Raw genomic sequence first — 72,089 nt, 5'->3', positions numbered from 1 at the left:
AAAATAAGGAGTTTTTCAATTAGACAGACATTAAATAATTAGGAAGATAGTTAATTAGCCCTACAAATAATTAATTAGGTAGGCAACTAATCGCACCAAATCAATCTGAAAGCGTTCACGATGAAGACGACCAGTAGGCTCTCATTAACGTTAGTGACTACAAGCAGGCTCTCGGAGACATGGCCGACCAACACTTGCCAACATGACAACGATCACTACACGTTTTAACGACATGGACGGCCAAGCCATCAAGATGGATGATGATGGTGCTCTGCGGTAGGTCTACAAGATGATGGTTCCCTAAATGTTTAGGGCAAGGACAACATACCTCTTGGGACGAGGTTGACGACCGCGACGACCAAACTCCAACGGTTGAGGGCTTCGACCACGTGTTCAAGAATGAAAGTGATGATTGAGGACCTAGTGAAGTAAGTCTTTTTCTTTTTTTCCCTTCCTTGCGCTAAGATCGTTGATTATCGCATCTAATTCTTTTTTTCTCCATCATACAATGGATTATTAAAACAAGTAAAACTTTTTCCTTTTTTTTGCAGGTAAATAAGAAAAACTTTTATTCTCCATCATACAATGTACATGTTTTTTCTAGGGTGTCACGTGTGCAGGAAATCCGGCATACAAAGCAATTCCAAAAAAATAAGGTAGGTGCCACGTGGTCATGTGGAAAGCAAGGACTGCTATTTTCTTTAACCAAAGAACGATCTTTCAACAACATAAAATAAGATAAATCTGGGCATCCGAAATTAAAACTGCTTGGTAATACAATCCAACACTAGCATGCATTTTTGCGATGATCTATACTAGCACGGTACATGGATATATGATCATACTAACTAGAATCGGCCTGTACAAAACGATAATTCATGTACGAACAAAAAAAACATTTTTGTGCATCTATACTACTAATAAACAATCCAACACATTCAATACTAAGTGCACCCAGCCAACGTACACAGAACCGCACGAACAATTGCAGCCTCACGATCAGACCCACTTAATTTGATCTAACCGTTAAAATAGCAACTAAGAATCACCAAAAGTACATCTATCAATTTCACAAGGCGGACGAAAACTCTGCCCTCCCAGCCCAACCCTGACTCCTCTCCCCTCCCAGCCCGTCGCGTGCTCGCCCCGCCCGCCGCCTCCTCTCCCCCGCTCACCCCCGCCTCCTCGCCCCGCCCGCCGCCTCCTCGCCCCGCCCTCCACCGTTCCCCGCCTCCCCGTTGTTCCCCGCCGCCCGCCGTTCCCCTGCACCCAGCCCCCAGCCCCGTGTCCTCCACAAGATCTGCGTCGCCGCATTCACTCGCCCAGACTGTCGCCTCTCCCCCGCTCGCCCCACCCTCCACCGTTCCCCGCCGCCCCGCTGTTCCCCGTCGCCCGCCGTTCCCCTGCACCCAACCCCGTGTCCTCCACAAGATATGTGCCGTCGCATTCACTACTTCATCACTGGGGCCACCGACCACTCCACCACCGGCCTGACCATAGGCGAGGGTGCTCTTTGGCCGGCGACACAAGAGGCGCGCGGGAGCTCTTCGACACGCGACGCAACGAGGCGCGAGGGATTTGATGCCTTCGTGCGTCATGTGTTCTCATCTACTGCTCCGTCTCATGTTACCATCCCCGTTGCCTTCCCTTCCTCTGCCGCCTGCGCTTCTACATCTTGCAGCATCCCGATCTACATCATGACGCGGCACCGCCATGGGAGCAAGGGGGTCAGGGCAGCGCCGCTGCCGAGGGGCGTGAGGGAATCAAGGTTGCGCTACGCGGACTCATCCGAGCACTCAGCCACCCTGCTTTTGTGGATTCTCCGCTCCGGATGACCTGGTGGGTGGCTGATGGCGTGATGCTTAGATGGATTGATGCGTAAGTTTGAATCGTTTTCCTTTTCTCTTCTCTAATGGGTGGCTAATGGCTTGATACTTTGATGGATTGATGCGTGCTTGAACTGGCTGATATGCGCCTCTGTGTATGCAGATTTTTCAATTTAGATTTTTGCAGAGACTGGTTCGGCTTGTAATAGCAGACGTATGTTTGTATGTATTCAAAGCCTTTTCTAATCGGTTCATTGTAATGCTTAAGCCTAATACGATAGTACTACTTGACCACTAATTAAGCATTTGCTTTGTCTAGCCTGGTGCAAATTAAATAAATTGTACTGCCATTCATTAGTTTACTACTCAGTCCGGCCTGAACGTAGTAGTAAAGGTTGAATATGAGCATAATGCACACAAAACTGCCCTATGTGTTCCTTCTCTATCTTACAATTCTGGCTAGATATATTTGTCACTAACATCTGGAATATTGTGTATCTCTTGCATCATTATTGGTGTAGCTTTTATATTTCATTGACGAGTGTAATACTGCTTAGTGAAGACTATGTAAAGGATAGACTGTTCCCACAAGATTATTTTAATATCACAGTTATATCGCATGCTTCATTGTACAAGATCCTTTTTTCACATTTAATTTTGTTACTGACCGCTAGAAACATGGGATCTATCAAGCAAGAAAAGGTGGAGATGAGGAGGTTGTGGATGAAGATGCTCCTGTAGAGTGAAGAGTATGAAGCAGAAGATGCGGCCCAGGTATCTTCATGTACTAACTATTTATTACAGCATGCTGATGCATCAGAAACTTCATTAAGGTGAGAACGGTTTCTATGAAAAGATTTAATGAGGCAATGGGGGAAGAGGTTGTGGCTGGGGCCAGTACCATGGCTAGAGTCCGGACATCCGCCATCCAATCAGCACTCCCCCCCCCTCTCGAATCACATTGGTAAGCATCCAGTGGTGTCAAAGCCGCCTCCTGGTCTGCTTATGCCAGATGACACAAAAGGATTTTCCATGGGGCGAGGGAAACTCCAGGTCAGCCCCGCAATGTTGTCTGATATTTAGTGGTACCCTGTTCTTGGGTGGAGTTGTTAAAATAGCTTATATGACCCATTTTGATGCGATCCCATGAAGAGGAAGGATAGTAATACACTACTGGAATCCAGAAATTTGCCGTCAGCCAGTTCTTTACCGTCTGCTGGCTGACGGCAAAGAACCTCTTTGCCATCAGTTGACACAATACAGACGGCAAAGAACTGACACATGGCAAAAATACTATTTGCCATGTGTGGGTCCTTTGCCGTCTGCCAGCAGACGGCAAAGAGCCCCAGGGCAGACGGCAAAGGGGACACGTGGGCCCCATGCCTGCCGTGTCCGAAATCCGGGGCCTTTGCCGCCCGCGGGCCTTTGCCGTCAGCCGTACGGCCCTTTGCCGTCTGCCTTACGTCCCTTTGCCGTCGGGTGGCGGACGGCAAAGGGGCCTCCCTATAACGGCCGTTACCCCCCACCTCGCTCACTGTCTCTCTCTCTCTCTCACCCCGACCACTCTCACCCCTGCCGGCGAGATCCCCTCCCCGCGGTGAGCCTACCCCCCCCCCCCCGGCGAGCCCACCCCCCCCGGCGACCCCCTTCCCGCGGCGACCCACCCCCGCCCCCTGCCGCCGCCACCCCCTGCCGCGCGCCGCCCCCTGCCGCCGCCCCCTGCCGCGCGCCGCCCCCTGCCGCCGCCCCCTGCCGCGCGCCGCCCCCTGCCGCCGCCGCCCCCTGCCGCCGCCCCCTGCCGCGCGCCGCCCCCTGCCGCGCGCCGCCCCTGCCGCCGCCCCCTGCCACCGACGCCCCCTGCAGCGAGCCCCCAGCCGCGCGCCCCCGTGCCGCCGGCGCCCCCTGCCGCCGCCCCCTGCCGGTGAGTTTTTTTTGTTTTTCTTTTTAAAAAAGTTAATTACTTTAGTTAGTTTATTAGGTTAGTTTTTTTATTATATATAGGGTAATTTAGTTAGTTTATTTGGTTAGATTATTAGGCTAATTAGGTTAGTTAGTTAGGTTAGAAGAAAAAAAGCAGAAGGAAAAAAAGCAGGAGAAGAAGAAGAAGAAGAAGAAGAGGAGGAGGAGGAGGAGGAGGAGGAGAAAAAAGAAGAAGAAGAAGAAGAAGAAGAAGAAGAAGAAGAGGAGGAGAGGAGGAGGAGGAGAAAGAAGAAGAAGAAGAAAAAGAAGAAGAAGAAGAAGAAGAAAAAGAATAGAAGGAGAAAAAGAGGAGGGGGAGTAGGAGGAGAAAAAAGAAGAAGAAGAAGAAGAAGAAGAAGAAGAAAAAGAGGAGAGAGGAGAAGAAGAAAGAAGAGGAAAAGGGAACCCCGGCACCCCGAAACTGACCCTCGACCCCCGACCCCTGACGCCCGACGCCACTGACCCCCGACCATCGACCTCCGACGCCACTGACCCCCGACCCCCGACCCCCGACGCCACTGACCCCCGACGCCACTAACCCTCGACCCCCGACGCCACTGCCCCCGACCCAGCCCCTCGGCCCACGACTCCCGACCCCCGACGCTCGACGCCACCAACCCCCGACCCCCGACGCCACTGACACCCGACGTCACTGACCCTGGACCCCCGACGCCACTAACCCTGGACCCCCGACGCCACTGACCCCCCACAACCGACGCCACTAACCCCCCGACCACCGATGCCACCGACCCTCGACGGCACTGACTCCCGACGCCACTAAGCCCCGACCCCCGACACCTCTTCTGCCTTCTTTTGAACGAGAAGGTGCTTTTCGGCCTTCCAGAGGCCCACGGGGTCATAGTTTTGAAAATTATGAGTTAGGTCACATATTTTCCGATCATGTTAATTATAAAAACATCGTATTTGTGTTGATCGGGTGAATTTCAATGTGCAGTTGTTCGACGACCTCCACGTGCGTTGGACGTTTGTTGGTGAGCACAAATGACTTCTCCTCCTACCCCCTTAATTTGCTCTGTCCCGGTCTTCGTGCCGATGAAACTTGCTAGCTATAGGTTTCTTCAATCATGAGTATGCGTGACCAGTATGCGTCTCCCGTTCGAAAGGGCAACATCTATAAATATGCATTTCTTTGCATATTTATAATCGCCATCCTTTCGAATTGTCCAACATTATCCATGGACAGCCCGAGTATGTGTAGATTGGGTTTGTTTTCCCGTATGCTGTGCTCCGGATCCGATGCGGAATTTCGTCAGTGCCTCCCCTGTTGTTCTCCGGGTACACATCCTCTCTGCTTATTGCCGAGACGTGTATCAGGAGAACAGCAGGGAGGTGCTGCCGAAATTGTGCGTCGCATCTGGAGCAGAGCATGGGAAAACGAACCCAGTCTACACATACTCGGGTGGGATTAGGACCTATCTTTACCTATTAGCGTGTAGGTTGCATGGACGTAATAAAACTGACAAACTTGATTAGCGTATGAATATAGATGATGAATTATGTATTTATTTCTTGTGCCCCCATAGGTAGCTAGGCAACATGAGTGATCGTGCTTGGATGTACACTGGTCACCCTAGTCAGAAAGACATGACCCATGAATGGTTAACAAAAACCAGGGGGTTTGTGAGAGCCGCATTTGCAAATGGCCAGCAAAAAACATGGTGCCCCTGTCCCAACTGCGACAACTGGAAAAAGCAGACAGAGTTTAAAATGGGTAAACACTTGCAGAAGTGGGGTTTTACGCCTAATTATACGGTGTGGACTTTTCATGGTGAGTCTGACCAACGTGCCAGAGCTGAGGTGATTCGTCGTCGCACCGACGAGCATGGTACCGGGATTGAAGACATGGTGCAAGACTTTGATGATGCTCGGGATTCGGACGATGAGATGGAGGAATCTGCAAAGGCCTTCTATGAAATGCTGGAGTCTTCAAAACGTCCTCTCCACGAGCAGACTGAGTTTTGTCAGCTGGATGCCATCGCGCAAGTAATGGCTCTGAAGGCTCAATTCAACCTAGGCAGAGAATGCTACGACGCGATGATGACGATATTTGGACGCTTTCTACCCAAAGGCCATGTACTGCCTGCAAACCTGTACCAGTCAGAGAAAATCCTCCGTGTACTAAAGATGCCCTATGAGAAGATACATGCCTGTGAGAATGGATGTGCCTTATTTAGGCTTGAGTATGCGGCCTTGAACTATTGCCCCATTTGCAATTCTTCCAGGTATATTGTGGTAGACAACGGCATGGGTGAGAAGAATCAGACCAAAATCCCCATTAGTGTTCTTCGATATCTGCCAATCGTACCAAGACTTCAACGTCTTTTCATGGTCGAAGAGACGGCCAGACAGATGACATGGCACAAATTGGGCAAAAGAACCGAACTAGATGCGGATGGGAACAAGATGCTGGTACACACTTCAGATGGTTTTGCGTGGAGGCACTTCGATGCATTACATAAGGATAAATCGGAAGATCCAAGGCAACCTAGAGTTGCCATCAGCACGGATGGGTTCAATGTGTATGGTATGACGGCAGCACAATACAGTTGTTGGCCTGTATTTGTCATTTCACTAAATTTGCCACCCGGAGAGATTATGAAAAGAAAGAACATTTTCCTGACGTTGATAATTCCAGGGCCCAACTATCCGGGGAAGAATATGAATGTGTACATGCAGCCGCTTAAGGATGAGTTGCAAGAAGCCTGGGATAATGGGATCAAGACCTACGACGCGGCTACCAAAACAAATTTCAAAAAGCATGTGTGGTACATGTACTCGACGCATGATTATCCGGCGTTTGCGCTATTCGCTGGCTGGTGTGTGCATGGAAGGTTCCCGTGCACCACATGCAAGGCAGCTCTTCAGTTCCGTTGGCTGCAGGCTGGTCGCAAGTATTCTTGCTTCGACATGCATAGACAATTCCTGGATCCTGACCATAAGTTCAGAAAAGACAAGAAGAATTTCATCAAAGGTAGAGTTGTCAAAAACACTGCACCAGCTGCGTTGACAGGCCAACAGACCCTTGATCAGTTAAACGCTCTCGAGCCCGATCCTTTGCGTCCAGGATACTTCAAAGGGTATAATACGGAATACGCCTGGACTCACAAGTCATGCTTATGGGATCTCCCTTACTTCAAAGACCTCCTTTGCCCACACAACATTGACGTGATGCACACTGAAAAGAATATTGCGGAGGCCATTTTTGGTACATTGTTCGGCATAGAGGGGAAGTCAAAAGATAATCCTAAGGCTAGAATCGACCTGGAGGCTCTATGTGATAGACCGTTGCAAAACTTGCGACAACGGAAAGGAAAGCAAAGCATAGCGAAGCCAAAGGCATGGTTCAATCTTGAAAGGCCAGCTATGAGGGAAATGCTATTGTGGGTGAAAATGCGGTTGATGTTCCCCAATGGGTATGCTGCGAATCTAAAGAGGGGAGCGAGTCTTGAGAAATTGAAAATATTTGGGCTCAAGAGTCATGATTGGCACATATGGATTGAGCGGGTAATGCCGGTGATGTTGCGTGGCTTTATCCCTGAGGATGAATGGCTAGTACTGGCAGAGCTGAGCTATTTCTTCCGTTCTCTTTGTGCGAAAGAACTATCGCCTGGCGTGCTAGATGAAATGGAAGAGTTGGCGCCGGAGTTGGTCTGCAAATTAGAAAAGATCTTTCCACCGGGCTTCTTTAATCCAATGCAACATTTGATTTTGCATCTCCCGACCGAGGCAAGAATGGGGGGGCCCGTTCAAAATCGATGGTCCTACTCAACTGAGAGGATGCAGAAGACGCTTCGAGCTAAGTGTAAAAATAAACGTAGAATTGAAGCATCGATGGCCGAGGCATTCATTACTGAGGAGGCGGCAAACTTCGTGACAGCACACTACGAAGCCAAAAATTATCATTTGCATAACCCGAAGCCTCGGTACAATGATGGCGATCGAGAAAAAGTTCGATCCAACCTCGGCCTATTCAAAGGTAAGCTCGCACCATCCGGTGCTTCGAAAGGGAAATCGTTGGATGTCGAAGAATGGCGGACCATTTCATTGTATATCTTCACCAACCTAACAGAAGTGCGGCCGTACATCGAGTAAGTTCTCGGTAATTTATTGTTCCGCAACTTCTAATTGCTTTGAACCACTCTTATTCCCGGATATTTGATATAGTCGATACGTCGCCGAATTCTCGGATGGAGCGGTCATCGAAAAGGATTCCGTCGAAGAGTATGAGCTTCTCGCAAAGCATGGAGGCGACTATCCTGGTTTCATCTCTTGGTTCAAACAAAGGGTAATTAATTACCATTAAGGGCCCATTTGACTTATTGGTCTAATTTGCGGCTAATGCATCCATTCTTTCGTATTAAACTTGTAGGCTGATGCAGAGTCTATGGACGCCGAGTTGAGACAAGTCGCTAATGGTTTTGACTATAAGGTTCGTTCATTTGACAAATACAACATCAACGGGTATCACTTTCGTACCTTTGGCAAAGAGCTATCTATGCCCGACCTAAAGACTACAAATTGTTCTGTCTCTGCTATCGGCGAAGGAGACACCGAGTATTATGGAAGGGTTGAAGCAATTTATGAACTTCTATTCTATTGTGAAAACCCACCGACCGTCGTAGTATTCAAATGTTATTGGTTTGAGCCGAGGGAGACTAGAAGGACTCATGAACATATAGGACTAGTCGAAATCAACCAAAACACCCACTTAGATGTTCCCGATGTCTATATTACGGCTCAACAGGCGACACAAGTTTTCTATCTACCGTGGGCCTGCCAAACTGATCCAAATCTCAAAGGTTGGGATGTCGTTTATGAAGTGCCACCACATTTTAGACCACCTACCCTCAATGAAGAGGATTACGAACCTCACATTAACCCAGACACATATGAAGGAGAATTCTTCCAAGAAACACGTATGTCCAAGAAACGTTTCAAGAACCGCTCTACTTCACCCCAGAACATTGAAGTAGACAGCGACAGTGAATCCGTCTTAACCCCTGAGCCCGAACAGGAAGAGCTGGAAGAAGAAGAGGTTACTGCTGCGGATGACCTGTCACTTCTTGACCGATTACATAATGGTGGCCTTCCACATGTTCTTCTAGATAGTGATGATGATGATGCATTTACTGATGATAGTGATGATCATGATGCATTTATTGACCCCGAAGCATATATAGACGAGGACGATTGTTATTAGTTCATGTCAGGTATTCAACTATTATACTATATATAAATTTTGAGTTCATGTTAGGTATTCAATTTTTATTACTCATGTTGGTATTTATGTTGTACTAATTTCATTTACTCTTTGTCATGACAGGTGTTGAAAGATGGTGGGAAAGGGTCGAAAGCATGCCGCGGCTGCTTCTTCGTCGGCGGGTGATGGGATGGGTACTTCCATTCCTGCCTCGCCTCTTCGGAGAGTGTTGCTCTCTACTATGCAAGGAGCGGCCCCCGTGAGAGGAGGTCGACCACCCGCGAAGCCGAGAGGCACTAAAGGTACACGTTGTATTCATGTTGGTATTTATGTTGTACTCATGTTGTATGCATATTGGTATTTTATTACTCATGTTGGTATTTATGTTGTACTAAAGGTACACGTGGCCGCGGGAGAGGTAGGGCTACACGGTCTCCGCCACCACCCCAAGCTGATTCACCTGAGCACAGGAGGACTTCTAGGGTGGATTCGTCTGAGGTGGAGGCTACACGGTCTCCGGTTCACGAGCCTCGGGTCGACGAGCCTCAGGTCGACGAGCCTTTGACCCACGAGACTCGTGTCCCAGAGGCTTCCTTCCACACGACTGCGGAGCACAGCAGGGATGAGGGTACGTCCCAAGAGACCCAGTGGGATACCTGGCCTGAGCCAACTGGCAATGCTGGTAGCGACGAGGAGCTGGGTGAGGGGGATACCCAGTGGGATACCGTCTACCAGCGTGGTAGTTCGGGGCTCCCGCTCGTGCCAGCGACCCCCGACCAGAGGTGGTCGATTAGGCCAAATGGGGACAAGTAAGTTAATTTACTCTTATTTAACCTTTTGCCTTCGCGTTTTCTCAAATATCTAATGTTTTGGCTTCAATTTGTCATACTGTAGGGGTTGGATTGTTGCCAAGGGTGTCCGCAAGCCCAACAGCGTCCTCGGTGTTCTTTGCCGTCAAAACTTCCCAGGGTTTGTTACGTTGCCCGGTCGGGAGCGAGAGGTAGGGATGACCTGGGAGCACTACTTGGGTGCCCCGGCCCCGCCGGAGGTGGAGATCGACGGTGTTTTGTGTGACACGAGGGCGGACATGGTGATCCGAAAGTTTTGGGTAATTTCTCTTTCACACAATTATAAATTAACCATAGCTATTTATTGTACTAATCGGTGTTGTCTTGTTTGCAGACCTTCTACAGGTGTGAGGAGGGATACGAGGACGACGCGGCAAAGGTTATCGAAACCGAATGTCGCCGCCTACTTCAAAACTTTCGGCACGAGGCTCGGGTGCAGGCTGTTCGAGACTACTATGCCACGCGGCGTATTAGGATTGATAAGGCGAAGTGCCGTGATGCTAAGATGGAGAAGGAGCATTACATGAAGGTAATTACATATTATTAAGGCTTTGTAGTTAGTTTCCTTGATTTGGTTCTTACGCACTCAATTTTCTCTTTATTAACTTAGGTGCCCCCGAGATGGTGTGTGGATAAGATGGATTGTTGGGAGGCCTTGGTGGACCAGTGGTGCTCCGAAACGTGGGAGACCAGCCACAACAACGCCAAGGAGAGGCGTGGCAAAATGGTTGGCGTGCCACACCATCAAGGGAGCGTCAACTTAATCCAATTTGGCGAGAACTGGGTATGTGGTTTGCTTCATGCCTCATGCAATTCATTCTTAATGCTATCTTGAGCCCTTTACCAATACAATTTTCTGCTCTCTCTCTTTTAGGCGCGTCACAATAAGACGGAGGCGCCACAGATGTACGACCTGTATGCGATGGCCCATACTGCCTCGTACAAGAAGGTCAAGGCATTCTCTCAGTCTGACCTCGAGCATCCAGAAAACTTCACCAACATCTCCTCCCACGACAAGCTCGTGAAGTACAGAGATCACGGGAAGGCGAGGAAAGGGGAGGACTTTAACCCGAGCGAGGGGCCTATTGATCCAGAGCTGGTGATGATAGCTGGCAACGGGAGGCCCCATGGCTCGCTCGCCATTGGAGACGGCCTTATACGTTGTCCTAGCACTCTCCGGCAGATAAAGGCACGCCAAACGAGCTCTTGTCCGGAGATAACACGTCGTCCACGGCCAGTCGAGCTCGCCATCGAGGTTAGTTTAATGGACTCAACTATCTTTCCGCATTATGTTGTGCGTTGGAACCAATATGATTACATTGCTAACAATGAGTTGTGTTGCAGGCTGCTATTCAGAAAGAGAGAGCGGCAATGCAGGCGGCTATGGCGGAGAAGGATAAGGAAATTAGGGAGCTGGAGGAGAGGACGACTGCATTGGTGGAGGCGGAGAGGGCACGGAATGAAGCGTCTACCAGGGCCATATACGAGCTCTTCGTGGTAAGTTTCTTCTTCATGTTATTTCAAATCTTGCATTTGAATGTCCGTTTCATTAATAAATAAAAAGTTTGACTTGTCGAAACCAAATGTACAGTCTATGTGCGAGAAGAACGGCCAAGTCCCTCCGCCGATGCCAGTCATTAACGTGGCGGGGACGGTGAGTTTCATTTCAGTGGAGTGATCTTAAGAGTGTCCTCATGCTAACTACACATTGCAAACGATGTTTGGTGCAGAATATGTCCCGAAACGCATCGCACGACCCTTCTACAGTCGAGCCTTCTCCAGGGCGGCCTTCTCCAGGTGAAACAAGCCAGAGCCACCGTGCTTCACCCTAACTTAGGTATGTTATTTCTAGTGTTTTAATAAAAAATAGCTAGACTTCCATCTAATGACATAATTAGCTTAGTTAGCTGCAAAATAGCTAGACTTCCATCTAATGACATAATTAGCTTAGTTAGCTCCAAGAAGAAGGAGGAGAGGGAGGAGGAGAAGAAGAAGGGGACAAAAGGATAAGAAGAAGAAGGAGAAGAAGGGGACTTCCTCTTTTTCTCCTCTTCCTTCTCCTTCTCCTCCTCCTCCTCCTCCTCCTCCTTTTTCTTCTTCTTCTCCTCTTCCTTCTCCTCCTCCTTCTTTTACTTCTTCTTCTCTTTCTCTTCTCCTATAGTTAGCTAGGGTTCCACCTAAATGACATAATTAGCTTAGTTAGCTTCAAAATGGCCTATTTAATAAAAAATGACCTATACTTAGCTAATTATCCTCGAAATGACATAATTAGCTCCAAAAAGGCATTCTTAGCCAATTTAGCCCGAAGAAGGGGACAAGAATAGAAAAAGAGGAAAATGAAAGCAAGGAAGAGGAAAAAGGAGAAGAAGAAGGAGGAGAGGGAGGAGGAGAAGAAGAAGGGGACAAAAGGATAAGAAGAAGGAGAAGAAGGAGAAGAAGAAGGAGAAGAAGAAGGAGAAGGAGCGGGTCCCGCTCCTTCTCCTTCTTCTTCTCCTTCTTCTCCTTCTCCTCTTCCTTCTCCTTCTCCTCCTCCTCCTTCTCCTCCTTTTTCTTCTTCTTCTCCTCTTCCTCCTCCTCCTCCTTCTTTTACTTCTTCTTCTCTTTCTCTTCTCCTATAGTTAGCTAGGGTTCCACCTAAATGACATAATTAGCTTAGTTAGCTCCAAAATGGCCTATTTAATAAAAAATGACCTATACTTAGCTAATTATCCTCGAAATGACATAATTAGCTCCAAAAAGGCATTCTTAGCCAATTTAGCCCGAAGAAGGGGACAAGAATAGAAAAAGAGGAAAATGAAAGCAAGGAAGAGGAAAAAGGAGAAGAAGAAGGAGGAGAGGGAGGAGGAGAAGAAGAAGGGGACAAAAGGATAAGAAGAAGAAGGAGAAGAAGGAGAAGGAGAAGGAGAAGGAGCTCCCGCTCCCGCTCCTTCTCCTTCTTCTTCTCCTTCTTCTTCTCCTTCTTCTCCTTCTTCTCCTTCTCCTCTTCCTTCTCCTTCTCCTCCTCCTCCTCCTCCTCCTTTTTCTTCTTCTTCTCCTCTTCCTCCTCCTCCTCCTTCTTTTACTTCTTCTTCTCTTTCTCTTCTCCTATAGTTAGCTAGGGTTCCACCTAAATGACATAATTAGCTTAGTTAGCTCCTAAATGGCCTATTTAATAAAAAATGACCTATACTTAGCTAATTATCCTCGAAATGACATAATTAGCTCCAAAAAGGCATTCTTAGCCAATTTAGCCCGAAGAAGGGGACAAGAATAGAAAAAGAGGAAAATGAAAGCAAGGAAGAGGAAAAAGGAGAAGAAGGAGGAGGAGAGGGAGGAGGAGAAGAAGAAGGGGACAAAAGGATAAGAAGAAGGAGAAGAAGGAGAAGAAGAAGGAGAAGAAGAAGGAGAAGGAGCGGGACTTCTTCTCCTTAGCTCCTTCTCCTTCTTCTTCTCCTTCTTCTTCTCCTTCTTCTCCTTCTTCTCCTTCTCCTCTTCCTTCTCCTTCTCCTCCTCCTCCTTCTCCTCCTTTTTCTTCTTCTTCTCCTCTTCCTCCTCCTCCTCCTTCTTTTACTTCTTCTTCTCTTTCTCTTCTCCTATAGTTAGCTAGGGTTCCACCTAAATGACATAATTAGCTTAGTTAGCTCCAAAATGGCCTATTTAATAAAAAATGACCTATACTTAGCTAATTATCCTCGAAATGACATAATTAGCTCCAAAAAGGCATTCTTAGCCAATTTAGCCCGAAGAAGGGGACAAGAATAGAAAAAGAGGAAAATGAAAGCAAGGAAGAGGAAAAAGGAAAAGAAGAAGGAGGAGAGGGAGGAGGAGAAGAAGAAGGGGACAAAAGGATAAGAAGAAGAAGGAGAAGAAGGAGAAGGAGAAGGAGAAGGAGCTCCCGCTCCTTCTCCTTCTCCTTCTCCTTCTTCTTCTCCTTCTTCTCCTTCTTCTCCTTCTCCTCTTCCTTCTCCTTCTCCTCCTCATCCTCCTCCTCCTCCTCCTCCTCCTTTTTCTTCTTCTTCTCCTCTTCCTCCTCCTCCTCCTTCTTTTACTTCTTCTTCTCTTTCTCTTCTCCTATAGTTAGCTAGGGTTCCACCTAAATGACATAATTAGCTTAGTTAGCTCCTAAATGGTCTATACTTAGCTAATTTCTCTCCGAAATAACCTATATATACACTACTTCATCTAGTATTATTTTTCTAACTTTCTTATTTGTCATTTTGCAGATTACCTTCACTTCACGGGAAGCTTGGTTGATGGAATGCTTGAAGATGATTTCTTGTACCATGTGTTGTATTGAAACTATTGTAGTATATGAATATATGAAACTTTGTATGCACGTGGATGAAACTAGTGTAATATATGGTTTGGTACGGATGTAACTTCCATAATATGTATGCACTATGGATGAGAGTTATTTTAATATGGTTATGAGTACGGAAAGATATTTATTTATGTCAAATATATATATATCCTGATTATTGTTAAAAATGCTGGATATAACAAAAAACAAATAAAAAAGGGGTTGGTTCCCCTCTTTGCCGTCTGCCCCCGCATGGCAAAGGGCGGGAGGCAGACGGCAAAGGGGGGAATCTGCCCCCCCTCTCTCCCCTCTTTGCCGTCTGCCACCACATGGCAAAGGGGGGGAGGCAGACGGCAAAGGGGGGAATCTGCCCCCCTCTCTCCCCTCTTTGCCGTCTGCCACCACATGGCAAAGGGGGGGAGGCAGACGGCAAAGGGGGGAATCTGCCCCCCCCCTCTCTCCCCTCTTTGCCGTCTGCCACCACATGGCAAAGGGGGGGGAGGCAGACGGCAAAGGGGGGAATCTGCCCCCCCTCTCTCCCCTCTTTGCCGTCTGCCACCACATGGCAAAGGGGGGAAGGCAGACGGCAAAGGGGGGAGGCCTCCGTTAACACTTAACGGGGACGTTGCAATATATGCCGTCCCACTTATTTTGTCGTCCGCCCCCTCATGGCAAAGATTCTTTGCCGTCCGCTTTGTGAAAGCAGACGGCAAAGAGCCTCTTCACCGGATTTTTTTTTACCGTCTACTTTGCCGTCTGCTGACCGACGGCAAATCCTTTGCCGTCCGTGGTAGCCCCCTTTGCCGTCCGCCTTGGCAGACGGCAAATTTCTGAATTTCAGTAGTGATACCCTGATACATATGTCATGTATACTGCATTACGTTCGTCTTTTAGTAATTCATATATGTTATGGTTCATGTCATCTTTAGTGCTTATAACTGTTGGGTAACGTAGCATAAATTCAAAAAAATTCCTACGCATGTTCAGATCTTTCTATGGAGAGACCAGCAACTAGAGAGGGGTAAGAGCATCTTCGTACCTTTGAAGATCGCTAAGCGGAAGCGTTGCTAGAACGCGGTTGATGGAGTCGTACTCGCAGCGATTCCGATCTAGTGCCGAACAACAGCACCTCCGCGTTCAACACACGTGCAGCCCGGTGACGTCTCCCGCACCTTGATCCAGCAAGGAGGAGGGAGAGGTTGGGGAAGAAGTCCAGCAACACGACGGCGTGGTGTCGGTGGAGAGACGAGGTCTCCCGGCAAGGCTTCGCCAAGCGCCGGCAGAGAGGAGGAGGGAGAGGAGCAGGGCTGCGCCGAGAGAGAGATGAAACCGTGTGTCAAACAGCCCCGAACCCTCAACTATATATAGGAGGAGAGGGAGGGGGCGCAGCCCTTAGGGTTCCCACCCCCAAGGGGTGTGGCAGCCCTAGATGGGAGAGGGGGTGGCGGCCAGGGCAAGGAGGAGGGGTGGCGCACCCCTCTGGTGGGCCTTAGGCCCACCTAAGCTAGGGTTCCCCCCTTCCCCCCTTTCTCAGGTGCGCATGGGCTGGGTGGGGGGCGCACCAGCCCACTTAGGGGCTGGTTCCCTTCCCCACTTAGCCCATCTAGCCTCCCGGGGTCGTTGCCCCCCTTCGGTGGTCCCCCGGGACCACCTCCGGTGGTCCCGGTGGTCCCGGTACGTTACCGGTGACGCCCGAAACACTTCCGGTGTCCAAAACCATCCGTCCTATATATCAATCTTTACCTCCGGACCATTCCGGAGCTCCTCGTGACGTCCGAGATCTCATTCGGGACTCCGAACAACTTTCGGTAACCTCGTACAATAATTCCCTATAACCCTAGCATCATCGAACCTTAAGTGTGTAGACCCTACGGGTTCGGGAGACAGGCAGACATGACCGAGACACCTCTCTGGCCAATAACCATCAGCGGGGTCTGGATACCCATATTGGCTCCCACTAGCTCCACGATGATCTCATCGGATGAACCACGATGTCAAGGATTCAATCAATCCCGTATACGATTCCCTTTGTCTGTCGGTATAGAACTTGCCCGAGATTCGATCGTCGGTATACCTATACCTTGTTCAATCTCGTTACCGGTAAGTCTCTTTACTCGTTCCGTAGCACGTCGTCGTGTGACTAACTCCTTAGTCACATTGAGCTCATGATGATGTTCTACCGAGTGGGCCCAGAGATACCTCTCCGTCACACGGAGTGACAAATCCCGATCTCGATTCGTACCAACCCAACAGACACTTTCGAAGGTTTCCGTAGTGCACCTTTATAGTCACCCAGTTACGTTGTGACGTTTGATACACCCAAAGCACTCCTACGGTATCCGGGAGTTGCACAATCTCACGGTCGAAGGAAAAGATACTTGACATTAGAAAAGCATTAGCATACGAACAATACGATCTAGTGCTAGGCTTAGAATTGGGTCTTGTCCATCACATCATTCTCCCAATGATGTGATCCCGTTATCAATGACATCTAATGCCCATGACCAGGAAACCATGATCATCCATTGACTAACGAGCTAGCCAACTAGAGGCTTGCTAGGGACACATTGTGATCTATTCATTTACACATGTATTACTGTTTCCTGTTAATACAATTATAGCATGAACGATAGACGATTATCATGAACAAGGAAATATGATAATAACCATTTTATTATTGCCTCTAGGGCATATTTCCAACAATAACAACTTAATAAGTGAATGTGCAGGTTATCCAGGGTAAATGACTAGATTACGTTTCAGGATTACAACTCAGAAATGAGCTTGGATGCCTTCATCTTACAACCAGAAACTCTTGTTTTCTGATCATGCACACATTGAATGCAAAGTAAAGTTTTTTTACCATCCACGTTAAGATTCTTAATATGGAACCATGACCATTTTTTGCAATATATGACTGAGCATTAATGGTACAATCTTCTTTGCTCAAGTAATTCAAGGTATGTTTCATTGCTCATTTAGGATGGCCACTGAACCTCTTTATGAACCAAGGAAGACACACTCTCTATGCACAAAGAACTTAGTGCTACTATTTGTTTGTGTTATTTCAATTGAAAACGTTGACGCTCCGTGACATGCCACAATTCGATCTTTGTGCTTGTATTGGTTCATATGTACATGTCGTGTGCACGACTAACAATTTGAATGAACAATTATTTATATTATTTCATGACATGCAACAATTTGGATGACCATCATGTTTGACCAATTTTATGTTAATCTAGACGTGCGTTGCACGTAAATGTTTTTTTACTGCAGTGGAGTATTTTATAATATAAAGCCAGAAGACCCTTTCCAAAAAAAAAACTTGAAGAAAAAGGGGGAAGAAAACAGGAAAATCACCAGATTTTCTCCTCCTCCTATATTAAACTCCCCCAACCCCCTCCTCTTCCTCCTCCAGAACACCACACCACACCACAGCCAGCCTCCACGCCTCACCTCGCTCCCTCGCCACGACTATCCTCAGAAAGAAGGATATAAAACTGGACTGCAAATCTCTGTAGTAGAGCATCCGACATAAAGGGTTGTGGATGTGCCATCGCTGCATGAACTGAACCAAGGATGTTCAAGGCAAGTTTAATCGCAATACAAATCATTTGGTTTGCAAACACACCTGCTATAAAAAATAGATTTTTTTCTAAAAATCTTCAATCTACTATGTAAACCAGTTCCCTTTTGTATTATATCTTAGATCCATCTGGATTATTTCTGATTTTAGTGATACAGAAATCAAAATTGATTTATTAAGTAAGCACTTGTCTTTGGATGACACATTTGATTGTTCCGGTGTTTTGTTTATGTAGTTTGATTTTGTCAATCTAATTTAGTCTTTCATTCACAGATTATTTACTAAAGTAAAAGGTTTGGGGTGAAGAGTTGAAGGCGTGAGCCCTGAAGCCAAATGTTCGTAATCAGGAAGATGACCCGCACAACACCTGTGAAGCAAGGCCAACGCTATGTGTCAAGATTAAAGATTGCAAATATGTTTACTTTGTTCCACGATCATATAGTAGTGTATTGCTTTATGCAGGCACTTTTTATCATTCTTTTTTGTTACTCAAAACTCTATGGTTTTCATAGATGCTATTACATGAAATTATCACTATTTTTCACGTGTTATTGTAAACAGAACTCCCTCTGTACCAATCTTTTTTGTAAACGAAGGGGTAGTACACGGTAAGCTTCATTTCAAGCAGGAGAGCTTTGTTACATGAAAGTTAATTAATCTTAAACCGATTTCAGAATTCAATACCACATGAATTTCACACACTGCTTTGATTGAGACGTGCGTTGTACGTGCATACTTACTAGTGGTAACAAAAAAAGCATATATAATGTAATGTATTCGTTTTTGCATGGCATATTTATTTCTATTTCAAGTATGTTTATAGCTGTTGATGGAGAAAAATACGTAAATCATATTGTAGTTTTTCGATTCACTAATAACATAAAAAATAATAGATTAAGATTTAAAGGTATGTCCAAAATGAGATCACACGAATTCTGGAGAGAGCACGTTCATTGTGGTGTCTTCTAGCCGGATTGCTTTTGCACCATTGGATTTTGGTTCCGGACCACTGGCTCGCATATTGCAATGAAAGAATTACATCAACATGGGCATGTATTTCAAATAAGAATATTTTAGAACCAATATTAAATTTGAAATTGAAAGCCCCGGTAAAATTTTCATTTATAGGGTAAAACAAATTTTGAAGTATGATATACTGTATTATTTAATTTAATGATGATAGAGTATAAGAATATGGTTGTTTTTTTATCTTGAAAAAACACTCAACTTCTAATCATTGTTGACCAGTGGGTATGTGTAGTGTATTTTTCTCTGAAATTTTACCTAGATGTCTTATATATTGCACTACAACGTGGATGAAAATTATATGTAGTAGAAGTACTATATGAACGACAACAGTTGAGCGATTCATGCGTGACAATGAAAATCCAGCCGCACATGCATGCAAATTAAAGGGCAACAACCGCTTGATTACATGGTTGTGCGGAAATAGGTTATCAATTAATGATTTCCGCACAACCGCATTATTTTAATGTATAGATGATGCCCTCGCAAATGCAAAGACGACAAATTTAGTTTGTTAAAAATATGTGCATAAAATAAGAAGTCGACACTATTAATGCATGAAAGATCTAGCCCTCGCATTTGGGAGGGCCACCTTACTAGTTAGTTTAACAAGACAAGGCAACAATGGGAGTGCGATGTTAGAAAAATAATCATATTAATTGACACAACTTGTTTGTTATACTTAGAGATGCTATCATCACATATCTACAACCCATAACATGAAGAGTTAAGTATGCTCGGTTCCTTAGACCTTGAGAGTATCGAGTCACACTACTAGAAAAAACACTACGTACTAGTAACGTTGGGTTTTAGCCTATCAGCAGCGTGGGGTTCCGCGCTAATGCTAGGATGGTACAGCTAACTTTTAGCATTAACGCGTGTTTTACCCCGCGCTACTGCTAGCTGTGATAGGAGTAGCGTGGGTTGGAGACGCATTACTGTTAAATAGTTGTATCGCATACTCTATTCCCGCGTTATTATTATTAATTTCAAAAATAAAAATATTCTCGATCCCGTGCATGCTGTCAATGGCTGCAATGCTTCGATCTAGCAACGCAGGGGTCGTCGGCGGCGTGGACTAGCAGCAATAGACCTATCTGACAGCGGTTGCTAGATAGGGCCCGCATCCAGCGTAGAGCAAGGCGGCGGTGTGGGGCTACTCTTCGCTGCCAAGGTAAAGAGCTCCTGGTCATCCATGACGACGAGCTGCACGAGCATGGACATGAAAAGGTGAGTCAAACCGGAGAGAGAGAGAGATAAGGAGAAACAAGGTAGAGAGGAAGGAGATGAAGGGAGCATCGGGGCTGGTCACCGGTGGTGAGGTGCTCCAGTGTGGTGGCATGGAACGCGGGGGAAGACCGACGAGCTCCTGGATGCCGGCGACGCGAGGGGGCTGCCTCTTTCGGCACCATGGAGGAGGAGGCGCAAATGGGTAGGAGCCCCGTGAGAGAGCCCCGTGCAATGAAGACCACTTAATAGTAACGTGGGTTTATACTCCGCACTACTACTATCAACTTAGCAGTAGCGCGAGTATTATACCCCATGCTACTAGTATGGCTTGTCCCAGGGGCACAGTGAAGGCCTCTTGGTAGTAGCGTGGGCCGGTTTATATATACTCCGCACTACTGCTATCAACTTAGCAGTAGCATGGGTTTTATACCCCATCCTACTAGTATGATTTATACCCCGCGCTACTACTATCAACTTAGGATTACTAAATAGCAGAAGCGATGCCCATATTCTCACGCTACTGCTAAGCATCTATCTATAAAATATTTTTTAGTAATGTCATTTCACGTCGGACGATATACTTGAGGGTTGCTCCAACGTTGTTTCTAGCACGGTGATCGTAACGACATCTTACATGTCTAAAAAAAGGGTGACAAGGCACAATATAGTTCAAGAATGGGATTTGATCCTTTAACAATGCAAATATATTCTTAGAGCATCTTTAACAGGCGTGCTTCGTCCGGCGTTCAAAAAACTAATTTACAGCGCTTTCATTGCCAGGTATGGCGCGGCGCGCGGCGCTGTCTCCAGCAGTCGCGTTGAAATGCAGCGTGGGCGCGCAGCTTCAACAGCGCGCGCAGCCGACGCCTCACATTTCTTCATTTTGAACACAAATTTCACACATTTCATTCAATACAAAACACATGACATATAATTTGAATCACAAACATCATTCAACCAAGTTCGTGCTGTAGGATGGGGTGAGGGGGCGGCGGCGGAGGGTTCACGGCTGTAGGATGGGTGAGGGGGAGCCGGCGCGCGCGTCCATCGGGTCAATTCGTCGGCGTCGGCGCGTGCGTGGCGAAGGTGGCGGGATGGGAGAGAGTGCGGCGCGAGCGCTCGTGTGTGTCACGCGCAGAAGCGGACGCCCCAAATACGCAGCGCGCGATGGTGATTCGGACCGCACGTCCAACTCTATATGCCGCCAGCGGTTATTACGCGCGCGATAAAATGGATAAATTTACGACGCGGCGCTTGTTTAACGCGACTGTTGAAGATGCTCTTAGACAATCGGTGTAAAAGTATCCGTTATGGCCAGCCTGCTTTAATGCGATGCAGCGGCCAAAGTTGGTTTGTTACTCCCTCCATCACGGTTTAGAAGACACAGTTAAACTTGCGTGCGTTTTCATAATAGACAAGGTTTAAGACGCGAAAACAATTACTCCTATTAATTAGTACTAGTACTACTCATGCATTGCGCCCTTTCAATTTGCTGATCACACATTAGTACTCCCTCCGTCTAGGTGTATAGGGCATGCGCGTAATTCTAGATCGTTAATTTAACTACTTAAATATGTATTATATGTAATAGATAATATACCATTAGATTCATGTGAGGATGTAGTTTCTGAATATGTATTATGCTTTATTATTAGGGAGAAAGGTAAAGATAAAGAGTAAAGATAAAGACTAGTAGTACTCGCAAATTTCTGAAATGGTCCTAAGGCCCAGATCGGGGATGCACTAGTCATCTACTCGACTTTATCTCTAGCAGAATTAGTCGTGCTGGCATCCCCGCTGCCGCTGGTTACCGACGAACCAAAAGAATCATCAGCCGGCGGCTGCATCAGGTAGGTCGTCACCGGCATCTTTCCTGGGAGGCTCGGCGGCGGCACCTCCAACCGCAGCACGCTGACGGCCTGCCTGATTGACGGCCTCAAGCCAGGGTCGGGGTGTCCGCACCAGAGCCCGACCACCATGACACACTCCATCTCTTTCTCATCAAACTTGCCATCCAGCCGCGCGTCAGCTGCCTCGAGGATGGCCCCTCTACCGTGCGACTCCCATACCCACTGCAACAGGTGGATGACGGCTCCGTCATCGTCGTCTACAGCCACCGCTGGCGTCCGACCGCAGGCCATCTCGAGCAGGACGACACCAAAGCTGTAGATGTCAGATTCCACACTGGCTTTGCCCGCAAACACACACTTCGGATCCATGTAACCCAGCGTCCCGGCTGCACCCGTCGTCAGTGAACCCCGGCCGTCGCAAATAAACCTCGCAAGCCCGAAGTCACCAAGCTTGGCATTGAAGGACGCGTCGAGCATGATGTTGCTCGGCTTGATGTCCCGATGCACAACACGCTCCTCCGTGTCCTGGTGCAGGTACATCAGCGCTGAGCCCACACCGAGCGCGACCTGGTACCTGACTGCCCATGGCAGCAGCTGGTCCAGCTTGTAAAGGTGTGCGTCCAGGCTACCATTGGGCATCAATTCATACACAAGCAAAAGACCATCATCGTCACCGCCATAGAACCATCCAACAAGCCGCACGAGGTTCCGATGCCGGAGACGGCTAATGATCTTCACCTCAGAAACAAACTCCTTCCAGCCCTGACGAGAGCTCTTGGACACTTTCTTCACGGCAATGTGAAGGTTCATGTCGCGGAGGAATCCACGGTACACTGAACCAAAGCCTCCTTCTCCCAGCTTGTTCCTGCCAGAGAAGCCGTCGGTAGCGGCGGCGAGCTCATCATACCTGAATCGTCTCATCCCAGTCCCTTGCTCTAGTTCGTCTTGGCATGCACTTCTACCGTGGAAGTAGGCCGCCACTTTAGAAGGTCTTTCCATGTACGATCGCATTGCAACCCTGGCCGCTGCCACCCATGTTCGCCACCGGTACAACATGGATCTCATGGCAACCCTGGCCGCTGCCACCCATGTTCGCCACCGGTACAACATGGATCTCATGGCAACCCTGGCCGCTGCCACCCATGTTCGCCACCGGTACAACACGAACCGAACCAACAGGCCGATCAGGCAGACAACAAGCGCCACGGAGATGGTAATAAGGCTGGTGATGATGACAACCTTCCGTCGGTGTTCTCTGCGCTTTGTCTCCATCCTCCTCTCATGCTCATTTTCCTCCTCCTCATATCCCTCGCTATACCGGTACCTCTCCAGCCGCACCGTGCGCGGACGCGGCTTGACAGCATCAGTGAGGATGACATAGCGCAGGTAGCAACTCGACCCTTTGATGGCGCCACCGCTGTTGTTCGGGAACAATCGCGGCAGCTGATCGGTGTAGTAGGAGAGGCAGCGGGTGCACTCGCTCACCGGCAGATCCCTCGTGCACTGCACCACTGCCTGCACCCACTCCGCATCAGGGAACCCCTCTGTGCCCTCGGCGATCCGTGCAGGCCTTTGGCAAGCCTTCACCATGAGCCGATGGATCAACTTAAACCTTGTCTGGCTCATACCGGCACTGTCCATGATATATCCTGCGAGTACGACTCCTTTGTAAAATTGGTCAGGGTATCTGTTGTTCCAATTTCGGTAAGGGGTTTGTTCCAGACGGGGAACCACGGAAAAGTTAACCATGTCAACCACAGAGAGGTCAGCAACAGAGAAGGACTCGTCGGAGTATTGGATGGTGCAGGCGTTGTAGACAGCACGAACTGTCCGGCTGTGAGGACACACCTTCATGATACCTTTGGGGGCGCGGGTGAGGCAGTCCTGGCACTCAGAGTCGGTGTCGTCAGCGTAGCACATGAACATGCCAAAGACCTCGTCGCCCGCCGCGCCGAATGTGCCATTGAAGAAGCCGTTGGGGTCAGCGGCCACAGGGATGGCCGACAGGAGCCGGTAGAGGTTCACATGGTACTTGCTTCCATCGGTGTAGTTGCCGGCAGTAGAACATGAGATCGCGGATGGCCGCAAGGGCGGGGGCGTCTCATCGATGACGGCATCGCCGTCAAAAATTGGGCGGGCGTGGCATGCGGCAACTCCTAGGAGTATCAGCACAAGGCAAACCCATGGTGGTGAAGCCATGGCTGGGCAGGTGGTGGTGACCTTGGTGAGTGGTGAGCAACACAACCACAAGAGACACCCTTTGATATATTGGTGAGTGGTCCACTCTCCACTGGCATCGATATTCCACAAATATTCCACCAGCTCGTGGTATTCCACACATTTTCAGGAACTGGATACAAGGGTTATCTGCTTACACGTCAGGTGATTTCAGTATTCCACCAATATTCCAACAGCTCATGGTGCATACTCCATGTCTCGGATCTAGAACGAGATGGGCACGGCATTGACGAAGTCAGTCTTGTAGGCGGGCCTTTGTAGCCACAATTTTACGCTGATTTTTCTCAGCTAGAAGTAGAAGTCACTCTTTCATTTCATGAATAGTCGCCCCGTGTCCTTTTCAGAAAATTCAGACCAGGGCAGGCAGGGAGAAGGAGTGGCTTGGACTACTTCAGGAAATTTGGAAGACCGAAGAGCCGATGCTGCACTCACTTGAGGCACCACTGTCGGAGAAGATGCAAGTTGCTGCATCCTAAAATTCAGGGCATGCCAGAGATGAAATGAACTCCCAGCTGCGTCTTGCATTCTCGATCAAGCATGAAGAAGATTCATGATTAATCGAAAAGAGAGCTCCCTCCCAGTACAAAGGCAACAACTCTAGCAAGGCGATGGCGGCAACTGGCAACGACAGCGCTGCATTTTGCACCTCTACAAACTTTCTACGCATAGAATATATAATGTACCTGCAGAGGTACTGCCAGTTGCCATACAGAAAAACTCTAGCAGGAAATCAAACTTAAAAAATCATACCTGCACACCCAACGGATCGAATTTCATTTAAATGGAATGGAAAGCAACCGTGTCAACACTGTCAACTGGCGGGACGATCGATCCTACATGCAGATGCATGCATTATTTTGAAGTAGCTCAAATTTTGTTAGAGCTCGAGTCGGTCCAAGCATACACTATAAAATACGTACATACAAAGTGATATTCATTAATACTTGGAAATTTCTGAAACGATCCTAAAGGCCAAGATCAGGGATGTAGCAGTCATCTACTCTACTTTACCGCGAACCGAATGAGTTGTGCTGGCATCCCCGCCACTGACCACCGAAGAACCAACAGATACATCAGCTGCTGGCTGCATCATGTTTGTTGCTACCGGCATCTCCGCTGGGAGGCTCGGCAGCGGCACCTCCAAACGCAGCACGCTTACAGCCTGCCTGATGGACGGCCTCAGGCTGGGGTCGGGATGCCCGCACCAGAGCCCGACCACCATGACACGCTCCATCTCTTTCTCGTCGAACTTGCCATCCAGCCGGGTGTCGGCTGCCTCCAGGATGGCCCCTCTGCCGTATGACTCCCGTACCCACTGCAACAGATGGATAACTGCTCCGTCATCATCGTCTAGAGCCACTGCTGGTGTCCGACCGCAGGCCATCTCGAGCAGGACGACACCAAAGCTGTAGATGTCAGATTCCACACTGGCTGTGCCCGCAAACACGCACTTTGGGTCCATGTACCCGAGCGTCCCAGCTGCACCCGTCGTGAACGAGCCCCGGCCATGGCAGATGAACCTCGCAAGCCCAAAGTCACCGAGCTTGGCATTGAAGGACGCGTCCAGCATGATGTTGCTCGGCTTGACGTCCCTGTGCACCACGCGCTGCTCTGTATCCTGGTGCAGGTACATCAGCGCGGAGCCGACCCCGAGCGCAACCTCGTACCTGATTGCCCATGGCAGCAGCTGTTCCGGGTTGTACAGGTGAGCGTCCAAGCTGCCATTGGGCATCAGCTCGTAGACGAGCAGAAGACCATCATCGTTGCCGCCATAGAACCATCCAACAAGCGGCACGAGGTTCCGGTGCCGGAGACGGCTAATGATCTTCACCTCGGAGACAAACTCCTTCCAGCCCTGACGAGAGCTCTTGGACACTTTCTTCACGGCGATGTGAAGGTTCATGTCATGGAGGAACCCCCGGTAAACAGATCCAAAGCCTCCTTCTCCCAGCTTGTTCCTGTGAGAGAACCCGCTGGTGGCAGCTGCGAGCTCGTCGTATCTGAATCGTCTTGGCCCAGTCCCTTGCTCGAGCTCATCTTGGCGTATGCTTTTGCCGTGGAAGTAGTCCACCTCTTTCGTCAGTTTTTCCATGTATGGTCTCATGGCAACCCTGCCTGCTGCCACCCAGCCTCGCCACCGGTACCACATGAACCGAATCAATAGGCCGATCAGGCAGACCACAAGCGCCACGGCGATGACAATAAGGCTGACAATGATAGCTATCCTTCGTCGCTTTTTTCTGCGCCTCGACTCCTCATTCGCCATCGCCGTCTCGCGCTCCAACTTCTGGGCCGCCATGTCCTTCTCATAGTTCTCGCTGTACCGGATCCTGTTAAGCCGCACAGTAGATGGCCTGTCGGCAAGGATGGCGTACCCCAAGTAGCAGCTGTACCCCTTGATGGCGCCGCCACTGTTGTTCGGGAACAACCGCGGCAGCTGATCAGTGTAGTAGGAGAGACAGCGTGTGCATTCGCTTGCCGGCAGGTCCCTCGTACACTGTGCCACCGCCCACACCCATTGTGTGGTGTTAGTGAACCGTTGTGTGCCCGAGGCGATCCTCTCGGCCGCTTGGCCTGCCTTCCCCATGAGCCGGCTAATAAGCTCGAACCTCATGCGGCTCATGCCGGCCGTGTCCACAACGTAGCCTATGAGTGGTACGACTCCCTGGTACCAAGCTGCATAACTGTCTCCACCTCTGTCTCCACCTCCGCCGTACTGAGTATAGTAAGAGGATCGTTCCATTTCCATGTTGGGCGCATCGGACAGATCGGCTATGTCTGCGAGGTCGGCTACGGAGAAGAAAGACTCATCAGAGTACCGAAGGGTACAGGCTTTGTAGACGGCGCGAACCGCCCGGCTGTGCGGGCACAGCTTCATGACAGCCGCAGGTGCACTGGTGAGGCAGTCCTGGCACTGAGAGTCGGTGTCGCCGGCGTAGCACATGAAGAGGCCGAATACTTCGTCGCCCTCCATGCCAAATTTGCCGCTGAAGAAGCCACTGTCCTCGGCAGCGGCCATGGGGATGGCAGACAGGAGCCGATCAAGATTCACGTGGTACTGGCTTCCATCGGTGTAGTTGCCGGAGGTTGAGCACGAGATCACGGATGGCAGCAGGGGCTGGGTGGCTATGATTTTGTTGACGTCGTCATCAAAAAGGGGACGGCCATGGCATGGGGGGATGGCGGCTAGGAGTAGCAGCACAAGGCGAACCCATGTGGGTAAAGCCATGGCCAAGCAGCGGTGGTGCCTTTGGTGAGTCGTGAGAGACACACTAACAGGAGACACCCTTTGCTGAGTGGTGAGTTGTACTAATATAGACCCAAGAGAATGAACCCAACTCCCTGTGCATTGCTTTCAGTATTCCACCAATATTCCACGAACTCCTGGTTTTCTACATTATTTTCGGGAACTCGATACAAAGTTGGACTTGGTCATTCAGAATTTTCTCAGTCAATTCAGCGTGAGCAACATTTTTTATTTCCAAGCGACTTGACTGAGAAAAATGTTGGCATGACTTGAACTCAAAAGCGACTGGCATGACATACTGTCACTACTACCAGAATTCAGATAGACTGGCTCTCAAGTGCTAAAGTGAATCACACGAGCCAATGGGCAGGTAACTACAGATCATGAGAAAAGATAATAAATGATCAAAAGTGACATGCAGATATTAAAATGTCATTACCTAAGTAGTTTTGCATTGTACTAGTAATCATTCATGTTTTTTTTTAACTCAGCTCCAAGGCAGAGTAAACACTTAAACTTATACCTTAGTTTGGCATGCCTCATAGTTCTTTCTTTTCAGTTTGGCCGTGGGCCTATGTTCTCTCCTACTACCTCTGTTCACTTATATAAGACGTCTTGGCAGTTTAATTTGAACTGCCAAAACGTCTTATATAAGTGAACAGATGGAGTACTACATATCAACCGAAAAGCAGAACTCCTGCCTGTTAAGAAATGGTATCGATTGAACTCACTTAGACTTTCAAGGTTTTTTTACGGAATAGTTTCTTCGCCTGTGCAGGGTTTTTTTTTCCTGCAATGAGGCATTTGAACAAATGATTCAGTTTTTGCTACATACTGATGAAAAGGACATCTCCGCTGATCTATGCTGACCTTTCTTCCTTATATTGGGAAATGCTACTATATATTCTAACAGAGATGTGTAATTATTATTTTTCCATGACTTGTGGAAATTAGGCCGTGCCTTGAGTGACATGGTGTGTTCACATGGATCATGCTACGAATAACCCACTGTACAGGCAATCAACTTTGAATTCTGATAGTGACAAAAGTGTAATACTAGTAGCAATCAAGAGAAAAATCAACGGAGACCCGGTCACCGTTGGACCTCGATGGGAGTTAGGTACGAGTCCTTGTTGGGTCTCGTGGTAATAGAATCTACCAAATGTTGAGCTAGTGCCAAAGTCCTTGTCACTCCCAACGTACCATGGCTCCACTCCAGCGTCAGCGCACTCCATGCTTCCACATTTCAACAAAAAAAGAAAACTCCATGCCTCCACCTTCTCCTACTCCTATCCGTGGTCGGCGCACTCTGCACCAACGCACTCGTGGACGACGTTATTATCTCCTGCTCACCCACAACTACACCGATGGAAGCCAGTACCACAAGAACTTGTACCGCCTCCTGCATACCATCACCATGACAGTCCCCCAAAAACGTGGCTTCTACGATGGCACCGTCGGCGTGGGTGCCGACAAGATCTTAGCCCTCTTCATATGCTACGCCGAGGTCAACGATTCCGTGAAGGTGTGCCAAAATTGCCTTATCCCACCTGGGGATATAATGAAGACATGCCCGTGAAGCCGGCTCGTCTCTTTGCCAGTTGCGTCGTCATCCGGTACTCCGACGAATCTTTCTTCTCCGTCGCCGACCTCTCCCTCGCCCAAGCAATGCAACAACATGTGTACTCATGGAGCGCACCGCTAACCACCTACAACATGAGCAGTGCCAGCGGGACGAGGTCGAAGCTGATGATTCGGCTCATGGCGAGGGCCGGCAAAGACGCAATGCGGGTCTTCCGAGGCACCCAGAGGTACAACGAGAAAGACCCTCTAGTAGCTACGTCTGGGGTGGCGCAGTGCACCCGGGACCTGCCACCGAGTGAGTGCACGCGCTGCCTCTCCTACTACACCGATCAGCTGCCGCAATTGTTGTCCAACAACAGCATCGGAGGATCAGTCACAGGGTTCAGCTGCCATCTCGCGTACAACACGTACACGATCAACAAGAACGGACGCCGTAAAAGGATAGAAGTGGTTGTCGTTGCGGGCCTTGTCACTGGTGTCGTGGCGCTCATGCTCTGCCTGATCAGTCTGTCGATTTGGTTCTTGTCGCGCCAACGGCAAAGGAGGTCTGAGGCGGCAGCGAGATCAGAGCTGGAACAACCACCGAAAGAGATGGTCCACCTCTGTGGCAGAAGCATAGATCAAGACGAGCTCGAGCAAGGCACCGGGCCAGTGCGATTCTCATATGGTGAGCTCGTGGCCACCACCGATTGTTTCTCCGACAGTAATAAGCTAGGAGAAGGAGGCTTTGAGCCCGCGTACCGTGGGTTCCTCCATGACACGAACCTCGACATCGCCGTGAAGAAAATGTCCAAGAGCTCCCGGCAGGGCCGGAAGGGGTTTATCTCCGAGGTGAGGATCATCAACCAGATCCAGCACCAGAACCTCATGCAGCTCGTCGGATGATTCCACGGCAGCGACGACGATGATCTCCTACTTGTCTACGAGCTGATGCCCAAAGGCAGCCTCGACGCTCACCTCTACAAGCCAGACCACCTACTACGTGGCCGATCAGGTACGGGCTCGGGCTCGGGCTCGGCTCTGCGATGTTGTACCTGCACGAGGAGACGGAGCAGCGCATCCTGCACAGGGACGTCAAGCCGAGCAAAGTGATGCTGGATGCGTCCTTCAATGCCAAGCTTGGCGACTTTGGCATTACCAAGACCGTCGGCAACGGTAGGGGCTCGTGCACGACAGGAGCGGCCGCCGGCCAGGACCCTCGGCTACATGGAGTCATGGTCCCAAAGTGCATCTTCACTGCCACTGCCAGCATGGAGTCCGACGTCTACAGCTTCGGCGTCGTCCTGATCGAGATCGCATGTGGCCGACGGCCGGCAGTAGTTCAAGAAGACGACGACGGCTCTGTTGTCCACTTGCTACAGTGGGTCTGGGAGTCGTACGCCAAAGGAACCATCCTTGAGATGGCCGATGAGCGGTTGGATGGGGAGTTCGACGGGCAGGAGATGGAGCGCGTCATGGTGGCTGGGCTCTGGTGCGGGTACCCTGACCGCAGCTTAAGGCCATCCATCAGGCAGGCTGTCAGCATGCTGCGGTTTGAGATGCCGTTGCCAAGCCTCCTGGCGAAGATGTCAGTCCCAACCTACATGCCGGAGCCGTCAGCTGAAGATTCTTTTGGTAATTCAGATGCCAGCAACAGCACTGGCAGCATCGAGGCTGCCATGAGCTCTGCACAGTCCTGATTAGATTACTGGTGCACCCCTTATCTGGGCCTTTAGAATTGTTTCAAGATTATTATTATTTTTGTACTAGTAGTGTTATTTAAAATAAGAAAACGGAACTGGACTACAAGGACTGTGGCCACCCAGGCCATAAGATCGCCTGAAACTCAAATTTGGGTTATCAGTGAACTTTTGAATTTTAGGTTTGAGGCCGTCACGAGCTCGACACAGACTTGATTAGATTGTATCGCTGATCAGTGCCTTTAGGACTGTTTCAGGAATTTTCTGGTACTAACATTTATCAATGGCCTTGAGCATGATTAAAAGAAGAAACAGAACTGGACTACAAGGGCTGCGAGTCTGTGACTACCCATGCTAGAACCGCCTGGAACTCGACTTCGAGTTATTAGTGAGATTTCAAATTTTGGGGACACTGCAGTGAAAGGTAGTGGAGACGACTAGACATAAACCAGAGTGATGCAGTAGGAATAATTCAACTTAGCTGGTCGTTATCCAAGTCGGAAAATTTTGGTTAACAGATCTAGGGAATGAATCTAGTTAACAGGACAAGCACATTTCAGTCTATGTAACGCTGATTTAGAAATCTAGTGCTGGAAAAAAATCGTACCTGGATGAAGTGTGAGATACGCCAGAAGCACGTCCTGACTGCCCATGTCCCTGCCTTATTTCGTCGTAAACGTGCAGGTGGTGGTCATTGTCGTGAATTCTGACATAGCTGGTAGTCCAATGCACTACAAACATAGATTTGTTTCTGCGCCTGAAAATTCTTCTGCTTGAGCTGTCAGGGAAGGAGACAGATAATAGAATCCATTGACTTCACGGATCCTGTTAACTTCATGGATTCTATTTGGCAAAATATCCTTCCTGTTCAGACCAGTCACACACAATAGACCATTGCTATCAGTAAACGGAAATTAATCGCAATCATAAATAATTAGATCTATCTGCTAGTGTCACCTCGCAAATAGTGAATGTAGCTGCCAATATTCCCCGGAGTGGATTTATGAAAAGTTAGATTATTGAAGTGCTTCTGAGATTTATGGCAAGAACACTGAGATTGTATGGAAGATGACAGTTGTTGGGTTGTGGTGTACAGTTAAGTGCTAGTAACCAACCAATTATGACTAGAGTCATCGAGCTGCTAGAAGGTAGGACAGATGGCCTGAAACTAACGCCACAAGTGCTCCTAAGTTGATAATCATCGGTATTGTTTCTATGCTGGTCACGTTTTCCAGTATTGCACAACTGCAAGCTGGTTGCAAATTTCAAGACTTCCACAACATATCGTAGTTTGTTTGTCTGTAAGTAGCAAGTAGCGGTGATCTATGAAATTGTTCACCAGGGGTGACCATAGCAGTACAGCACTGTTTGACTATAATACCGAGAACCAACACACTTGTGCAGTTGTACTTGGAATTCAATAAATCACGAGTGCATTGCAGATTCAGTAGTCGGCTCAGGTTTCAGTTACTTTTATTCCTACGAGAACTACGCAAATTGGAAATGGCAAATAAAACTTTCATTTGTCAGTCCACAAATTCATACCACAAGGTCACACAAGACAATGTACAACTACCATGCCCAGCTTACCTATTCAGAGTATTGGAGTAGTTCAGGTTTCAGATGTGCAGCCGGTTCTAGCCCCCCTGCACCTGAGTCAAGGCCCTGGAAGCACAGGCGCGCAGGAATGTGGTAGCTACAGAGAATGGGGAGATTGTGATTAGTGCAGTGTGTAAGGGCTAGCTGACTAGGGAGCGCCCATATAGCCCAGCGGGGCGGGGACCATTGGCATGCGTCGACGAAGGTAAATTATCAATTATCTCTTTACAGTAGATTGGGGATTGTAAAATGCAGGTGTTTAGAAATGTGCTGAGCATAACACAACTGTCTTTTCTTGCTATGTAGGGTCTTCAGGTGTCAAGCTTGTAGTATCAATACTTCAGTAGGCACCAGTGCTTAGCAGGTCCTCATACGAATTCTAGGAAACAAACTATACATTAGCAGACTTGTACTCATTGGTGACCTTCATATATGTATAGCATTCTAGGAAAAGGGAACTGCTTCCCATGCTTTTCATATCAGAAATCTAAGTTGAGGTTAATTCAAGGCTTTTGAATTTAAGGCTAAAAAGAACACAATCGGTTCCAAAGACAAAAGAAGAATGGTAAGAAAACAAACAGGAAAAAAGTAGCAGGGGGAGGCCGGCGATTGAAATGGTCACTGACGAAAAACAGTGGTCATTTGGTCACCATGGGATTTCTTCACCATCCCAAGAAAAGAACTTCCCGGTGTCACTCTTCTTGGCATTATCGATGGTGGACACGAGCTTCTGTCAGAGAACTCCCTCGTGAAGAACTTATGCTTGGCCACATTTCCTTGGAATGGCCGTGAGTGTCCGTACTTGACTGTTCCTGGATGTAGCAAAATGCAGGTGATTGTCCTTCTTGCCCAACTCGACTGATGCAGTATTTGTCACTGCAAAACATGACCAATCCATGCATTTTAAAAAACTAAGAAAGAAAGGTACATAATCGTGTGATGCGTAGTTTGTTTTAGATGGAATACACCAAACATTGGATGAGGGAAAACTATTATGATAACAAGATTAGTACGAACAACAGACTGGTAAAATCTGGATGGAACATGCACCTTACTGTTCACTTACATTGTTTCAGTGTAGTTTTAGAAGCTCTGTACAAATGCCAGCCTCCCAAACCATTGTCTAACCCTAGCACTCGTATATGCAAACAACAAGCAACCCTTCCCTGTTTCCATGGTTGCTCCAATCTTCAGAAATGGATGCATGTGCTAACAAAAAGGATATCAATTGAGTACAATACAAGATCAATTCAAACAGTGGAGTAAGCACACCCCGGCACAATTGGGGGCAGAAAGGAAGGCAGCGGTCTCTACCTTGATGACTAGAATAGGACCGACAGCATTGACTTCATATTGCCAGAAGCAGGGATGGGTTCTGAACTTTGCTCAATGAGGTCTCTGCAGCATGACTTCAGAGCAACCTGATTTCAGATAAGCCATTATAATCCCATACCACCGAATGCAAACTGAAAATTGTGGGGGGCAAAGGCAGGAGAGATTTTCGTCCATTACGTGCTCTCGTCGCTGACATCCAGGATCCAGCAGCAGCCAGCAGCACCGCGCGAGCTCCCTCCTCGGCTCCTGGAGCTCAACGGCGGAGTCGGGGGCGCGGCACTTCGTCCCTGGTCCTCCTCGGCTCCTCTGCAGCAGGTCCCTCACCTGCAGGCAGAAATCAAGAGGCAGGAGATGAGATCAGCGGATCGGGAATTCGGAGTGGAGGGAAGGGGGATAGGAAGTGTAGGAGACGAGCTGGGGTAGCGTTAGGGTTGTGGTACTCACGAACTCGAGCCCGATGCCCCGGCCCTCTCTCCGGTCGAGGGCGGCGCGCGTAATGTCCTTGCAGCGATGGCGGGGCGGCGAACGGCGGCTGGAGGAAGGTACACGAGTCCCTGTCGGACACCCGTGTGCGTCAAGAAGTTCTGGCTTCGCACAGGGCCCAAGTAACTGGGCCGGCCCATTTGCAGTTCTAATAAAAAAAAGTAATGCTGGACGCTTTCGGGAGGGCACTGTACCATTCAGTTCACTGTAGCACCGCGTTTTTTCTCTCGGTTTTTATTGCCGAATGTTTTGAACATATGAATAGGTACGCTCAAACAAATTCGAAAAAACATTGAAATTTTTTTAATGTATGTTGAACATTTCTCAAATATGCATTTAACATTTTGTAATGTATGTCGAACAATTTTAAATACGTATTTGTGTAATGTATATTGGAATTTTTTGAATAGACATTAGAAAATTGTGCAATATTCGCTAAATAAATTTTAAATACACGTTGAACATTTCTAGTATTCGTTGAACAAATTCTTAATATACGATGGACATTTCATAATGCAGGGTGAACCTTTTTGTAATATACCGTGAATATTTCCTTAATATGCGATAAACATTTGTAACCGGTAATAAAAAATGCACGAAAATATATGAAAAAGGAAACAAAAAGGGAAAGTAAAGACAATGAATAGAAACTGGAAAAGTAAAAATGATAAAAGAAAAGAAAACGAACCTGTAAAAGAGAAAGAAACAGTGAAGCCAACCGTGGGCCGACCCAAACAAGGGCGTCGGGTAAGAGGTGCCTTGAGCGAAACCTCACCTCTATGACGCACACGGGGTCATATAGGATTCACCACCGTACAAGGATGTCAAAACCTTATCATATGGGTGGTGTCGCGCGACCGACTACGCGCACAGGATTTCGGCCCGTCATGGCACACAATTAATAAAAGGGCTAAGTCAGCATTTAACCCACCATGGCAAAAGGCTAACCTTGAACGTCAAGCCTTAAGGTCGGGCACATCATGGCCCTTTTAATTGCGGGCAATTTGATAAAATGGCACACTTTTTCTTGGACTTTGATTTAGTGACACGTCTTTGTTTTGGTTTGACTAGCACAAATGCCCGTGCGTTGCACCGGGTAAAAAAAGAAGCATAACTGAATCATGTGTCATTGTGCACCATCTAATATTTACATGTATGTGGTGAAAGTCAGGCCTCGTAAGAACCAGACACAAAATTGGTAAGCAGATACAAAGGTTGTTGCATAGTTTTACATAAATGATGGTCACACCAACTTACTTATATGGCATAGACATCTGAACAAAGAGGCTCCGGTGGCGACTAGTGATGCACGTAATAACACGGTGTTAGAATATATTGTATAGGAGAGTAGTTCAAACTTCTATCTCTCTACCCTGTCGTGTTTATCTTCTTTCTTTCTATCTCTGTAAACTGATCGTTAAACGATCCTCTCATCACCTTGTAAGCCAAGGCAATCCTTATATAAATACCAATGCAGCCCGAGCAAAGGGTTTAACGCTTCCATTATATTTCCTATGGTATCAGAGCTCTTCGTCAATAGATTGAAAGAGATCGCATCTAGCTACCCTCCGCGCCCGAGAAGATGTCGAGTGTCGCCACAACTCCCAGCACCATGGGCGCGCTCTCCACTACCTCATCATCCACCTTTGCCTCCTACTCCATAGCCACCACCACACCTCTCAGACTGCCGCCTCAAGAGAAGCTTCCTGCCTCTTGAGCTTGTGTTGGTTTTTCCCTTGAAGAGGAAAGGGTGATGCAGCACAGGAGCAGTAAGTATTTCCCTCAGTTTGAGAATCAAGGTATCAATCCAGTAGGAGAATCGCGTCAAGTCCAGAGTACCTGCGCAAACACAAAAGAGCTTGCACCCAACGCTATAAAGGGGTTGTCAATCCCTTCAAGATTGATTGCAAAGTGAGATCTGAAGGCGGAAAGTGCAACGAAGTAAAAGAGTAAGGCTGAAAATATGGTGTGAAGTAGACCCGGGGGCCATAGTGTTCACTAGAGGCTTCTCTCAAAATAGCAAATATTACGGTGGGTGAACAAATTACTGTCGAGCAATTGATAGAACCGCGCAAATTCATGACGATATCTAAGGCAATGATCATACATATAGGCATCACGTCCGAGACAAGTAGACCGATACTTTCTGCATCTACTACTATTACTCCACACATCGACCGCTATCCAGCATGCATCTAGTGTATTGAGTTCATGACAAACAAAGTAATGCTTTAAGCAAGATGACATGATGTAGAGGGATAAACTCAAACCAATGATGAAAACCCCATCTTTTTACCCTTGATGGCAACAACACGATGCATGCCTCGCTACCCCTTCTGTCACTTGGTGAGGTCACCGCACGGTATGAACCCAAAACCAAGCACTTCTCCCATTGCAAGAATCATAGATCAAGTTGACCAAACAAAACCCACAACTCGAAGAGAATTACAAGGATATGAAATCATGCATAAGAGAGATAAGAAGAAACTCAAATAAGATTCATAGATAATCTGATCATAAATCCACAATTCATCGGATCTCGACAAACACACCGCAAAAGAATATTACATCGGATAGATCTCCATGAAGATCATGGAGAACTTTGTATTGAAGATCCTGTTGGAAATATGCCCTAGAGGCAATAATAAATTAGTTATGATTATATTTCTTTGTTCATGATAATCGTTTATTATCCATGCTATAATTTTATTGATTGGAAACACAATACTTGTGTGGATACATAGACAAAACACTGTCCCTAGTAAGCCTCTAGTTGACTAGCTCGTTGATCAAAGATGGTCAAGGTTTCCTGACGATAGGCAAGTGTTGTCACTTGATAACGGGATCACATCATTAGGAGAATCACGTGATGGACGAGACCCAAAACTAATGAACGTAGCATGTTGATCGTGTCATTTTGTTGCTACTGTTTTCTGCGTGTCAAGTATTTATTCCTATGACCATGAGATCATATAACTCACTGACACCGGAGGAATACTTTGTGTGTATCAAACGTCACAATGTAACTGGGTGGCTATAAAGATGCTCTACGAGTATCTCCGAAGGTGTCCGTTGAGTTAGTATGGATCAAGACTGGGATTTGTTACTCCGTGTGACGGAGAGGTATCTCGGGGCCCACTCGGTAATACAACATCACACACAAGCCTTGCAAGCAATGTGACTTAGTGTAAGTCAGATGATCTTGTATTACGGAACGAGTAAAGAGACTTGCCGGTAAACGAGATTGAAATAGGTATGCGGATACTGACGATCGAATCTCGGGAAAGTAACATACCGAAGGACAAAGGGAATGACATACGGGATTATATGAATCCTTGGCACTGAGGTTCAAACGATAAGATCTTCGTAGAATATGTAGGATCCAATATGGGCATCCAGGTCCTTCTATTGGATATTGATCGAGGAGTCCCTCGGGTCATGTCTACATAGTTCTCGAACCCGCAAGGTCTACACACTTAAGGTTCGACGTTGTTTTATGCGTATTTGAGTTATATGGTTGGTTACCGAATGTTATTCGGAATCCCGGATGAGATCACGGACGTCACGAGGGTTTCCGGAATGGTCCAGAGACGAAGATTGATATATAGGATGACCTCATTTGATTACCGGAAGGTTTTCGGAATTACCGGGAATGTATCGGGAATGACGAATTGGTTCCGGATGTTCACCGGGAAGGGCCAGCCCACCCAGGGGAAGCCCATAGGCCTTGGGGGTGCCACACCAGCCCTTAGTGGGCTGGTGGGACAACCCAAGAAGCCCTATGCGCAGGAGAAAGAAAAATCAAAGAAAAAAAGGGGAAGTGGGAAAGTGGAGAAGGACTCCACCTTCCAATCCTAGTTGGACAAGGATTGGAAGGGGAGGACTTTCCGCCTTGGTTCGGCCGACTCCTGGAGCCTCAAGGCAAGGCCCCTCCCCTCCCACCTATATATATGGAGGTTTTAGGGCTGATTTGACACAACTTTCCCACGACAGCCCGACCACATACCTCCACGGTTTTTCCTCTAGATCGCGTTTTTGCGGAGCTCGGGCGGAGCCCTGCTGAGATTAGATCACCACCAACCTCCGGAGCACCGTCACGCTGCCGGAGAACTCATCTACCTCTCTGTCTCTCTTGCTGGATCAAGAAGGCCAAGATCATCATCGAGCTGTATGTGTGCTGAACGCGGAGGTGCCGTCCGTTCGGCACTAGATCGGAGCGGATTGTGGGACGGATCGCGGGACGGTTCGTGGGACGGTTCGCGGGGCGGATCGAGGGACGTGAGGACGTTCCACTACATCAACCGTGTTTATTAACGCTTCTGCTGTGCGATCTACAAGGGTACGTAGATCTGAAATCCCCCTCGTAGATGGACATCACCATGATAGGTCTTCGTGCGCGTATGAATTTTTTTGTTTCCCATGCGACGTTCCCCAACAGTGGCATCATGAGCTAGGTTCATGTGTAGATGTCATCTCGAGTAGAACACAAAAGTTTTTTTGGGCGGTGATGTGCGATTTGCTGCCCTCCTTAGTCTTTTCTTGAATCCGCGATATTGTTTGATCGAAGCGGCTCGGACCGATATTACTCGTACGCTTACTAGAGACTGGTTTCATCGCTACGAGCAACTCCGTTGCTCAAAGATGATTGGCGAGTGTCGGTTTCTACAACTTTAGTTCAATCGGATTTGACTGAGGAGGTCCTTGGAGAGAGGTTAAATAGCAATTCATACATCTCCGTTGTGGTGTTTGCGTAAGTAAGATGCGATCCTACTAGATACCCATGGCAACCACGTAAAACATGCAACAACAATTAGAGGACGTCTAACTTGTTTTTGCAGGGTATGCTTGTGATGTGATATGGCCAACGACGTGATGTGATATATTGGATGTATGAGATGATCATGTTGTAATAGTTAATATCGACTTGCACGTCGATGGTACAGCAACCGGCAGGAGCCATAGGGTTGTCTTTAAACTAACGTTTGTGCTTGCAGATGTGTTTACTATATTGCTAGGACGTAGCTTTAGTAGTAATAGCATGAGTAGCTTATGAATTGCATGTGATGTTAATCCTTTATGCACCTTATCTTCCTTAGAACGATGGTAGCATTATGAGGTGATCTCTCACTAAAATTTCAAGACGAAATTGTGTTCTCCCCGACTGTGCACCGTTGCGACAGTTCGTCTTTTCGATACACCACGTGATGATCGGGTGTGATAGACTCAACGTTCACATACAACGGGTGCAAAATAGTTGTGCACGCGGAACACTCGGGTTAAACTTGACGAGCCTAGCATGTGCAGACATGGCCTCGAAACACAAGAGACCGAAAGGTCGAGCATGAATCGTATAGATGATATGATTAGCATAGAGATTCTTACCACTGAAACTATTCTCGACTCACGTGATGATCGGACTTGAGATAGTGGATTTGTATCATGTACCACTCAAATGACTAGAGAGATGTACTTTTTGAGTGGGAGTTCTTAAGTAATGTGATTAATTGAACTAATTATCATGAACATAGTCTAATGGTCTTTGCGAATTACGATGTAGCTTGCGCTATAGCTCTACTGTTTTTATATGTTCCTAGAGAAAATTTAGTTGAAAGTTGATAGTAGCAACTTTGCGGACTGAGTTCGTAAAACTGAGGATTGTCCTCATTGCTGCGCAGAAGGCTTATGTCCTTAATGCACCACTCGGTGTGCTGCACCTCGAGCGTCGTCTGTGGATGCTATGAACATCCGACATACAAGTTTCTGATGACTACACGATAGTCCAGTGCAAAATACTTAATGGCTTAGAAGCAAGGCGCCGAAGACGTTTTGAAACGTCACGGAACATAAGAGATGTTCTAAAGAGATGAAATTGTGATTTCATGCTTGTGCCCTTGTTAAGAGGTACGAGACCTCCGACAAGATTCTTTATCCACAAAGTAAAGTAGAAAAGCTCAATCGTTGAGCGTGTGCTCAGATTGTCTGAGTACGATAAACGCTTGAATCAAGTGGGAGTTAATATTCCAGATGAGATAGTGATGGTTCTCCAAAGTCACTGTCACCAAGCTGTGAGAGATTCGTGATGAACTATAACACATCAAGGATAGATACAATGATCCTTGAGCGATTCGCGATGTTTGACACTGCGAAAGTAGAAATCAAGAAGGAGCATCAATAGTTGATGGTTAGTTAAACCACTAAGTTTCAAGAAAGGCAAGGGCTAGAAGGGATACTTCGTGAAACGGCAAAACAGTTGCTGCACTAATGAAGAGACCCAAGATTAAACCCAAACCCGAGACTAAGTGCTTCTGTTATGAGGGGAACGGTTACTGAGGCGGAGCTACCCTAGATACTTGGTAGATAAGAAGGCTGGCAAAGTCGACAGAAGTATATTTGATATACATGATATTGATGTGTACTTTACTAGTATTCCTAGTAGCATGAGGGTATTGGATACCGGTTCGGTCGCTAAGTGATTAGTAACTCAAAATGAAAGCTATGGTATAGACGAAGACTAGCTAAAGGCGAGGTGACGATATGTGTTGGAAGTGTTTCCAAGGTTGATGTGATCAAACATCGCACGCTCCCTCTATCATCAGGATTGGTGGTGAAACCGAAATAATTGTTATTTGGTGTTTGCGTTGAGCAAGAACATGATTGGATCGTGTTTGTTGCAATACGATTATTCATTTAAAGAGAATAATAGTTATTCTATTTGCTTGAATAATTACCCTCAATGGTTTATTAAATCTCGATCGTAGTGTTACACATGTCCATAATATTAGTGCCAAAAGATACAAAGTAATAATGATAGTACCACTTAGTTGTGGCACTGCCACTTGAGTCATGTTGGCGTAAAACGCATGAAGAAACTCCATGTGGATGGATCATTTGGACTCACTTGATTTTCAATCACTTGAGACATGCAAAAACATGCCACATAAAACAAGTAGAGTAACTTGTTGGAGTAATGCATTTTTGATGTGTGCAGTCCAATAAGTGTTAAGGCACGCAGTGGATATCATTATGTTCTTACTTCACTCATGATTTGAGTAGATATAGGAGTATTTACTTGATGAATCACAAGTATGAAATATTGAAAAGTTCAAAGCTATTTTAGAGTGAAGATCGTCGTGACAAGAGGTTAAACAGTCTATGATATAATCATAGAGATGAATATCTGAGTTACGAGTTTTGGTACGCAGGTAAGACAATGTGGAAATTGTTTCGCAGTTCATGCCACCTGGAACACAATAGTTTGATGACGTGTCTGAACGTCATAGCCACGCCCTATTTGATATGGTGCATACTATGATGTCTCTTATCGAATTACCACTATCGTTTATGGGTTATGCATTAGAGGCAACCGCATTCACTTTAAATAGGGCATCGCATATTTCCGTCGAGATGACACAGTATAGACTGAGGTTTAGAGAAATCTGAGCTGTCATTTCTTAAAAGGTTTGGGGCTGCGACGCTTATGTGAAAAAGTTTCAGTCCGATAAGCTCGAACCCAAAACGGATAAATGCATCTTCATAGGATATCGAAAACAGTTGGATACTTCTCCTATCTCAGATCCGGAAGCAAAGTGTTTGTTTCTAGAAACGGATCCTTTCTCGAGGAAATGTTTCTCTCAAAAGAGTTGAGTGGGAGAGTGGTGGAACTTGATGAGGTTATTGAACCGTCATTTCAACCAGTGTGTAGCTGGGCGCAGGAAGTTGTTCCTATGGCGCCTACACCAATTGAAGTGGAAGCTGGTGATAATGATCATTAGAGCTTCGGATCAAGTTACTACAAACCTCGTAGGTCGACAAAGGTCGTGTACTGCTACAGAGTGGTACGGTAACCCTGTCTTGGAGGTCATGTTGTTGAGCAACAATGAACCTACGAGTTATGGAGAAGCAATGGTGGGCCCGGATTCCGACAAATGGTTGGAGGCCATGAAATCCGAGAGAGGATTCATGTATGAAAACAAAGTGTAGACTTTGGAAGAACTACTTGATGGTAGTAACACTATTAAGTAAAGATGGATCTTTAAAAGGAAGACAGATGATGATGGTGATAAGGCACTATTAAGAAAAGCTCGACTTGTCGCAAAGATGTTTTCGACAAGATCAAAGAGTTGACTATGATGTGACATTCTCACTCGTAGCGATGCTAAAAGTCTGTTGGAATTATGTTAGTAGTTGCTGCATTATTTGTGAAATATTGCACATAGGGAGACAAAACATTGTTTCCTCGACAGTTTCCTTGAGGAAAGATTGTATGTGATACAACCAGAAGGTTTTGTCGATCCTAAGGATACTAACAAATATGCAAGCTCTAGCGATCCTTCAATGGACTGGTGCAAGCATCTCGGAGTTGGAATATACACTTTGATGAGATGATCAAAGATTTTGGGTTTGTACAAGGTTTATGAGAAACTTGTATTTCCAAAGAAGTGAGTGGGAGCACTATAGAATTTCTGGTAAGTATATGTGGTTGACATATTATGGATAAGAAGTAATGTAGAATTTCTATAAAGCATACAAGGTTGTTTGAAAGGAGTTTTTCAAAGGAATACCTGGATTGAGCTACTTGAATGTTGAGCATAAAGATCTATGGAGATAGATCAAAAACGCTTAATAGAAGTTTCAACAAGATGCATGCCTTGACAAGTTTTTGAAGGAGTTCAAAATAGATCAGCAAAGAAGGAGTTCTTGGTTGTGTTGTAAGGTGTGAATTTGAGTAAGACTCAAAACACGACCCCGACAAAATAAAGAGAATAGACGAAGGTCATCTTCTATGCCTTGGCCATAGAATCTGAAGTATGCCATGCTGAGTACCGCACCTGATGTGTGCCTTGCCTCAAAGTCTGTTGAGAGGTACAGAGAGTGATCCATGATTGAATCACTAGCAGCGGTCAAAATTTATCCTTACTAATTGATGGGCTAAGGAATTTTTCTCGATTATGAAGGTGGTTGAAGAGTTCATCGTAAAGGGTTACGTCGATGCAAGCTTTGACACTAATCCGAATAACTATGAGTAGTGAAACGGATTCGTATAGTAGAGTAGATATTTGGAGTATTTCCGAATACCACATAGTAGCAGCATCTATAAGATGACATAAAGATTTATGAAGAACACACGATCTAAAAGTTTCAGAACCGTTGACTAAAACCTCTCTCACGAGCAAGACGTGATCAGACCCCAGAACTATATGAGTGTTAGATTCGTTAGAATCACATGCTGATGTGAACTAGATTATTGACTCTGGTGCAAGTGGGAGACTGTTGGAAATATGCCCTAGAGGCAATATGTAACATCCCAAATTTGGGAATGTTAATATAATTATTATATTGTTTGTTATTTGGCTTGAGTGATTGAAACTTGAGTGAAGTTTGAAACTTTTCAAAAACTTTTGAATGAGAGGGAATAAAATGACTTTCCCCTTTTTCCTGTGAATTCAAATTCATCTTTTTTTTAAAAAAAATCAGGGAGAGGAGATAGCATGACTTCTTCAACTATAAAGAATTTGAATCAAGGTGGCATTGGAATTCCTTTCGATTTTGCTTTGCATTTTGTTTCTTCCTCACTCACGGAATGCCGGAACCATATCTTGTCAAGCAAGAAAAAGAGAGGAGAAACATGACCCTCCAAAACCCGGGGATATTCTTTGAAATATTTGAGCTATGAAACCCAAGATTTATTTGAGAAAATATTTGCAAAAAGAAATAAAGCATTTAGGGATTTCCTAAAAAACATTTTTTTTTCAAGTATTTATTTGGTAGTGGAAAAATGCCCATCTTTTTGGATTTATTTTTCTGAAAATTTTAATATATTATACCCCTATATTCCGAGGATATTCTATTTCCTTTTAATCGTATTAATTCCTGTTTTAATAAAATGGGAAAGAGATCTCTTATTTTAGGAATGTACTTGGGCCATGTTAGGAAACCAATCTGGCCCAATCCCACCTTCTTCTTCCTCCTCACTAGCTTCATTCTGTGGCCATGGTAGAAGCTTCCTGGGAAGCTTCCCTCCCCCGATTTGCGGGCTACACTTCCTTCCCGAGCCTCCCACCACCCCTATAAGAATGCCCCTCCTCTCCTCGTTCCATTTTCCCCATCACCTCGCCTTCTCCCTGCCCGTAGCCACGACGCCCCCACCATTGTTGTTCCTGCAAGGAGCCGAACAGAAGAACGCCCAGGAGCACCTGACGCCCCCTTCCTCGCCTCCGGGACCCCCTCCGCCGTTCCCCCTCCCCGCCGGCGACCTCCCTACCTCACCGGAGCAGCTACCTCGCCGGAGTTGTTCCTCTCTATCACCCATGGTGAGATTCACGAAATCCCGTATTGCAGTTTTTTTTAGAAAATTGCAATCTTAGAAAATTCATATCTATTAGTCTATAACTCCGAATTAGGTGATTCTTTTTGCCTTGGATCGCAAATTTTATGTAGTTTCTGTAGATATATAATTTGTCTATGTTTGGATTTATAAAAATTGAGTTAGATCAGAGTTGAATTAAAGCTTGTTTTGCTTATTCCGGGAGTTTAAAAATAGCTTTTAATTTGATTCTTTTTGCTGCTGCTTCCTATTGATCATATCTTTCAGTAGTTTAAGTTTCAATTGTTTTAAAATATTTTTAATTGGGTTTTTTACCAAAACAGATTCTGTTTTAGTTCTTTTAGGATTATAGCTATTTGTTTTTCTATATTTGTTTTTAAATTAGTTTATTTTATATTTGAGAAAGTTTATATTTGGTTTTCTGTTAGATAACAGTAGTTTTGCAACAAGTTTTTATTTTATTTTTATTTGTTATCATGAAATCAATTCTAGTTCCCTAATAACTTGCAATTGATTTCTCTAGTGTTTCAAATCCCATTTGGAAATACTTTCAAATAGTTTTGTGAAAAATACTTTATTTTATCTTAGTTAAATTTATATCTTAGTTCCCTGTTATTTAAGTATTTTATTTTCTGTTAGACAAAAACTATTTAGTGTTTGACGTAGTAGAAGACTCCCTAGTCTTATTTGAAGTTTCCTTCGGATTCCTATTCGCTCTCTCTTTTGTTTTGATTGCTAGAATGATTGCTAGTATGAGTGCTTATGTGAATGATATGTTTGTTATACAGGTTTCATCAGAGAGTGACGAGTAGTCTATCAAGTTATTTTCTCGAGAAATTCTTCTTCGTCAACATCACCAGGCAAGTCACTTTGATCATACTATCACCTATGTTTTATGCATCGTAGATCTACCATCCTATGCCCAATTGCATGCTGCTTAGGTACTTGGAAATTTTAGTATAGATTGTAGTATCATGTGGTAGGCACACAACAACCCCGATACTTGGCCCCGGGACGACAAATTTCATATTGCTATGCTTGAGTAGACGGGATTTAGGTTGAGTGCATAACACGAGTGATGCGAGGTTGATTAATAATCAAGACTGGTTAAGACAAGATTTTCAAGACCTCGGACGCAATGCAACTCTGGGTGAAGGACGGTTGATCGGCTCCCTGGAGAACCCAGTGGATGCCCGGGATGCTGGGGACGGCCATGATATCCTGCGGAAAGCATCACCCAGGCTCAAAGAGACGGACAGATATTTTCAAGACCCAAGGCTTACCTGCACAACCACAAGTCATTATGGTCTCTGGCTTGGTTGGACAATGCGGCGACTCTGGACAGGCGGTGCTAGCAGATGCAGAAGAACGGTAGGAATGGATGGGCACCGACAGGGATTCAGAGGGACCCGTTGAAAGGCCATGTTTTGATCATCCGGTCTTCAAACACACTGAAGTGCGAGGACATACACGGAGGCGATCAAATCTTGTGGGGAACGTGTGCAAAACTCTGCAGAGTACTCAAACCTAATCGATTAGCCGTGTCCACGGTCATGGACAACTTGAGCCAAAGGAACTGAAGTTATCTGGATTTCTCAACACCATTATATATATTTGATGAGGGTAATTATTGACAACTCGGGTACGAGAACTGGTTGGCGGAACCATCTCGTTAACAACCAACCTTTGTAGTAACATTTTGCTTTTAGCCCTCTCTTGTTGTAGGATAAAACTGGCTTTATGCAAAACTTAGCCCCACTGGCCAAATATGCATGTAGAGATAGTTGATTATCATTTTACTCCTCTCTTTGATGACTTGCCGGCATATTCAATATGCTGACCTACACGGCTGCAACGTCTTATGTGGCAGATATTTTTCTTCGACGAGTAAGAGTACGATTCAGGGTTACGGTCTACACTCAACTTGCCGTTGGTGTTTATTGGGACTCCACTCCCTTGACTGCTTCCGCTGAGATATTTAAGGTATATATCAGTTTTACGCTATTTACATGTGATTGCACTTTGATATATACATTGATGTGCTGTGTGTGCCAGCATACTGATCCAGGGATGGCACAGATACACACAGGCTTGACTCGTTTTGAGTCGGGTCGCTACACAATAATAAATTAGTTATGATAATATTTCTTTGTTCATGATAATCGTTTATTAGCCATGCTATAATTGTATTGATTGGAAACACAATACTTGTGTGGATACATAGACAAAACACTGTCCTTAGTAAGCCTCTAGTTGACTAGCTCGTTGATCAAAGATGGTCAAGGTTTCCTGACCATAGGCAAGTGTTGTCACTTGATAACGGGATCACATCATTAGGAGAATCATGTGATGGACTAGACCCAAAACTAATGAACGTAGCATATTGATCGTGTCATTTTGTTGCTACTGTTTTCTGCGTGTCAAGTATTTATTCCTATGACCATGAGATCATATAACTCACTGACACCGGAGGAATACTTTGTGTGTATCAAATGTCACAACGTAACTGGGTGGCTATAAAGATGCTCTATAGGTATCTCCTAAGGTGTCCGTTGAGTTAGTATGGATCAAGACTGGGATTTGTCACTCTGTGTGACGGAGAGGTATCTCGGGGCCCACTCGGTAATACAACATCACACACAAGCCTTGCAAGCAATGTGACTTAGTGTAAGTCATGGGATCTTGTATTACGGAACGAGTAAAGAGACTTGCCGGTAAACGAGATTGAAATAGGTATGCGGATACTGACGATCGAATCTCGGGCATGTAACATACCGAAGGACAAAGGGAATGACATACGGGATTATATGAATCCTTGGCACTGAGGTTCAAACGATAAGATCTTCGTAGAATATGTAGGATCCAATATGGGCATCCAGGTCCCGCTATTGGATATTGACCGAGGAGTCACTCGGGTCATGTCTACATAGTTCTCGAACCCGCAGGGTCTGCATACTTAAGGTTCGATGTTGTTTTATGCGTATTTGAGTTATATGGTTGGTTACCGAATGTTGTTCGGAGTCCCGAATGAGATCACAGACGTCACAGGGTTTACGGAATGGTCCAGAGACGAAGATTGATATATAGGATGACCTCATTTGATTACCGGAAGGTTTTCGGAATTACCGGGAATGTACCGGGAATGACGAATGGGTTTCGGATGTTCACCCGGAGGGGCCAGCCCACCCGGGGGAAGCCCATAGGCCTTGGGCGTGCCACACCAGCCCTTAGTGGGCTGGTGGGACAACCGAAGAAGCCCTATGCGCAGGAGAAAGAAAAATCAAAGAGAAAAAAAAAGGGGAAGTGGGAAAGTGGAGAAGGACTCCAACTTCCAATCCTAGTTGGACTAGGATTGGAAGGGGAGGACTTCCCCCCTTGGTTCGGCCGACCCCCTTGGGGCTCGTTAAGCCTCAAGGAAAGGCCCCTCCCCTCCCACCTATATATACGGAGGTTTTAGGGCTGATTTGACACAACTTTTCCACGGCAGCCCGACCACATACCTCCACAGTTTTTTTCCTCTAGATTGCGTTTCTCCGGAGCTCGGGCGGAGCCCTGCTGAGATTAGATCACCACCGACCTCCGGAGCGCCGTCACACTGCCGGAGAACTCATCTACCTCTCCGTCTATCTTGCTGGATCAAGAAGGCCGAGATCATCATCGAGATGTACGTGTGCTGAACGCAGAGGTGCCGTCCGTTCGGCACTAGATCGGAGCGGATCGTGGGACAGATCGCGGGACAGTTCGTGGGACGGTTCGCGGGCAGATCGAGAGACGTGAGGACGTTCCACTACATCAACCGCGTTTATTGATGCTTCTGCTGTGAGATCTACAAGGGTACGTAGATCTGAAATCCCCCTCGTAGATGGACATCACCATGATAGGTCTTCGTGCGCGTAGGAAATTATTTGTTTCCCATGCGACGTTCCCCAACAGATCCAATAGAGAGAAGAAGCCATCTAGCTACTAGCTATGGACCCGAAGGTCTATGGTGAACTACTCACGCATCATCGGAGAGGTCGTGGTGTTGATGAAGAAGCCCTCCTTATCCGAATCCCCCCTCCGGCAGGGCACCAGAACGTGCCCCAGATGGGATCTTGTGGAGACAGAAGCTTGCGGCGGCGGAAAAGTATTTTCGTGGATCTCTCGCAGTTTTGGAATTTTTCTAAATTTATAGGCGGAACAGGTAGGGAAGACGTGCCATAGGGGGCCCACAAGCCTGCTAGGCGCGGGCCCCCTGGCCGCGCCTAGGGGGCTTGTGGGGTCGCCTGCTGGCCCGTGCCTTGGTTCTCAAGTTTGACGCGTATCTTCTGTTCCGGAAAAAATCTTTTCAGAAGTTTTATTCCGTTTGGACACCGTTTAAAATCCTCCTGTGAAAAGGGTCAAAAACACGAAAAAAATAGGAACTGGCACTTGGCACTGAGTTAATAAGTTAGTCCCAAAAAATATATAAAAGGCATACAAAACATCCAAAGTTTGACAAGATAATAGCATGGAACTATCAAAAATTATAGATACGTTGGAGACGTATGAAGCATCCCCAAGCTTAACTCCTACTCGTCCTCGAGTAGGGAAGTGATAAAGACTGAATTTTTGATGTGGAATGCTACCTAGCATAGTTGTCCTTTGTAACTTCTTTCATGTGACATGAATGTTCAGATCCATAAGATTCAAAACAATAGTTTGCTATTGGCATGAAAACAATAATACTTCAAGCAAACTAGCAAGGTAATCATGAACTTTCGAAATAACAAGGCCACAAAAAGTTATCCCTACAAAATCATATAGTCTGGCTATGCTCCATCATCCTCACACAACTAACTTAAATCATGCACAACCCCGATATTGGCCAAGTAATTGTTTTCTCACTCTTACTTTCTCAAACCTTTTACAACTATCACGCAATACATGAGCGTGAGCCATGGATATAGCACTATAGGTGGAATAGAGTGTGGTGGTTGTGAGACAAAAAGGAGGAGATGGTCACATTGACTCGGCGTATCAAAGGACTATGGAGATGCCCATTAATAGATATCAATGTGAATAAGTAGGGATTGCCATACAAAGGATGCACTAGAGCTATAAGTATGTGAAAGCTCAAAAGGAGAACTAGTGGGTGTGCATCCAAGTTGCTTGCTCACGAAGACCTAGGGCAATTTGAGGAAGCCCATCATTGGAATATACAAGCCAAGTTATAAAATAAAGATTCCCACTAGTATATGGTGGTGACAAAACAAGAGGCTCTCAATCATGAAGAACATGGTGCTATTATGAAGCACAAGTGTGGAAAACATAGTAGCATTGTCCCTTCTCTCTTTTCTCTCCCTTTGTTTGTTTGGACTCTTGGGCCTCTTTTTCTCTCTTTTTTTGTGTGTGGGCAACTCTAGCCTTTTTTTTATTTCCTCACATGGGACAATGCTCTAATAATGATGATCACACACTTTTATTTACTCACAGCTCAAAGCTTAGAACAATGATGACTCTATAGTAAATGCCTCCGGCAGTGTACCGGGATGTGCAACGATCTAGCTTGGCGTATGATGTTGAAACATCTCGCTAGCTATCTTACGATGATGCAATGACAATATGAGAGTGACGACACAAGTCATGAGATGTAACGGTGGGAATTGCATGGCGATATATCTCGGAATGGCTATGAAAATGCCATAGTAGGTAGGTATGGTGGCTGTTTTGAGGAAGGCATATGGTGGGTTTGTGCATCGGCGAGAATTGTGCGGCACTAGAGAGGCTAGCAACGGTGGAAGGTGAAAGTGCATCTATACCATGGACTCACATTAGTCATGAAGAACTCACATACTTGTTGCGAAAGTTTTTATTAGTAATCAAAACAAAGTGCAAAACGCATACTCCTAGGGGAAGGGTTGGTAGGTGTAAACCATCGCGCGATCCCGACCGCAACACAAAGGATTACAATCAATAGATCAATTATGCGCCGACTTCCTAACATAGCGGTTCACCATACGTGCATGTTACGGGAATCACTAACTTCAACACAAGTATTTCTAGATTCACAACACCCTACTAACATAACTCTTAATATTACCAAATCCATGTCTCAAAACTAATTGAGAGGAATCAAAACTTCTCTTTCTACTCAATGCACATTAAGATGGAGGTTTTATTGTATCCTCTTTGGGTACGTATCACCTTTGGGACTACTTTCATAGCACAAACCAACTACCAAGTCACGCAGCGCCGTGCTCTAAAAGATCTAAGTGAAGCACATAGAGCAAAATGGTCTAGCTCAAAAGATATAAGTGAAGCACAATGAGCATTCTAGCAAATTCACGATGAGTGCATGTCTCTCTCAAAAGGTGTGCAGCAAGGATGATTGTGACACAACAAAAAGAAAAGACTCCTACGATACAAGACGCTCCAAGCAAAATACATATCATGTGGTGAATAAAAATATAGCTCCAAGTAATGTTACTGATGGATTGAAGATGAAAGAGGGGATGCCTTCCCGGGGCATCCCCAAGCTTAGGCTTTTTGGTGTCCTTGAATTAGGCTTGGGATTCCTTGGGCATCCCCAAGATTGAGCTCTTTCCACTCTTTATCCCTTTGTCCATGAGAACATCACCCAAAACTTGAAAACTTCACAACACAAAACTTAAACAGAAACTCGTGATATCATTAGCACAAGAAAACAAACTACCACCTCTTTAGGTACTGTAGCAATCTTGATTTCTATTTATATTGGTGTTAGATTACTGTATTCTCACTTATCCATGGCTAGTACCCCCCGATACTATCCATAGTTTCATCAAAACAAGCAACCAACTCAACAAAAAACAGAGCAGTCTGTAGCAATCTGTATACTTCATATACTTCTGGTACCTCAAAAATTCTGAACAATTACGACTGCCTGGGCAAAAGGCATATCAACCAGCAGCAAAAAGAATTAACTCAAAAGATCTTTCTGAATAAAAATGAAAAAAAAATGTCGTGAGCGAAAAGTTTCTGTCTTTTTCCAGCAGGATCAAACAACCATCACCAAGACTAGTCATAAAGGTTTTGCTTGGCTCAAACACAAAAAGAAATACAAAATATGCTATCATTAAAGAATTATGATGGCATGGACACAACAAAACAGAAAGAAAAAGATAAATTCATTGGGTTGCCTCCTGATGTCAGTTGTGCTTCCCTTGCAACGGCGCCAGAAATAGTCGTGTCGACGGCACCAGGAATCCTTCTGCTGCGGCTACGCCTTAAGGGACTTCCTAGGCAAATATGCAAAGGATTTCCCCCGTGGCCTTGGAGCCTTGCGTTGCTGTTCCCTCGAAGCGGAAAGGGTGATGTAGCACAGCGGTGGTAAGTATTTCCCACAGTTTGAGAACCAAGGTATCAATCCAGTGGAGGAGTATCACAAGATCCTACACAAACACAAAATCTTGCTCCCAGCGCTATGAAGGGGCTGTCAATCCCTTATAGATTGTTCGCCAAGTGATAACTGAAAGCAACAAAGTAACAAAGCAAAGTAAAAGCGGAGGTGTAAACGATGGATGTGAATAGACCCGGGGGCCGTAGTGTTTACTAGTGGCTTCTCTCATGAAAGCAAGTAGACGGTGGGTGAACAAATTACTGTCGAGCAATTGATAGAACCGCGCAAAGTTGTGACGATATCTATGGAAATGATTATATCTATAGGCATCACGTCCAAAACAAGTAGACCGATACTTTCTGCATCTACTACTATTACTCCACACGTCGACCGCTATCCAGCATGCATCTAGTGTATTAAGTTCATGAGAAGAGAGTAACGCCTTAAGCAAGATGACATGATGTAGATGGACAATCTCATATCAACGACAGAGCCCATCTTGTTACCCTTGATGGCAACTACTTAATGTGTGCCTTGCTTCCCCTACTGTCACTGGGAAAGGTCACCACATGGTAGAACCCAAAACCAAGCACTTCTCCCATTGCAAGAATCATAGATCTAGTTGGCCAAACAAAACCCAAGAATTGGAGAGACTTATAAGGATATAAAATCATGCAAATAAGAAATCAGCAAAGACTCAAATATATATCATAGATAATCATATCACAAATCCACAATTCATCGGATCTCGACAAACACACCGCCAAAGAAGATTACATCGGATAGATCTCCATGAAGATCATGGAGAACTTTGTATTGAAGATCCAAGAGAGAGAAGAAGCCATCTAGCTACTAACTACGGACCCGTAGGTCTGAAGTGAACTACTCACGAGTCATTGGAGGGGGGATGATGATGATGAATAAGCCCTCCAACTCCAAAGTCCCCTCCGGCAGGGCGCCGGGAAGGGTCTCCAGATGAGATCTCGTGGAAACGGAAGCTTGCGGCGGCGGAAAAGTATTTTCGAGGCTCCCCTGATTTTTTGCTGTATTTTAGGGAATATATAGGCCAAAGATCTAGGTCAGGGGGTGGCCAGGGAGGCCACAAGCCCTGACACCGCCGCCTCCCCCTGGTGGCGTGGTGGGGGCTTGTGGGCTCCCAGGAGCCCTCCTGGCTTGGCCCAAAGGCCCCCTGATCTTCTTCCGTTCGGGAAAAAATCATTTCGGGGATTTTATTCCGTTTGGACTCCATTCCAAAATCAGATCTGAAAAGAGCCAAAAACACAGAAAAACAGGAACTGGCACTTGGCACTGAATTAATAAGTTAGTCCCAAAAAAGATATAAAAGGTACATAAAACATCCAAAGATGACAAGATAACAGTGTGAAACCATCAAAAATTATAGATACGTTTGAGACGTATCAAGCATCCCCAAGCTTAACTCCTGCTCGTCCTCGAGTAGGGAAGTGAGAAAGAATGAATTTTTGATGCTTTCATGCTACCTAGCATAGATGTCCTTTGTAACTCCTCTTATGTGACGTGAATGTTCAGATCCATTAGATTCAAAACAATAGTTTTCTATTGACGCGGAAACAATAATAATTCAAGCAAACTAGCAAGATAATCATGAACTTTCAAAATAACAAGGCCAAAAGAAAGTTATCCCTACAAAAGCATATAGTCTAGCTATGCTCTATCATCATTGCACAACAAATTTAAATCATGCACAACCCCGGTATTGGCCAAGTAATTGTTTCACACCTTTACTTTCTCAAACCTTTTCAACTCTCACGCAATACATGAGCGTGAGCCATGGTTATAGCACTATAGATGGTGTGGAGTGTGGTGGATGTTGCAAGACAAAAATGAGAAGATTGTCACATTAACTAGGCATATCAATGAGCTGTGGAGATGCTCATCAATAGATATCAATGTGAATGAGTAGGGATTGCCATACAATGATGCATTAGAGCTAAGAGTAAGTGAAAGCTCTTAAAGAAAGCTAGTGGGTGTGCATCCAACTTGCTTGCTCACGAAGACCTAAGGCAATTTTGAGGAAGCCTATCATTGGAATATACAAGCCAAGTTATATAATGAAGATTTCCCACTAGCTATATGGTGGTGACAAAACGAGAGACTCTTAATCATGAAGATCATGGTGCTTAATATGCACAAGTGTGGAAAAGGTGGTAGCATTGTCCCTTCTCTCTTTTTCTCTAATTTTTATTTTATTTTTTGGTGGGCTCTTTGGCTTCTTTTTTTGGTGGGCTTCTTTGGCCTCTTTTATTTCCTCACATGGGACAATGTTCCATTAATGATGATCATCACACTTTCAACTCAAAACTTAGAGCAACTATGACTCTATATGGAATGCCTTCGGTAGTGTACCGTGACAATGATCTAGCATGGCATAGACATTAATGGAAACATCATGCTAGCTATCTTACGATCATGCAATGGCAATGTAGACGTGGTGACACATGTCATGGTGGTGCTTGCATGGCAATATATCTCGGAATGACTTTGAAAAGGCCATAGTAGGTAGGTATGGTGGCTGTTTTGAGGGAGGCTAATGGTGGGTTTTGTGCACCGGCGAAAGTTGCACGATACTAAGAAGATAGTATGGTGGTAGGTGAAAGTGCATCTAAACCATGGACTCAACATTAGTCATGAAGAACTCATATAATTGTTGCAAAAGTTTTATTAGTAATCGAAACAAAGCATTCAACGCATACTCCTACGGGAAGGGTTGGTAGGTATAAACCATCGCGCGATCCCGACCACCACGCAAAGGATGAGAATCAATATACTAATCATGCTCAGATTTCATCACATAGCGGTTCACCATACGTGCATGCTACGGGAATCACTAACTTCAACACAAGTATTTCTAGATCCACAACACCTTACTAGCATGACTTCAATATTACCATAACCACAACTCAAAACTAATTGAGATGAATCAAACTTCTCTAACTATTCAATGCACATGAAGGTGGAAGTTTTCGTACCCCTTTTGAGACTACTTTCAAAGCATAGATCAACTACCAAGCCACGCACCGCTGTGCTCTAAAAGGTATAAGTGAAGCACACAGAGCAAAAGTATCTAGCTCAAAAGATATAAGTGAAGCTCATGTGAGCTGAATTGTCTACCAAAAGATATAAGTGAAGCTCGACAAAATCACGGTGAGTGCATGTCTCTCTCTCTAGGTGTGCAGCAAGGATGATTGTGACACAACAACAAAAATAAAAGACACCTATGATACAATACGCTCCAAGCAAAAACACATAACATGTGGTGAATAAAAATATAGCCCCAAGTAACGTTACCGATGGATTGAAGACGAGAGAGGGGATGCCTTCCCGGGGCATCCCCAAGCTTATGCTTTTACGGCATCCTTGAATATCTTGGGGTGCCTTGGGAATCCCCAATCTTGAGCTCTTGCCACTCTTTATCTTTTTGTCCATAAGAACTTCACCCAAAACGTGAAAACTTCACAACACGAAACTTAAACCGAAACTCGTGATAACATTAGTATGAGAAAGCAAACCACCACCTCCTTAGGTACTGTAGCAAACTTAAATTCTACTTGTGCTTATGTTGGGTTACTGTATTTTCAATATTCCATGGCTAATACCCCCCGATACTATCCATAGTTTCATCAAAATAAGCAACCAACACAACAAAAACAGAATCTGTTAACAGCAGACCAGTCTGTAGCAATCTGTATATTTCGTATACCTGTGGTACTTAAAAAATTCTGAAAACTTATGACAGTCTGAATAATTTGCATAGAAATCAGAATAAAAAAGAATCAACTCAAAATATGTTACAGAAAAAAAACGAAAAATCTTTTCGTGAGCAGAAAGTTTCTGTCTTTTCCAACACGATCAAACGATCATCCCCAAGACTAATCATAACGGTTTTGCTTGGCACAAACGCAAAAAGAAACACAAAAAACACAATCATAACAGAATTATGAAAGTGTGGAAAACACAAAACATAAATAAAAAGGATAGATTCGTTGGGTTGCCTCCCAACAAGCGCTTTTGTTTAACGAACTTAGCTAGGCGAAAGGTGATGGAATCACGTATAGTCATCTTTGGTGCTCAAACCATAAGTAGCCCTCATCATAGATTCATAAGGCAATCTTATTTTCTTTCTAGGAAAGTGCTCCATGCCCTTCTTTAAAGGAAATTTAAATCTAATATTCCCTTCCTTCATATCGATGATAGCACCAATAGTCCTTAGGAAAGGTCTACCAAGAATAATGGGACATGAAGGATTGCAATCTATGCCAAGTACAATGAAATCCACGGGTACATAGTTCTTAATTGCAACAATAAGAACATCATCGATCCTTCCCATGGGTTTCTTGATAGTAGAATCCGCAAGATGCAAATTAAGAGAGCACTCTTCAATCTCATGAAAACCAAGAATATCACATAAAGACTTTGGAATCGCGGAAACACTAGCACCCAAATCACACAAAGCATTGCACTCATAGTTTTTGATCTTGATTTTGATAGTAGGTTCCCACTCATCATGAAGTTTTCTAGGTATAGAGACTTCTAGTTCGAGCTTCTCTTCAATAGATTTCATCATAGCATCTATGATACGCGCGGTAAAGGCTTTGCTTTGGCTATAAGCATGTGGAGAGTTTGCAATGGATTGCATCAAAGAAATGCATTCAAACAAGGAGCAATTATCATAATTGAATTCATTGAAATCCAAAGTGGGAGTTTCATTACTACCCAAAATTTTGACTTCTTCTACTCCACTCTCCACACCTTTATCATCAAGATAGGTGGACTCCGAATCATTGGGGGCGTTTTTCAACCAAAGTGGATTCATATCCAGCCCCTCCATAAATAGGTTTGACACGCGAAAACAAAGATTCAAGAGGAGACACACCAAGCACTTTAAGATCTTCGTGATTTGCATCACTAGAACGCACCCTTTTAAACCATTCATGCCTTGCGCGAATTTGGCGGTTCTTTCTTTGCTCTCATTCATGGAGATACGCATAGCCTTCAAAGTTTCATCCAAGTTGACCTTGGGAGGAGCGCATCTAACTTTCAAAGCATCAATATCACAAGACATCCTATCAACGCTCTTAGCCAAATCGTCTATTTTGAGTAGTTTTTCCTCTATGGACGCATTGAAAATCTTTTGAGAGTTGATGAACTCTTTGATATTACTCTCTAAATCAGAGGGTAATTTGTTGTGATTTCCATAAGTGTTGTTGTAGGAATTGCCATAATTGTTAGATGAGTTACTAGGAAAAGGCCTAGGAACATAGTTTCCTCTAAAAGCATTGTTGTTGCCAAAATTGTTCCTACCAACAAAATTCACATCCAAACTAGCGTTGCTACTCTCAATCAAAGAAGATAGTGGCATGCCATTAGGATCCACGGTAGCGTTTCTACTAGCAACCAAATTCATAAACTCGTCCATCTTAGCACTAAGCGAGTTAATTTCTTCTATAGCGTGCACCTTTTTGCTAGCAGGCGACCTTTCAGTGTGCCACTGAGAGTAGTTGGTCATGATATTGTCTAGGAGTTTTGTAGCGTCTCCTAACGTGATTTCCTTGAATGTTCCACCTGAAGAAGAGTCCAAGATATTGCGAGAAGCGAAATTCAAGCCAGCGTAAAAGATTTGTATAATCATCCACAAACTCAAGCCATGAGTAGGACAATTTCTAATCATAAGCTTCATCCTCTCCCAAGATTGTGCAACTTGTTCATGATCAAGTTGCTTGAAATTCATGATATCGTTACGTAAGGAGATGATCTTAGCCGGCGGAAAATACTTGGATATGTAAGCATCTTTGCACTTATCCCAAGAATCGATACTATTTTTGGGCAAAGAAGAAAACCAAGTTTTTGCACGATCTCGCAACGAGAAAGGAAAAAGTTTCAACTTAATCACGTCATTATCCACATCTCTTTTATTTTGCATATCACAAAGCTCAATGAAGGTATTGAGATGGGATGTGACATCTTCACTGGGAAGGCCAAAGAATTGCTCTTTCATAACAAGATTCAGCAAAGCTGCATTGATTTCATACGATTCCGCACTAGTGGCGGGAGCAATCGGAGTACTAATAAAATCATTATTATTAGTGCTCGAGAAGTCACAAAGTTTGGTGTTTTCAGCCATGATGACTTCAACAAAAAAACAAGCACACAAGCAAGCAAGAAAACCTGCAAAGGAAAACGGCAAATGCAAAAGAAAACGGCGAAGGAGAAAGGCAAATGAAAACGGCAAATGTGAAGTGGGGGAGAGGAAACGAGAGGCAACTGGCAACAAAAGTAAATGCATGAGATGAGTTTGTGAGACCTACTTGGATAGATCTTGATTTCTCCTCCCCGCAACGGCGCCAGAAATACTTCTGATGTCAGTTGTGCTTCCCTTGCAACGGCGCCAGAAATAGTAGTGTCGACGACACCAGGAATCCTTCTGCTGCGACTACGCCTTAAGGGACTTCCTAGGCAAATATGCAAAGGATTTCCCCCGTGGCCTTGGAGCCTTGCGTTGGTGTTCCCTCGAAGCAGAAAGGGTGATGTAGCACAACCGTGGTAAGTATTTCCCTCATTTTGAGAACCAAGGTATCAATCCAGTGGAGGAGTATCACAAGATCCTGCACAAACACAAAAGCTTGCTCCCAACGCTATGAAGGGGTTGTCAATCCCTTATAGATTGTTCGCCAAGTGAGAACTGAAAGCAACAAAGTAACAAAGGAAAGTAAAAGTGGAGGTGTAAACGATGGATGTGAATAGACCCGGGGGCCGTAGTGTTTACTAGTGGCTTCTCTCATGAAAGCAAGTAGACGGTGGGTGAACAAATTACTCTCGAGCAATTGATAGAACCGCACAAAGTCGTGACGATATCTATCGCAATGATTATATCTATAGGCATCACGTCCAAAACAAGTAGACCGATACTTTCTGCATCTACTACTATTACTCCACACGTCAACCGCTATCCAGCATGCATCTAGTGTATTAAGTCCAAAAGAACAGAGTAACGCCTTAAGCAAGATGGCATGATGTAGATGGACAATCTCATATCAACAACAGAGCCCATCTTATTACCCTTGATGGCAACTACTTAATGTGTGCCTTGCTGCCCCTACTGTCGCTGGGAAAGGTCACCACATGGTAGAACCCAAAACCAAGCACTTCTCCCATTGCAAGAATCATAGATCTAGTTGGCCAAACAAAACCCAAGACTCGGAGAGATTTACAAGGATATCAAATCATGCAAATAAGAAATCAGCAAAGACTCAAATATATATCATAGATAATCTAATAACAAATCCACAATTCATCGGATCTCGACAAACACACCGCCAAAGAAGATTACATCGGATAGATCTCCATGAAGATCATGGAGAACTTTGTATTGAAGATCCAAGAGAGAGAAGAAGCCATCTAGCTACTAACTACGAACCCGTAGGTCTGAAGTGAACTACTCACGAGTCATTGGAGGGGCGATGATGATGATGAAGAAGCCCTCCAACTCCAAAGTCCCCTCCGGCAGGGCGCCGGGAAGGGTCTCCAGATGAGATCTCGCGGAAACGGAAGCTTGCGGCGACGGAAAAGTATTTTCGAGGCTCCCCTGATTTTTTGCTGTATTTTAGGGAATATATAGGCCAAAGATCTAGGTCAGGGGGCGGCCAGGGAGGCCACAAGCCCTGACACCGCCGCCTCCCCCCTGGTGGCGTGGTGGGGGCTTGTGGGCTCCCAGGAGCCCTCCTGGCTTGGCCCAAAGGCCCCCTGATCTTCTTCCGTTCGGGAAAAAATCATTTCAGGGATTTTATTCTGTTTGGACTCCGTTCCAAAATCAGATCTGAAAAGAGCCAAAAACACGGAAAAAACAGGAACTGGCACTTGGCACTGAATTAATAAGTTAGTCCCCAAAAAGATATAAAAGGTACATAAAACATCCAAAGATGACAAGATAACAACGTGAAACCATCATAAATTATAGATACGTTTGAGACGTATCACCTCCCAACAAGCGCTATTGTTTAACGCCCTTAGCTAGGCATAAAGCGATAGAATCACATATCGTCGTCTTTGGTACTCAAACCATAAGTAGCCCTCATCATAGATTCATAAGCCAATCTTATTTTCTTTCTAGGAAAATGCTACATGCCCTTCTTTAAAGGAAATTGAAATATAATATTCCCTTCCTTCATATCGATGATAGCACCAATAGTCCTTAGGAAAGGTCTACCAAGAATGACAGGGCATGTAGGATTGCAATCAATGTCAAGCACAATGAAATCCATGGGTACATAGTTCCTATTTGCAATAATAAGAACATCATTGATCCTTCCCATGGGTTTCTTGACAGTAGAATCCGCAAGATGCAAATTAAGAGAACACTCCTCAATCTCATTAAAACCCAGAACATCACATAAAGACTTTGGAATCGCGGAAACACTAGCACCCAAATCACACAAAGCATTGCAGTCATAGTTTTTGATTTTGATTTTGATAGTAGGTTCCCACTCATCATGAAGCTTTCTAGGGATAGAAACTTCCAATTCAAGTTTCTCTTGAAGATATTTTATCATAGCTTCGACGATATGATCGGTAAAGGCCTTGTTTTGGCTATAAGCGCGTGGAGAGTTTAGCATGGATTGCATCAAGGAAATGCATTCAATCAAGGAGCAACTATCATAATTGAATTCCTTGAAATCCAAAGTAGTAATTTCATTACTACTCAAGGTTTTAATATCTTCTACTCCAGTTTCAATGCTTTTAGCATCAAGATAGATGGACTCCGAATCATTGGGGCGTTTTTCAACCAAAGTGGATTCATATCCAGCCCCATCATCATTAGGTTTGACACAAGAAAATAAAGATTCAATGGGAGTCACACCAAGCACTTTAAGATCTTCGTGATTCTTATCACGAGAACACGCCCTTTTAAGCCATTCATGTCTAAAAGCATGGAAACATGCATTTGGGCGGTTCTTTCTTTGCTCTCACTCATGGAAACACGCATGGCTTTCAAAGTTTCATCCATATTTATCTTGGGAGGAGCACATCTAACTTTCAAAGCATCAATATCACTAGACATTCTATCAACGCTCCTAGCCAAATCGTCAATTTTGAGTAGTTTTTCCTCTATGGACGCATTGAAAATCTTTTGTGAGTTGATAAACTCTTTGATATTACTCTCTAGATCGGAGGGTAATCTATTGTAATTTCCATGAGTATTGTTGTAGGAGTTGCCAAAGTTATTAGAGGGGTTACTAGGAAAAGGCCTAGGAACATAGTTTCCTCTAAAAGCATTGTTGTTGCCAAAATTATTCCTACCAACAAAATTAACGTCCAAGCTAGCGTCGCTACTCTCAATCAAGGAAGACAATGGCATGTCATTAGGATCTAAAGGAGCATTTCTACTAGCAACCAAATTCATTAACTCATCCATCTTAGCACTTAACGAGTTAATTTCTTCTATAGCGTGTACCTTTTTACTAGTAGGTGACCTTTCAGTGTGCCACAGAGAGTAGTTCGTCATGATATTGTCTAGGAGTTTTGTGGCTTCTCCTGACGTGATTTCTATGAACGTTCCACATGAGGCGGAGTCCAAGATATTTCTAGAAGCGAAATTCAAGCCAACATAAAAGATTTGTATAATCATCCAAAGACTCAAGCCATGGGCGAGACAATTTCTAATAATCAATTTCATTCTCTCCCAAGATTGTGCAACATGTTCATGATCAAGTTGCTTAAAATTCATAATATCATTACGGAGAGAGATAATCTTAGCCGGCGGAAAATACTTGGATATGTAAGCATCTTTGCACTTATTCCAAGAATCAATACTATTTTTGGGCAAAGACGAAAACCAAGTTTTTGCTCGATCTCGCAACGAGAAAGGAAAAAGCTTCAATTTAATCACATCATTATCCACATCTTTCTTCTTTTGCATATCGCAAAGCTCAATGAAGGTATTAAGATGGGATGCGACATCTTCACTAGGAAGGCCGGAGAATTGCTCTTTCATAACAAGATTCACCAAAGCAGCATTGATTTCATATGATTCCACACTAGTGGCGGGAGAAATCGAAGTACTAATAAAATCATTATTATTAGTATTCGAGAAGTCACAAAGTTTGGTGTTTTCAGTCATGGTGACTTCAGCAGCCAAGCAAGCACACAAGCGAACCGAAAGCAAGCGAGAGAAAAGGGCAAACGAAAAAGGCAAATATTTTTGCAAATTTTTGTTTTTCAGAAGTGGGGGAGAGCTAAACGAGAGGCAAAAAAAGTAAATGCAAGAGATGAGTTTGCGACACTTACTTGGATGAGTTCTTGACTTGATCCTCCCCGGCAACGGTGCCAGAAATCCTTCTGCAGCCTCTTGAGCTTGCGTTGGTTTTTCCCTTGAAGAGGAAAGGGTGATGCAGCACAGGAGCAGTAAGTATTTCCCTCAGTTTGAGAACCAAGGTATCAATCCAGTAGGAGAATCGCGTCAAGTCCAAAGTACCTGCGCAAACACAAAAGAGCTTGCACCCAACGCTATAAAGGGGTTGTCAATCCCTTCAAGATTGATTGCAAAGTGAGATGTGAAGGCGGAAAGTGCAACGAAGTAAAAGTGTAAGGCTGAAAATATGGTGTGAAGTAGACCCGGGGGCCATAGTGTTCACTAGAGGCTTCTCTCAAAATAGCAAATATTACGGTGGGTAACCAAATTACTGTCGAGCAATTGATAGAACCGCACAAAGTCATGACGATATCTAAGGCAATGATCATACATATAGGCATCACGTCCGAGACAAGTAGACCGATACTTTCTACATCTACTACTATTACTCCACACATCGACCGCTATCCAACATGCATCTAGTGTATTGAGTTCATGACAAATAGAGTAACGCTTTAAGAAAGATGACATGATGTAGAGGGATAAACTCAAACCAATGATGAAAACCCCATCTTTTTACCCTTGATGGCAAAAACACGATGTGTGCCTCGCTACCCCTTCTGTCACTGGGTGAGGTCACCGCACAGTATGAACCCAAAACCAAGCACTTCTCCCATTGCAAGAATCATAGATCAAGTTGGCCAAACAAAACCCACAACTCGAAGAGAATTACAAGGATATGAAATCATGCATAAGAGAGATCAGAAGAAACTCAAATAAGATTCATAGATAATCTGATCATAAATCCACAATTCATCGGATCTCGACAAACACACCGCAAAAGAAGATTACATCGGATATATCTCCATGAAGATCATGGAGAACTTTGTATTGAATATCCAAGAGAGAGAAGAAGCCAGCTAGCTACTAGCTATGGACCCGAAGGTCTATGGTGAACTACTAATGCATCATCGGAGAGGTCATGGTGTTGATGAAGAAGCCCTCCGTATACGAATCCCCCCTCTGGCAGGGCACCAGAACGTGCCCCAGATGGGATCTTGTGGAGACAGAAGCTTGCGGCGGCGGAAAAGTATTTTCGTGGATCTCTCTCGCAGTTTTGGAATTTTTCTGAATTTATAGGCGGAAGAGGTAGGGCAGACGTGCCGCAGGGGGCCCACAAGCTTGCTAGGCGCGGGCCCCCTGGCCGCGCCTAGGGGGCTTGTGGGGTCCCCTGCTGGCCCGTGCCTTGGTTCTCAAGTTTGACGCGTATCTTCTGTTCCGGAAAAAATCTTTTCGGAAATTTTATTCCGTTTGGACACCGTTTAAAATCCTCCTCTGAAAAGGGTCAAAAACACGGAAAAAACAGGAACTGGCACTTGGCACTGAGTTAATAAGTTAGTCCCAAAAAAGATATGAAAGGCATACAAAACATCCAAAGTTTGACAAGATAATTGCATGGAACTATCAAAAATTATAGATACGTTGGAGACATATCAAAGCTCACGAGGGGCAACTTCCTGCTACGGAAGGCCATTGTGCTACCCCAAATCAAGGGTGCACAGATGGAGAACCACCTCGACGTAAAGAGCCTGACACCATCAGGAGCTCTCACCATCACCAAGGACGGGAAAGAAGAGCAAGTCTCCAACTTCGCCCGATCCCTCTGGTATGCACAGCAGCAACAACTCCAAGGGTATCTGATGGTGTCTCTTTCCCTCAATATCCTTGCCCAGGTCATCATGCTACATACGCCGGCCGAGGTGTGGCGCGCCATCCATGCCATGTTTTCTGCTGAAAATCAAGCTCACGCGATCAATACTCGCATTGAGCTCACAAATCTGCAAAAGGTACTATGACTATGGTTGAGTACCTTGGGAAAATTAAAACTCTTACAGATGAAGTTGCTTGTACCGGTGTCGCCCTCTCCGATGAGGATATGACATCCAAGATCCTCGCCGGCCTCGATCTGGAATATAATCCAGTCGTGTCGGCGCTCGCGGCTCGGGTGGAGCCTGTCACGGTTCAGGAGCTATACAGTCAGCTCCCGAGTTTTGATGCCCGCATCACCCTCCTCCATGGCACTAATCTTCGCCAATCGCCCGCTAAATCTGCCTACCGCGGCCGTGGTCGTGGTCGTGGGCACCAACGCGACGGCAATCGTGGTCGTGGTGCTTCTCCAAGTGATTGAGGTCTCCCTACTAGTGGCGACTATGTTGGATCCTCCGGCAACACCAGCGGTGGCGGTGGCTTCAACAACAACAACAACCGCCGTGCCCCTTCTTCTCGTGGATGACCTTGCTGCCAACTGTGCGGGAAGCCCGACCATGAAGTGATGGACTGCTGGCACTGCTACGATGAGGACTACGTCCCTGATGCCCGCCATGCTGCTGCTGCCATGCGTGATCAAGGAGGCGATGGTGTTTCGTACGTTGATTCTTGTGCCACGGATCACGTAACCAGTGAACTTGAGCAACTTTCTCTCCGAGAGAAGTACCTCGACAATGATCAAATGCATACTGCAAGTGGTGGAGGTATGGCTATTTCTCACATTGGTCAAGCTTCGATGAGCTCCCCTACTCTTAAACGTGATCTTATGCTCAAAGATGTCCTTCATGTCCCTCAATCTCATAAAAATCTTGCCTCTATATCTCGTTTAGCCACTAAGAATAATGTTTTCTTTGAAACTCACCGTCGTTACTTTTTCATAAAGGACCGGGTCACGAGGGAACTTCTCCATCACAGTAGATGCATCGGAGCACTCTACCCAATCACATCCCGAGCACTTAGACGCAAGAATCGTCAAGTCTATTCTGCCATCAAGCCATCTTTGGCATGGTGGCATCAACGTTTAGGACATCCTTCATCATTTATTGTCAAACAAGTAGTTAATAAAGGCAATCTTCCATTGTCACATAGTTTTCTCAGTGAGTCTGTTTGTGAAGCTTGTCAATGTGCCAAGAGTCACCAACTACCTTATCCTAAGTCAAGTAGTGTGTCTCATGCTCCTTTAGAGCTTATTTTTAGTGATGTATGGGGTCATGCCCGAGATTCCTTTGGAAGAAAGAAATACTATGTTAGTTTCATTGATGATTACAGCAAGTTCACCTGGATTTATTTGCTTAAGTATAAATCTGAAGTGTTCTCTATATTTCAAGAGTTTTAAAAACTAGTTGAGAGACATCTTAAGAGGAAAATTCTCTCGGTCCAAAGTGATTGGGAAGGAGAATAAAAAACTGAATTCTTTCTTCCGCGGCATTGGCATTGCACATCATGTCTCCTGTCCCCATGAGCATCAACAGAATGGCTCTACTGAGCGCAAACATCGTCACATTGTAGAGGTTGGTCTTTCTCTTTTAGCTCATGCTTCCATGCCTCTCAAGTATTGGGATGAAACTTTTATTACTGCCACATATCTTATCAATCATCTCCCGACTAAAGTTATTGGCAATACTACTCCCTTAGAGTGTCTTTATCATCAGAAACCAGACTATGCATCTCTCAAAAAATTTGGGTGTGCTTGTTATCCCAAGTTACGTCCTACAATTCTCATAAGCTTGAATTTTTGTCCACTCAGTGTGCTTTCCTTGGATATAGTAACCTTCACAAAGGTTACAAATGTCTAGACATTGCAACCGGACGCATCTATATTTCTTGAGATGTTGTTTTTGATAAAACTCTCTATCCATTTGCCAAGCTTCATCCCAATGCAAGAGCCCTCCTTCGTGCTGAAATTGCCCTTCTTCCGGACTATGTTCCTCTTCCTCATCACGGGGGCAAGCTAAACAAACTTGATCATATGAGAAATTCCAATAACCTTGTTGATACATGTGCAACTTCAGATCATTTCATGTGTGCAGAACCAAACACTGACAAGTGGTTCCAGGCTGAACCTGCTGATGGTATGAGATCCGAAGCAGATCAGCACATTAGCCCCCATGGTTCCAGTAGCTCAGGGACGTCCAACCAACGAACGCTGACTGAGCCCAACCCAGTTGCTATGTTAAAGGAGAGGCAGCGAATGTGAGACATGTTCAGTCGACTAGACCGCTGGATAGTTCTATGCAACAGTCTGCTGATAATCAAGAATCATCTTCCGCAGCAGTCTCTGAAGAACCTGCAGTTCCTGAAGAACCTGAAGATCCTGCAACCTCTGAAGAAGTTCTTCAGCAAGACGTTCCTATGGTTACATCTCAAGTTTTCCCCGAAGGCATGCCAGATCTCAACCAGGTGTTGTCAAGGAAAAGAAATACATGTATGGCACAATAAGGTATGATAAAACCAAGCGTGCTTTTCTTACCACTGCTTGTGAACCGAGTAATTTTCATGATGCTCTCGCTAACAAAGACTGGAGAATGGCTATGGAGAGTGAATATAATGCACTCATGACAAACAAAACCTGGCATTTAGTACCACCTACACATGGCAATAATGTTATTGACTGTAAGTGGGTTTATAAGATAAAGAAAAAGGCTCATGGAAGTATAGATAGATACAAGGCTAGTTTTGTTGCTAAAGGTTTTAAATGGAGATTTGGAATTTATTATGAAGACACCTTTAGTCCTGTTGTTAAACTTGCTACAATTCAACTTGTATTATCTATTATTGTTTCTAGATGATGGAGCTTACGACAGCTAGATGTTCAGAACGTGTTTCTTCATGGTGTTCTTCAGGAAGTAGTGTTCATGAGACAACCACCTGGATATGAGGATCAAAGCAAACCTCACCATGTTTGCAAACTGGATAAAGCATTGTATGGGTTGAAACAAGCCCCAAGAGCTTGGTATTCCAGGTTAAGCATACAATTACAACAGCTTGGGTTTACCCCCTCCAAAGCAGATACCTCTTTATTCTTTTACAGCAAAGAAAATATCACTATGTTTGTCCTTGTTTATGTTGATGACATAATTGTCGCTAGTTCTAGTTCACATGCAACTATCTGCCTTCTTAAAGATTTAAAGTTGGAGTTTTCTCTCAAAGATTTGAGTGATCTTCACTATTTTCTAGGAATAGAGGTCCAGCAAATAAAAGATGGCATACTTCTCACATAAAACAAGTATACTGCTGAGATTCTAAAAAAGTGGGGTTGGAAAGATGCAAGCCAGTGAGTACACCGATTTCCACTTTTGAGAAGCTTACAGTTGAGTGTGGAGAGTCTCCTAGACCGGCAGATGCAACAAACTATAGAAGTGTTGTAGGTGCTCTACAATATTTGACACTTACTCGTCGTGACATTTCTTATTCAGTGAACAAGGTATGTCAATATCTTCATGCACCTACTACTACTCATTGGACCACAGTAAAAATAATTTTGAGGTATCTCAAGTTTACGGAAGGGCTTGGACTTCAAATTACCAAGTTCTCTTCTTTGCTTGTCACTGCATATTCAAATGCAGATTGGCCAGGATGTGCTGATGACACATGGCGTACAGGTGGTTTTTCTGTTTTTCTGGGCTCGAATATCGTATCATGGAGTGCAAGAAAATAGGCTACAGTTTCAGGTCAAGCACTGAGGCTGAATATAAAGCTTTGGGAAATGCCATAACTGAAGTGATGTGGATAGAAACACTTGTTTATGAGCTTGGAATTAAGAGTCCTCAAGCTGCAAGATTATGGTGTGATAATGTTGGTGCAACCTATCTCTCAGCTAATCATGTTTTCCATGCATGTACGAAGCACATTGAAGTTGATTTCCACGTTGTAAGAGAAAGAGTAGCTCGAAAGCTCCTTGATGTTCAGTTTATACTTACAAGAGATCAACTAGTTGATGGCTTCACAAAACCTCTCACTATGAGAAGGTTGGATGAGTTTAAGTACAATTTCAACCTTGGCAAAGTTTCTTAGAGGTTTAGATTGAGGGGGAGTGTTAGAATATATTGTATAGAAGAGTAGTTCAAACCTCTATCTCTCTACCCTGCTGTGTTTATCTCTCTCTTTCTATCTCTGTAAACCGATCGTTAAACGATCTTCTCATCATCTTGTAAGCCAAGGAAATCCTTATATAAATACCAATGCAGCCCAAGGAAAGGGTTTAACGCTTCCACATTATTTCATACATGGAACATTTAGTATCGACTAAGCTAGGTCCGAAGACGACATTAAACTAAACATCAAATATGGTTGCTATGGTTGAACATAAAAAAAGGTGAGGGAATGAGGTTGTTGTTCTCACCATTAATGACAGCACTTGATGCATATATCATGGGTGAAGTTGGGCAGCATAACAAATGTCAACGGGCGCATATTAGAATATCAAAACACATAAGAACGCAAAATTTATTTTGACCTGAAAATACTGCATGCCCACTGTTGAAATTAAGCATAGAAGTTAATTTATAGAATGCAAAAATTGCCATAGGTGAGTTTCCTAGTGGAACATAAAAGATCTAGTTAGTATTGGCGTCAATGATTAAATGCATATTCGACCCTGTCAACAGAAAAGTATTAGACGCATACAACAAACAATGCAATAATACTATGTTCAAATATCTGTTACCTTTCGAAGGCTGTTGAGAGCCATGTGATGGTGATTGAAGTGCATCTTTGCATACTGAATTAATCTGCTCACCACATGAATCATGGTTCCGGATAAAGCTGCATAAACATGTGAAAATTTAGATGGCTAGAAGAAAGAGCAGCTTATGGCACAATGCATACACCTTTACTCAATTGACTATCTAGATTATTAGATATATATAAATAACAAAGAAGAAGAAAACTCACTAAGTTTCATTAAAATTGGTATGCGAACCATTTGATGGTATTGCTCCTATCACAAAGTTCATGGATACGTTGCTGCAAAGAATGTGAAAAAATCATTTTTCATGGGCTGGTGGCATCTAGCTTACCATAACAGGTTTAGTCACCTTATGGACATAAGAAACACTTACAATGATGAAAGTTTGGTCAGGTTATCAAGAGAATATGGGATTGATCCCTTCAACGTATTGCTGGATAAGTCCGTGGATAAAATAAACATGTTTCTGAAATAGACATGAATATCTAAATTACTTAAACACGGCGAAAGAACTATCGGAGGGGGCTGCCAGGGAGCCACAAGCCCTGACACCGCCACTCCCTGGTGGCGGAGTGGGGGCTTGTGGGCTGCCTGACGGCCCACTAGCCCCCTCTTTTGCTATATGAAGCGTCTTGGTCCAGAAAAAAAATCAGACGTGAGCTTTTTCGTGGTTTTGCCGTCGCCACGAGGCGGAACTTGAGCAGATCCAATCTAGAGCTCCGACATGACGATCCTGCCGGGGAAACTTCCCCCCCGGAGGGGGAAATCGTCGCCATCGTCATCACCAACACTCCTCTCGTCGGAGGGGAGGCATCTTCATCAACATCTTCATTAGCACCATCTCCTCTCCAATCCCTAGTTCATCTCTTATAACCAATCTTCGTCTCGCAACTCCGATTGGTACTTGTAAGGTTGCTAGTAGTGTTGATTACTCTTTGTAGTTGATGCTAGTTGGATTACTTGGTGGAAGAGTTTATGTTCAGATCCTTGATGCTACTCATTACACCTCTGATCATGATTATGATTATGTTTTGTGAGTAGTTACTTTTGTTCCTGAGGACATGGGATAAGTCATGTTAATAATAGTCATGTGAATTTGATATTCGTTCGGTATTTTGATATGTTGTATGTTGTCTTTTCCTCTAGTGGTGTTATGTGAACGTCGACTACATAACACTTCACCATATTTGGGCCTAGAGGAAGGCATTGGGTAGTAGTAAGTAGATGATGGGTTGCTGGAGTGACAGAAGCTTAAACCCCAGTCTATGTGTTGCTTCGTGAGGGGCTGATTTGGATCCACTAGTTTAATGCTATGGTTAGACTTTGTCTTAATTCTTCTTTTGTAGTTGCGGATGCTTGCGAGAGAGGTTAATCACAAGTGGGATGCTTGTCCAAGTAAGGGCAGTACCCAAGCACCGATCCACCCACATATCAAACTATCAAAGTAACGAATGCGAATCATATGAACATGATGAAACTAGCATGACAGAAATTCCCGTGTGTCCTCGAGAGCGTTTTTCCTCCTATAAGACTTTGTTCAGGCTTGTCCCTTGCTACAAAAGGGATTGGACCACTTGCTGCAACGTTGCTACTACTTGTTACTTGTTACTCTTTGCTTGCTACGTTTCACCTCACTACACAAGCACTTGTTACCGCTACTTTCAGTGCTTGCAGTTATTACCTTGCTGAAATCCGTTTATCAGAGCCTTCTGCTCCTCGTTGGGTTCGACACTCTTACTTATCGAAAGGACTACGATTGATCCCCTATACTTGTGGGTCATCAAGACACTTTTCTGGCGCCATTGCCGAGGAGTGAAGCGCCTTTGATATGTGGAAATTGGTAAGGAAACATTTTTATACTGTGTTGAAATTTATTTTCACTTGTCACTATGGAAACTGTTCCTTTGAGGAGTTTGTTTGGGGTATCTTCACCACGAACGGAAGCACGAGGAGTTGTTCCTCAACCTGATGTACCTACTGAAAAAATCTTTTATGAAATTCCTTCGGGTATGCTTGAGAAACTGCTGGCTAATCCTTTCACACGAGATGGATCTTCACATCCAGACTTGCATCTGATCTGTGTAGATAAAGTTTGTGGTTTATTTAAGCTTGAAGGTTTGCCCGAGGATGAGGTAAATAAGAAAGTCTTTCCTTTATCTTTGAAGGATATGGCATTGACATGGTATAGGCTATGTGATGATACTGGATCATGGGGCTACAATCTGTTGAAATTGGAATTTCATCAAAATTTCTATCCTATGCATTTAATACATCGTGATCGGATCTTTATTTATAACTTTTGGCCTCGTGACAGGGAAAGCATAGCTCAAGCTTGGGGGAGGCTTAAATCAATGCTATATTCATGCCCCAATCATGAGCTCTCGAGAGAAATCATCACTCAAAACTTTTATGCTCGGGTTTCTCATGAAGATCGTACCATGCTTGACACTTCTTGTACCGGTTCTTTTATGAAGAAGGATATTGATCACAAGTGGAATTTATTGGAGAGAATCAAACGCAACTCTGAAGATTGGGAGCTGGAGGAAGGTAAGGAGTTAGGTATGAATTTCCAGTTTGATTGCGTTAAATCTTTTGTTGAGACAAACACTTCTAGAGATTTTAGCGCTAAGTATTGACTTGACTCTGAGATAGTAGCTTCTCTATCTGAATCTTTTGCTGCTCATGTTGATCTTCCCAAAGAGAAGTGGTTTAAATATCATCCTCCTGTAGAAAGCAACATAGCCAAAACCAATCTAGTTGAGGAGAAAGTCATTGCTTTTAGTGATCCTGTTGTTCCTTGTGCTTACACTGAGAAACCACCATACCCTGCTAGGATAAAGGATTATTCTAAAGCTCCAGCTGTGATACGTAGGGGTTACATTAGACCACTTGCACCCCCTGAGGAGATTAGAGTTGAACCTAGTATTGCCATTATCAAAGATCTCTTAGCCGAAGACGTAGACGGGCATGCTATTAAATTCTGTGAGGACTCCGCTAGAATTGCTAAACCTCACGCGAAAGACAAATACGGACCTGTAGTTGGCCTGCCCGTTGTTTTTGTTAAGATAGGAGATCACTGTTACCATGGCTTATGTGATATGGGAGCTAATGTTAGTGCAATACCCCGTTCTCTATATGATGAAATCAAAGATGAGATTGCACCTGCTGAGTTAGAACCCATTGATGTCACTATTATGCTAGCTAATAGAGACACTATCTGCCCTCTGGGAATTGTGAGAGACGCAGAAGTCCTGTGTGGTAAGACGAAGTATCCTACTGATTTCCTCGTCCTTGGTACTACACAAGATAGCTTTTGTCCCATCATATTCGGTAGACCCTTTCTCAACACTGTCAATGCTCACATTGATTGCATTAAGCAGACTGTCACAGTAAGTTTCGAGGGTGTGTCTCATGAATTTAACTTCTCCAAGTTTGGAAGACAACCCCATGAAAGAGAGTCGTCTGGTAGAGATGAAATCATTGCTCTTGCCTCTATTGTCGTACCTCCTACGGATCCTTTAGAGCAATATCCTTT

The 72,089-nt window shown here is 45.0% G+C and overlaps 2 protein-coding genes, 2 long non-coding RNA genes, 1 other non-coding gene and 2 pseudogenes across 9 annotated transcripts; 3 read left to right on the top strand and 4 right to left on the bottom strand.

The window, feature by feature from the left end:
- The first annotated feature begins 2,424 nt into the window (after positions 1-2,424).
- LOC123398256 lies at positions 2,425-2,885 on the top strand. Its single transcript, XR_006610119.1, has 2 exons — positions 2,425-2,600; positions 2,683-2,885. It is a non-coding gene; the product is annotated as an uncharacterized LOC123398256 (long non-coding RNA).
- A 15,601-nt stretch (positions 2,886-18,486) lies between these two features.
- LOC123398255 lies at positions 18,487-33,380 on the bottom strand. Of its 4 annotated transcripts, none has more exons than XR_006610115.1 (4): positions 33,242-33,380; positions 32,167-33,051; positions 31,184-31,440; positions 18,487-18,731 (listed from the first exon to the last, which is right to left on the bottom strand). It is a non-coding gene; the product is annotated as an uncharacterized LOC123398255 (long non-coding RNA). The 4 variants fall into 4 exon arrangements; XR_006610116.1 differs by lacking the exon at positions 18,487-18,731 and adding an exon at positions 19,391-19,954; XR_006610117.1 differs by lacking the exon at positions 18,487-18,731 and adding an exon at positions 20,760-20,854.
- LOC123398252 (cysteine-rich receptor-like protein kinase 11) lies at positions 21,415-24,080 on the bottom strand. The gene has a single exon (XM_045092744.1). The coding sequence runs from the start codon at positions 24,025-24,027 to the stop codon at positions 21,730-21,732; it is 2,298 nt and encodes a 765-aa protein (XP_044948679.1). The 5' UTR covers positions 24,028-24,080; the 3' UTR covers positions 21,415-21,729.
- LOC123398253 (L-type lectin-domain containing receptor kinase IX.1-like) lies at positions 24,922-27,685 on the bottom strand. 2 transcript variants are annotated; one of them, XM_045092746.1, is made up of 2 exons: positions 26,366-27,167; positions 24,922-26,332 (listed from the first exon to the last, which is right to left on the bottom strand). In XM_045092746.1, the coding sequence occupies exons 1-2, from the start codon at positions 27,083-27,085 to the stop codon at positions 25,064-25,066; spliced, it is 1,989 nt and encodes a 662-aa protein (XP_044948681.1). In that variant the 5' UTR covers positions 27,086-27,167; the 3' UTR covers positions 24,922-25,063. The 2 variants fall into 2 exon arrangements, with proteins under 2 accessions (XP_044948681.1, XP_044948680.1); XM_045092745.1 differs by having other exon boundaries at positions 24,922-27,685.
- On the top strand, positions 28,113-30,599 carry LOC123398254 (annotated as a pseudogene).
- A 45-nt stretch (positions 33,381-33,425) lies between the features above and the next one.
- On the bottom strand, positions 33,426-35,607 carry LOC123396249 (annotated as a pseudogene).
- Positions 35,608-63,958: 28,351 nt separating this feature from the next.
- On the top strand, positions 63,959-64,097 carry LOC123400543. Its single transcript, XR_006610777.1, has one exon. It is a non-coding gene; the product is annotated as a small nucleolar RNA Z247 (small nucleolar RNA).
- The last annotated feature ends 7,992 nt before the right edge of the window (positions 64,098-72,089 follow it).

The sequence above is a fragment of the Hordeum vulgare genome, chromosome 5H (assembly GCF_904849725.1).
Source record: "Hordeum vulgare subsp. vulgare chromosome 5H, MorexV3_pseudomolecules_assembly, whole genome shotgun sequence".
In the NCBI taxonomy this organism is placed as follows: Eukaryota; Viridiplantae; Streptophyta; class Magnoliopsida; order Poales; family Poaceae; genus Hordeum; species Hordeum vulgare.
This window is presented reverse-complemented; position numbering and strand designations above follow the sequence as displayed.

Bases quoted from the DNA above. Each gene is read 5' to 3' on its own strand.
- LOC123398252 (XM_045092744.1), bottom strand. From the start codon at position 24,027: ATGGCTTCACCACCATGGGTTTGCCTTGTGCTGATACTCCTAGGAGTT.
- LOC123398253 (XM_045092745.1), bottom strand. From the start codon at position 27,295: ATGGCTTTACCCACATGGGTTCGCCTTGTGCTGCTACTCCTAGCCGCC.